The sequence below is a fragment of the Tinamus guttatus genome, unplaced genomic scaffold (assembly GCF_059628265.1).
Source record: "Tinamus guttatus ecotype Peru unplaced genomic scaffold, ASM5962826v1 Tinamus_guttatus_pri_ptg000027l, whole genome shotgun sequence".
Taxonomy (NCBI): domain Eukaryota; kingdom Metazoa; phylum Chordata; class Aves; order Tinamiformes; family Tinamidae; genus Tinamus; species Tinamus guttatus.
In genome coordinates this window covers 6,091,458-6,162,374 of record NW_028288561.1, presented here as the reverse complement: position 1 = coordinate 6,162,374, position 70,917 = coordinate 6,091,458, and the positions used below count along the sequence as shown (strand labels likewise).

Below are 70,917 nucleotides of genomic sequence, written 5' to 3'. Positions count from 1 at the left end.
GCGCCGCACTCTGGAAATGGTTAATTTGCAAGGAGCAGAGTTGCGGCGCAGCGACTGAGGGGGAGCGAGCGCACAGCCCAGGCTGCAGCCCGGCTCCCTGCTGCTGCCATCGGGTGAAGAGAGGAATAAAACACACCTGGGTTGGAGCCGAGTGAGGAGCTTGCTGCCCGTGCACACACGCTCCCTGCTCGGAGGATTGGTGAGCGTCCCACGGGTGTCCCGCCGTGTCCCCCCAGTTAACAGGGTTAGCATGAGGCTCCATGGTCCCTGATCGAGTAGGGACATGTGGCTGGGCAGGAGAGGACTTCAGTTGTCCCAGAGTTATTCACCTCCTAAGGGAAAAGACAAAAGAAAGTCACCGGTTTGGGGGAGAGGGATCTCGTCTCCCACACCTCGTTCATGGCAATAATCTCATCGAAGCCACCGAAGTGATCATGCAGACAGGGGGAGCTGGTGGAGGAGGAGAGCTGCAGGGATGGACAGACTGCAAATAATGTGGACGTGGGACGTGTCGGGAGCCTGTCCTGGCTCGCTGCAAAGGTCGGATGCCATGAGCTGTTAGATGAGATGCTGGGCAGCTGTGGCTTCACCAACTTCACTGGCTTTAGACTCTCTTGCGAAAGCAAAAGCAGAGCCCAGCAGCCCTGTAAGCACCCAAACACCCTGTTACCAGCAAATGTCTCCTTAAAATGTCCTATTCTGCCAAAGGTTCCTTTCAGATTCGTTGTGGTTTGTCCACACACACCGCAACTCAGTGCCACCAAATCCAATGAAGTCTTGGTGGCTTCAAGGTCATCATTCTATAAACTTGGCAAAAGCATTTCTGACTCCTTTTCCTTCAAATACCCTCCATCTGAAACCTCATCCCGCTCAGTCCTTTGGGATTATTCAGCCGGGTTGTTGTTCTCTGGGGCTAGTGTCTGTGCTGGGTGTCATCTCACTGGATTCAATAAGCTCAAGGCAGGTCCCACCCCTGCTCCTGGCATGAAAACAGCCAGGAACAGCACCCGATTGAGAAGCTGCCAAAACAAGGCTCCCCCCATGGAGCACATAATTGTCACCAGGCAGAAGAAAATAGAACTGCTATGAGTGTGTTTAGTAATTACAAGCACAACATGCAGAGAGCTGCTGTGTGGATCCCTCGGGCCCGCAGCGGAGACTCCACAAGAGGCAGGGAAGGACTGAGTGCTTTTGGTTCCCTTCCTCTTCCAGCTCCTCAGTAGCCTCCACTTCTGATTATTTCTTCCTGCTCTGAGCAAGTCCTAGGGGCGAGAGGGGCACAGCTGGACAGCAGTGTATACCTGGCGATGTCACCCAAACGTGGCAATGTCACCCAGCGGCATGAGCACTTCTGAAGACCCCACAAGAGGACACCAGTGGGACATCTTTGAGAGTAAACAGTGTTTCTCTCTTTAAAGGTCAAGGGGAGAATAAAACGGCTGCAGCACCGCATGGGCAAGGCCAAGTCTTGAGGATGCTGAAGGCACCACAGAGACCGAAAGAGGCTGGAGCAGTTTCGTGCACCGCATCCACAGCCGGTGGCCTCGAAGAGTTTGCACCCTCTGCCCAGTGCCCATGGCATCATTTCAGAGCACGGTGCCTATGGGCGTCCACGCCAAAACTGGGGAGAGGACGGTGCAAGGTGGGGACAGGACAGAGCTGCCTGGGCTGCTCGGTGGCGCGGCGACGGGAGCCCCGGGACGGGAGCTGCTGCACATCGCTGACTCAGCAAGCTCACCAGCAGGGGAAAAAAATGAGTCGAGGAGGTTAAATTGATTGCCAAGGAGGTGCTACAAACTTGACAGCCTCAGAAGGGCTCAACTTCATTTAAGTTATTTCAAGGCAATTCCAGGAGGGCAAAGAGGAGAGCAGCTTGCAGGGACCGTGGAGCGGCAGCTTGTTCTTAAAGAGCGTGGCTGCATTTTCCCACCGCGTTCACTTCTCTGTTTCTCCTTCAAGGGATAACACTTCTTGCAGATAAAACCTTGTCAAGGTGCTTTGACTTTTCTCTCTCTCTTTTTTTTTTTTTTAAATGCAAGTTTCCATGTTTCTGTGGAGGAAGTAGGGAGGTTTTGCACCAGGGCAGGAGCTGGCCCACAGCCCTGGTCTGGCACCGGGAAGCGGGAATGCCACTGCCTCGAGGATGCTCTGCATTTCAGGACGCTATGGCAGAGCCTTCCAAGCAATATCACAATCAACCACCATTAACTGTTGCACTATTAGATAGTAAATAGACTACCCGAGCAGCCGTGCCGAGGCCATTGGGCTATGGAGGAAGCCAATGATGTAACATTTGCCAGATATTTTCATAAGTAAGAGATAAGAGAGGTTGCATGACAGCGAATCAATGTCTTCTTTAGATCTATGGTGCTTGAGGCATCTGTCAATGCTGGAGAGTAAATATTTACTTTCCAACATGAAGTCCATATAATCACTTTTCTATCAGTCACTTACCGCTTCCGAGTGGCTCCCACTCCAGTGTTGATATTTGCATTAGCTACTTACATTGGCTATAAGATTCATATAGTTGTCAACTGCGCTCGGCTGAAAATCCCAGGGTTCTGAAATGCATCCGCTTCGCTTGCTAATGGAAACGGCGAAGGGAAAGCTGAGCTGCTTCCCCTGCAAAGGACAGGCGGAGATAAGGGCAGAATCACGGCACGAAGGTTACGGCAGCAGCCACATCGGTGCTCAGCAAACAAGGAGTCCTGGAGGCTGTAGGACACACAGGCTGGGTAAGGGACAGAGCTAGAGCTCTGAAGGGTGCAGGTTTGGGGAACGGAACCCATTTTATGGATGGGGAAACTGAGGCATAAAGGGACAAAATGTCCTTGCTCAAGGTCAAACACGGTATTTTGGGGGAGGATCAGGAACTGGATGCAGAGCTAGAAACCTCAAGACGGTCCCTCCTCCTTGCACAGCAAAAGCAGCCACTTGCTCCTGCAATGCCATGGCCAGTGTCCAGTGCCACCAGGACTGGGGACAACGCTACCTGCCCTGTCCTGTGATACTCAGGGGCACCCAAGGAGCCAAACCAAGTGGTTTGGAAATGTCCTGCTGGCTGGACACAGCCCTTCCAAAACACCGTGCAAAAAGGCCCAAACAACACCCAAAATGCCTGCCAGGGAGGCAGGCCAGATTCAAAAACATGCAAAACCTGCCCCCAAAAGCCCCCATGCTGCACACTTCCCTCTCACACATTGCTCAGGGGGCCTGAGGGCCACTTCTGCATTTCTGAGGGCACTTTTCCGCAATTCTCTTTGTTTATTTCTTTACTTTCAGAGCGTCTGCGAAGGAGGAAAACGCCTGCACGATGCAGAGCACCCCTGCTCCCCTGCCCGCTTGCTGATGAGCTCGTTAGGGACGGCCTCCCCTCGGGAGGCTGGGAAGCGCGGAGGCCGCGCGGGAGCGGGACACGGGAACGCCTTCCCGTGAGTGCCCCCTCCTGGAGCACGTGCCGGGGGTTCAGGAGCATCCTCGGAACAGTGGTTCTCTCCGGCCGGGGCGCAGCGTAAGCGTGTGTTTTATTAATTGCATTAATAAGTGCCTCCTGCACACAGCCCAAGCACGATTTCAGTGCTTGTCCTTGCTATCGTGTATCCTGGATTGCAGGATGCATCTGCAAGGAAACGATGCATTTGGCATCCGTGTTCCCAGAGAGCTTCTCTGGGGTAGATCTGTGCATTTTCCAAAGTGTGAAAGCAGACGCAACAAACCTGGCCTGCAGTTCTGCTGAAGATCCTTTCTCCAACCTGGTATCAAAAATCAAACCTTGACACCAGCATTTCTGCTGTGTTTGGTTAAATACAGGTAGGATTTGCATTAGCCATAGATTCATAGCGAAGCATCAAGATCACCTCTGCGCTTCTTCGTCACCTTGGCTTTCTCACTTATGTCCCATGTTAGAGCTCTTCAGTCTCCTGAATCCTCCAGAAAAAAAAAAAAAAAAGATTTTCTTTGCAATAGGGGCATGAGCATCTTTACCGCAATGCAATAGTTCTTCTTACAACCAATTAAAACACCCAATGAAGCGCTGCCTGAGGGAAGGCAGAGATCATTCCCACCTCGCAGATCCAGGCACCATAAGCCAGTGAAGAGGAATTCGCTCCAATTTGTCTCTTGATAGATAATGATGGGAGTTTCCACTGGGGATCTGTAATTTTCTATTGATGAAAATCTGCCTTTTCCAATTTGCAGCATTATTCGTCTTCCTAAACTTCAGGGCTCTTGCCAAACTCCCGTGCAGCCTGGTGAAAGTGCCATATCCCACAAGAGCCATGTATTTTAATACGGAGTAGTTTCCTTTGCCCTGCAACCCAGAGCAGTTCTCTGGGCTGACAATCCATAAAACCCCTAAGGATGCATTGGAGGAAAGTGAACCGACACATTGGCCCTTGGAGACAGAGTATTTGTTTATTTGGGGGCCACTTGCTTGGGATTATAACTCCCAGGGAGGACTTTGCGGGTCATGCTCAATCTTGGGCATCCTTTTAGAATGGAATGATTAAAAATGAAGGTGAAGTTTGGCTTATTCTGTAATTTTTAGAGCCTGGTTGGCCAAACTGATGGCTGCCAAGCCTCACTGCACAGCAGCAATGCACAGAGCAGGGGGCACTGGACAAACCCCTGCTGAATTTGGTTTTCTAAAGCCCTAATTTAGCGCTGTAGGAAAGAAAAGCACCTGCACCCCTCTCCGTCTGCATGAGCTATAGGCAACATTGCCAGAGAGTTTGCAGCAAGCACCGAGCTACAAGATTTTGGCACCGGGTGCATCCCCCAAAATTCACCTTCCACCCCAACACCTGCTTAAAACCTGCTTGCTCAGAGGCTGCTGCGCTCTCCGGACACGTAACAAGGAGCTTTCCTTTCCTTTTCTTCCTTTTTTTCTTTTTTACCCTTGGAGTGCCCTAATTATACAGCGCATTGATTTTACAATGCATTCCTGGATTGATTCGGCTGCCGCGCTCCTCCCACAGGAAGCCGCTTGCACACGAGCACTTTTTGATCTCTCCAAAGTATTCCCGGAGGTGAATCGATGGCTCTCGCATCTCGTCTCGCGCGCTCGGAGAGCGGAGGCTGGAGATGCCGCTGAGATGAGCTCGAGGAAAAATACCTGAGGGGGGAAAAAAGAGAAGGGAAACAATTTGCTTCTTCACAAGAAATAAAATAATAATAACAACAATAAGAAGAATATTGTCCCAGGTGCAGCAAAATACATTCTTGTTAACATAATGTTCCCACCCAAATCCAGACAATTGCAATCCTGGAGAAATCACGGGAACTTCCATACAATTATCTTGAATAAATCGGTCAAGACAAAAGTCCCGATGTCTCAAGAAATAGAGTGCACAGTAAAAATATATATACCCATATAAAAGCATGAAATGACATGCTAGAATGAGGAGAAAGGGACAATTTATGCTTCTTATGGCTTTGGCACCTCTGCAACAGAAATCGTGAATACAGTGCTGTCAACCGGACCAAACTTTCAAACAGAGCATCTCTTTCAGTACAAACTGATGGCATCAGCTGCATCTCCTTGCACCACAGCAAGCAGGGAGTCAAGAATTGGACTCAGATGCAGGCTGAAGGCTCCAATATGTGTCTTAACGACTATACATGATGTCCGTCTCCATGGGGCCTGATCCATACCTGATTTTGGCCTCCAAGAGAACCAGCAAAACACTAGCAAGAAGTCTTGACCTTGAAGGAATTTTCTGAAAGCATGGATTGGCTTGGAGTTAGCACCTGGGTGCTTGCTGGATGCTCCACGGGGTGGTGATGCTGCCGAGCGCTTTGTACAAGGAGTTGGATCCCCCCACCAGGTAACCCTGCCATGCCCTTCTGCACAGTATTCGTTTCACTTACATTTGCAAAGCTGCAAATCTGTGAAGCTGCAAAGTTGCAGGATGCAGGGATGCAAGACGCAGGGATGCAAAGCTGCAAGGATGCAAAGAGGCAGGGATGCAAAGTTACAAGGATGCAGGGACACAAACCTGCAGCGATGCAAGGATACAAAGCTACATGGCTAGAGCAGGAGAAAGCAGCAGGGAAGCTCCCCCTGGCTCTGCAGCATCCCAAGGACCAGCCCCAAGGCCCGGGAGCCAGCGGTGATTTTTAATCCAGGTCTGCCCAAGGTCACTACGCTCCATCCTCCCCTTCCTGCCTCTGAGCCCTGCATTGCAGCACGTTCTCCAACGCGGTTTGCAGGCACGCAAACACCCGCCCGGGGAGCACTGCCCTGCAGCTGCGTCTGGAAGAGATATTCCTAAGAAATGCATATATTTACACATACAAAATTTTTAAAAAAAAATCTGCTCCTCACCTGGCGAGCTAAATTCTCTGATTGCCAGCGCGCCTGAAATATTTAGCTCATGGGCAGGAGATAACTCACAAGATATAATGTCCATGTGCGGCAGGAAGGTAGACTTTATTATCACAGGTGTAAATTTTCACACCTCTGTTATCAATTTTGCAATTATAACCAAGTTTCCTGGTAAAGTAATTTACTACTCGCCACTATATAGGATGAAGAAAATGATCATTTATCCACCTTCGACTCAATTAAATATTCATCGTTCCCTCCAAAAAAGGAGGGGGGAGGATTTAAATCACTTCCAAACTGTTCTCCGGCACATTTTTTTCTTTTTTAAAGAGGAAGACCCTCTTCTAAAAAAGCACAGATTTGACACAAAAAAGGGAAAAAAAAAAGACAATAGGAGAGTGATGCATTCATGGATGCAGCACAGTCGTGGGAGTACAAAACAGTAATAAAATCAACAAAAATACAGATTTAGCACTGGAAGAGAGGTCTGATTCTCCAACCAGATGAAGGCAGTCTCACTCCCGCTCTGATTAAAGCAGGTTGTGCTTGGTGACAGCGAAGCAAAATGAAGTTCTTCTTGGCTTGTGGTTGTGAAATGTGCCTGTTTTGCTAGGCAAATAACTACCATTTTATTTTTGCCTTCTTTGTGATGATCTTAATATTTTTCTGCAAAAAGGTTCTCTGTTGGGCTGCAAGCAGAGGCCTTTGGTGTTTGCTTGCGCCATGCTTGCCTGCAGGAGAGTTTCACTTATTCCCTTAGCACCAAGCTGGCCCCGTGTCGCGGCAAGCATCCCTTGTCCTTGCCTGGAGCTGGCTCTGCACATGGAGAGCGCTGGCCCTGGCAGGGATCTGCCATCCCCATGAAGTAGCAGCTCTCACCTCCACACTAGTATTGGCAGAAGACTGAGTTTTTATTAATAAACATTAATACCAGATCCTTTCACAGCCCCGGGGCTGCAGGTGGAGGCTAAATAAGAAGCCAGATTTGCAACTGCAAAAAGATCTCAAAGCCCCTATCAGTGCTAATTACTCAGGAGCTGGATTTCAGCACCTTTTGCTTTTCTCCCCTTTCTTTTCTGCCACCCTGCCTGTCAAATACATGGAAACCTCAGTCATGAAATCTGTAACGTCTCATGGCTCCAAACACGCTTCAGCTGATGGCTAATTCACAGCAAGACTTTTATTCCAAAGGCTTCTCCAACAGCCTGATTATATAATAACAGCTTGCTCATTACCACGAATATAAATAGTCAAAGGATCCCTGGAGAATGGACACAGCTGGTGGAACTTCCCATATTAGCACCACATTAATATTTATGGCAGCACTGTGCAAGTATGCAAAATATTGGCATCCCTCCATGCAAAAGTTTACACATCTGTCATTAATGATTCTGCCTTAATATCACACCCAGGTTAGCGAGCAAGGGAGGGGAACTTGGGTACGAACTGCAATCGTGGAGGGAAGAGCAAGCAGGAGGCAGCCAGGCCTGGCAGCTTCAGGCTTGGGGCTGCTTTTGGAATAATCTTGGTGGGTGCCATTTGGGCTGGATTTGGGGGTTGCTTAGACTTTGGTTTGGTAAAGGGTTATTGGATGCTGCCATCTGCAGTGATTTGCACCATCCGACTGCTCTGCATGGGTTTGCTTTGGCTTAGAAGGTGAGATGCTAAAGAACTCGACGAAAGCCGGCTAATTGTACATATAACCTTTAAGACATCTCGGACAGGAATCCAGTCTTCACCTCGGGTTATAAACAGGAGGTAATGAGGTTGTAAAAAGCATGTTTAAGTGTCCCTTTAAAGTTTAAGGAGAGTTTAATTGAGGGGTGGCATGATGCCTGAGAGGAAACCTCCTCCAGAGAACACTTCCCTGACAAGAGAGCAAGGACTGGGCTTGTCCTGAGCTCCTAGGCTTGGCTCACCTGGAGGGATGTGGTTTGGGCTAATAACTGTTCCAGCTGTGGGTCATATTGTAAATGAAAGCGGTATTTAGTGGCCCGACTCCTCAGGTGGCTTTTTGCTCTGATTGAGAGTGGGTGTTGCTGTCCTGCAGTTTGCAGCTTTGAGAAGCTTGTGCTGTATGTAATTTTGGGAGAATCCTGCTGTATGGTGAGCCTGGTGCAGTTTATAGCACTGCTAAGGACAAGGTGGTGGCAGTTAAGCAACTCCTGCAATGCTGCAGGCTCTTGGGGCAGACTGAGAAGGTATTTGAGAAGCTTCCACTTGCAAACTGCTCCCCATGAAAGCAAGGTGGTACCCGTGCATGATGGGCACAGGGTCCACCAACACCGCACAGCCAAGAAAAGGGACAAATCCCTAAAGGAATGTGGCAAGGAGGAATGCTTTACTCCCAGCATGGCTTTTTGTCCTAGGGAAAGATAAAAATGAATCTGGGAATGTTGCACCTCTTGTTCGTTGGCTCGAGCATGTGCCTCCCTGTTGCCTTTGTTGGAGGGATGCCCTGGGATGTGCCACACCAAGAGTGTGTGTTAAACCTGACCCAGCCTGGATGTGCTGCCGTCCAGCAAAACCACAAGAGGTAAGAGTGAATATTTTAATGCTTGTTAAAAGTGCATGTGTGCAGGTATACAGCAGAGACCAGACAAGCTGCTGGGGGTTCTTTTTGTGCATGCTTTTTCTCTAGAAATTCTGTTTTCATTGAGGGTCTGTAGAAGAGGAGAAAGAAAAAACAAAATCCAGGTCACTTCTAGTGGCTATAAGTTCATGAAAACCTCCAGGCTTGAGCATAAGTGTTGCAGCAGTGGTAGCTACATTTGCAGACTCCAATGTTAGACCTATCCAGTGGCTCTTGAGGGATGGATAACCCTAAACAAGGATGCGTAGGCTTTAGAGCTTTCCCAGATGGGTCTGCAGGAGGGACCCAGATAAGTGAGTGCAGCAGGTAGAGGTGCCAGATTTAGGGTGTCCCAATGTCTGCATTGCACCAGGAAACCCCCCAAATCTGGGATTAATAATCTGCCTTAAAGATGATTTTGCAGCAAAGTTCAGAGCAATCCTTTCCAGACATGTAGCAAGCAGAGCCTGGTCTGCTCTGCTCAGGCCTGTCTGCAAGTTTGGCTCTGCAAAATGTCAAGCAAAGAGACCCAAAATAGCTCCTTTGCTTCTCAATCCATCCGTCAATCCTGCATTCCCTTCCGAATCCGTGTTGGCAGAGCAATATATAACTTGCTGGCAACAGCATATATTGTCCAGGACTTCTCCACCTCCCCCTGTAAGAGGTCAGAAATGTGACTGGTGAGATGTGGCTACAGGATTTGGGGAGAAGCATCCTCAGATGGGCTGGGATTTGGTCCGTGCTTACATAAACTTTCCCAAGGTCACTCAAAGCTCAAGGAAAGCTGTGAATAAGCCCGAGAAAAGGGACAAGGGTCTGTAACATGCTCCACTGCCTGCCCAGGGCATCCCGAGGGAGGAGGTCAGCAAAGGATTCTCATAAACTTGCGTCCTCTTGAGCACTCCAGCTAAAATTAATTGATAAAGCATAATCGCTGTATCAATGCCTTTTTATCAGAGATAAAGTAGGTTTCAAAGCTAATTTAGTCCTGCAGACAAATGGCTTAAAGAAGAGCTACTGTACTGAAAAATGTCCGTGTCATTTTTCCCCAGATCACAGTTTCAATGCACACAGCCTCGGCCTGACACTCTGAATTATGGCTTTTATTAAACATTAGTAATAGAGTGCACTTAAATCATGGTTTCCCTGTAAAAGAGAGATGTGTTCAACTCGGATCTGCACATTTTAATGCCATATTTCTTCCTTTTACTCTCCCCGCAAGATAAATTTACTTACTCCACAAAAATGTTTTGCTGAAAAGAATAATTCATTCTTCAGTGTCCATCTAATGTACCTTGTGAGTAATGTGAGACGATGCAAAAATTACAATGCACTGGCCATGTCTGCAGTGTTTAGATGCCCCCAAGTTAGAGGTTATGCACACACCTGATTGAAATTAGATTTAACTACTATCCTCTTTTACAATGTTGCCTTGATGATGATGTTTTCCCTTTTATAGCTTTGATTGGATGCCTCCTGAATACATTGCTGGTTACAAACCGCAGAATCTGCTGGCCTCGGAGTCTTGCCCAAGGTAAGAGCTGGATTTCCAAAAGCTGTGATTTTAAGTGAGAATGTTCATAGCTAGAGTTTGCTCTTGTGGGCAAATTTCAGGCTGTTGGATCAGTGTCCTGCAAGCCTGAAATCTGCCCCGTAGGATATCGTGGCTCAGGAGGGAACCTTATCCAAGCCTGTGTGCCCATCCTCAACAAGAAGCAAGTGGTACTGAGGGCTCCCACCCCGATGGGGACATTGGCAACTCTTCCTTCTGTTCTTGACTGAGTTGGCCCAAGCAGAGCCAGCCCTGCAAGACGACCTTTATTTAAAGGACAGGAGCCATAGCACTGAATCAATGTCCCTGTGCTGGGAGCGCTGCATCGCAGCTGCATTGCAGCATCAGCACCAGGAATGATCCCAGCCACAGCCGGGGCCTCGATGTGCCACGACCTGCTGACCCTCTCATGAGTGTGATTGCGTTGATACTCCAGCAATGTCATCAGTATCGATATTATATAGCACCCATGGATATGGGATTTGCGAATTTGCAGAAAATACTAGCGCTCTTAACTCAGCCTGGAGTTTGATTAACAGGGAGATCTGGTAAGTACTGTGAGTCTTCTGCTTTATTTACTGGTAGTTTGGTCCACATAATAAACAGTCCTCCAAAATTCGCCTGACATGGGTGAGCTAAGATGTGTCACTCTATTTCCAGCTCCTGGGCCTTGCAGAGTCTCTCCAGTTCGTGTCAGCCGAGCTATAACTTGCACTAAGACACTCCAGAAAGGTTTATGGCTTAGTGTTTCTCTTGTATTGGCCCCTGGGACACCCAGAAGTCTTATTCCATCGTACATGGTATATAGGAAAACGAGTCTTGTGGATTCTTTGCAAGAATGAGATAAAATGCGACTAAGAAATGCAACTTCATATCTACTCTATGGTGCATTTTCTATGTGAAATTTCTAATGGAGTAGCAGTCCTGGTGACAGCGCAAAAGTTCTCTGAAAAGGACTGCTCATCTTAGCTGCTTCAGGAAAAAACTCCCCAAAGAGATTGTGAAAGGCTCCTGGATCCAGCTGGCTGAACTGAAGTCTGGAAGGTTGTTATTAAGACCTAAAATTATTGCTGTGCTATTGCTGTTGGTAGCTGAGAGCAGGAAAATCACTGGACAACAGACATTGGCAGTGACTTCATCAGGAGCTTGGTGGCTTTGGCTGTCTTCATTGCAGTCCCTTCCAGTGAATTTCAGCTCCATTCAAATGTCCTCTTGAAGAGTATAAATGCTTCCAAAATGAGGTAGAAAAATCTTCAGCACATTAGCTAATAGCACATCAGAGGAAATGCCTGGCTGCTACTGTAACCTCAGTAGGCATCTTTACATGGGAGGACATAAACTGTCTCTGAATTATTTATTGAACCAAAGACATCAAATTGGACAATTAACCTTGAAAACTTAATTTAAGCACCATAAAAGAAGCATCTCCTGGGGGGTGGAAAAAAAAGAAAAGGTGTCCTTAATAAGTCAGAAGAACAAAATGTAGCAGATTATGCCATGGTCCACTGCTGGAGTTGGATGGACTCTGGGCACTTTGGTGTGTTTGTCCCAATGAAGAGATTAGTGCAAGGTAATTTGGCTGTAACACAGTGATTTGGAGAGCGAGGTGGATGTCACCTTGGAAGAGTCCTCCTCTCAAGGAGGACATTCCCTTGCCCTGGTCCAGCAGGAGTTGGGGAAGGCTGGAGGCTCTGGCACAAATCCATGCCTAAGCTGGACAGCCCCAAATCCTGAATGCTTTACAGCCCCCAGAATCCATAGTTTCTGACTGTCTCAGTCTGAAGAAGGGGAGATATCGCAGATGGCTGGGACAGGAAAGGAGGTTGCGGTTTGGAGATGTCCTCAGGCCCTTCTCTACCAGGGAGTCGTGCAGAAGGGATCAAGCACAGCGGGGTTTACTGGAAACTCCTTGTGTTTCAGTTGGGAATCAAAAGGGAGATTTCAATTCAACAATTCACTCTGCTTTGTATCAGCCCTGGCCTCCCCACCGTGTCTGTGATGCTGTGCTCCTCTGCTGCTGCTAAATGATGGAAGCTGCAGAAGGCTTAAACAATTTATTCTGTTTAATTTCCTCCACAAAGGTGTTTTATCCTCACTAATAAAAAGAGTGGAACTTGATCATTTCTAAAATATTGTCCCTTCTAAATCTTTATGGCTCAAAGTGGACTGAGATCATTAGAAGTTACTTTATGTGCAGCTCAATCAGCTCCAAAGGGCTATCTCAGTCACTTCATGCTTGCTGAGAGCAGATCCCATTTCCCAGAGGCAAAAGGACAATACTTAATCACTTCCTCACTTGTTAGGTGTTTTAACAAGTTGTATTAAGCTTCATCAGTTAGAGCTTTCATGCCAGATTAAAAATAATAGTTCACTTCTCTGTTATTACAGGGTATCATTTGTTTTCTTTTATTCTGCCGGGCAATCGCATGCCACTGTAATTTCACATGAAAATATATGACTGATGTCACCCAGAAGTAATTAGGTTTTAAAAGCCTTGATTGCAATAGACACGAGCGTTACGGCTTTATGGTGCCAGTGCATTGCCATCCATTTTATAGCTGTTGATTCTGCAAGTATTTCATAGATCTGTCAATAGGAATAAGTTAGATGATGTTGACTGGAGCTATTAATCAGCACGAAGCAGTATATACATCCTGATTTCGCAGCTTGGATTTGATAGCACAGTAAAAGTCTCCTGGCCTAACTTTGTGACGTTCTGGAGCAGCTTCTTCTCATCACCAAAGCATGAGAAGCACGGGGGAATATCGGGCTCCTTCAGGGTTGTGGATGAGTTGCTTCAGTGTGGTGTGTTCCTCTTTTCCCAATAGCAAGCACTCATTGTCTACTACTCACTTGCAAACCTGATGTTGTGTATAAATATTGTGCTTCAATGCATGGGGAAAGACGCATTGGATTGTTTCAACTTTCCAATGGTATTTTTATTTGGATCCTCACAATATTGAGTTTCCATTCAGTGACTTCATGTTATTCATTTCAATTGAAAAATCCTTTTTAGAAATCCTTTCTTATTGCCCATTCTCTCTTTATTTTTAAAACTACTCCCCGATCCTGGTGAGGATCCTTTTGTGGTATCCCAGGCTATAGTCGGATTTGAACCATCATCATTATTGCTGCTCCTGGTTTCTTTGAATGCAGAAAGACCAAAGTCTGTGCTGATACTTGCACAGTGAAAGCACATCAGTGATGCTGGGGGCCAAAATAAAACTTGGCCAATAAATACTTGGTAAAAATATGGAAAAGTGAGGAAAAGAGTGGATTTATGGATCACATGTTTCCTGGGGTTTTTCTCAGGATTGTGGCCATGTGAATTCACTGGGGAGTATCCAAGGACTGACAAGGTCTTTTGCTCCTGGTGTTGGGAAGTGGCCAGGATCAGACCTCAGTGGTGGGATTTACTGTGCTTCAGGACAGGACAAAGCCAAGGGACAAGCTGGATCTGAGGGAGGGGAAGAAGCTAGCGTGATGGATGCTCCTGGGCTGCATCTCCAAAGTTTTCCTTTTCCTCTATGAGACCTTTTTGGCCACTTGCTAGGCAGTTGATGCCGGTCCCTGCTTTGGGGCCAGCACAACCTTGCTCACTCTGTAGGTGGCCCCATGAAATGGATGTGCTGGGACTTATCCCAGTCCATCAGAACCTTGTTTCTCCTGGTTACAAAACCTTTTAATCAAATCCTGGGCGAGTGTCCCAGGTAGTAGAAGTGGACACTGCTCTGCCAAGAACAGAGAGTCCGTTCCACGGCAGAGGACTTTCTCCCACCCAGTTAACTCCAAAACACATCCAACTGCTATAGCTGCAGAAAACGTTAAAAATTCTGGCAAGGTGGAGAGAAGTGGAGCTCTTGTGGCATAGTTTTTTCCCCAGAGAACTGTTTTACACAGAGGGCTCTTGCCATGTTGTCCTCAGGAGCTCCGGCCCAATGAAACACAGGGAAGAAGTTTGCTGCTTCAGGTCCTGACTTCTGTGCCTTAAAGAGATGAGAAGTTTTTGGTGGGAAGGAGCAGGCATGGATGTTCTAAGCTAGTTTCCGGGCCTGCTCATTATTTACTGAAAGGAATTTTTCCTACATCTTTGTTTTTACAAAAGCAGTTCTAAATTCTTGTAATTTGTAGTGATACGGTGTGTCCAATGGTTCAAGGAAGGTGTTCCCTGGCCTCTCCACCCCAAGTGCCCCATCTAACCTAGAGAGTCTCTGGAGGATCTTCTGCCCGAGTCCTGGCCACAATATGATCTGGTTTACACTTTCCTTTTTCTCCCTCTGCTCCACAAGAATATTCTAGACAGCAAACACAGGAAGAAAAAGGCTGAATTGCCCGCAGATAAGCACAATTTCACTTGACCCCTGAGCTCTATCAGTCATTCCTCACAAAGGGATGTACTCTTATCTTGGCATGCCACTTAACACCCATTAATGCTTTGGGGCGTTAGTCCAGCTCTTCAAGATCTCCACATAAGGATTTATTTAAAACTCTAAAATGCAGGGCTGATGGGGATGGTGCTTTAGCAGCTGCAATCCAAAGTACAGGACCCTTCTGGCCCTGCTCTGGTCACTGTAAAGCTTCAACCCTGGGGATTAGGGTCTCTTAAAAAAAAAAAATATATATATATATATATATCACTTAGAGCAGATTTGCAGTCGGTGAAAAGGCAAAGCTTCTCCACACTGGTGCTCACTGGTACGACATCCCTTTCTGGGGAAGATTGGGATTGCTCCATGGAGGCAGTTGAGTGATGGTTTTGGCTCCTCAGTGAACGTGAATTCATCTAGGTTCTTCAGCTGATGGATGGTTTTGTTTGTCTTTATTGATTCTTCATTTAGTACATTTTAAGGTCAGAAAGCATATGATTATCCAATCTAAGCACCTTCACCGGACACTTTATCTGAATTTTGAGAAAGAAAACTGAGGTTTTGCAGGGCTTTTCGTTGGTGGGTTTTTGGCAAGAAAACATATGACTGATGTCACCCAGAAGGAGACCCTGCGGGGAGAAGGCCAATGTTACCTGTGAGAGCCACAGTGCCCGTCTGAACTTGCAGCAGAATTTACTGCACTCTTGTCTAGTCAAGGGAGCAGCAGCAAAGTTGGCTTGTACCACTGAAAAGGAAAAAAAAAAAAAACAGCAAAAGTAAAAGGCATCATTTGAATCATTTCTCTTATTGATTCTGTTGGAGAAGTAGGGACAGAGGGTTGCAGGGATGAGCTCATCTCTGCTCCTTCTGCTTCTGTCTCACACAGTTTGGTCCCAGCCACTGATCCTAGCAAAAACTTGGAACAATTTTTCTGCCAGAAGACTGCAAGTCCTTTCTCTCTTCCTATTCCTAGCCTGTCTTTAAATTTCTCAGGGATTGTAATTGAGTGCAACATTCCACTTCAGCAAAGCGTGTTTCCTTTCCAGAACGCTCCTAGCACTGATTCATAATTGGTAGGGGAAAATAAGCTATGGAATGAAATGTACTGGGGAGGGTAAAGCAAATATTTAGGAGTAAAGCAGCTGGTACATCTCTAATGTCCGTCTGTACAATGAGCTAACACATAATTCCCTGTACCGGGAGGTCTGGTCCCCCTCCTCTCCTGACCTCCGGGAGACCATGGGAGCTGGGGCTGCACCGCGTGGAGCAGAGGGAGATGCTGGTTCTGAGCTTCAAGGTATCCATCGGCCTTCCCAGGCTCTGCAGCAAGAAGGTTGGTCATTATTTTTTGCAGATTAGTTTCTCCTGCTCTGGCCTTAAGGACACGTTGTTCCACTGGGGGATATGGGTCACACACATTTGGAAGGACAAAGTGATCGTGCTTAGCGGATGTCATCACTGCTAGATATGCCCATGCACTCCCATTTCTTCCTCTCTGCACACAAGAGCTTAATAAAATCCCACATATGCTATAAAGAATCCCATTTTCCTCTTTACTTTAGTAACACTTTAAAATAATGGTACATTGATACTGCATTACAAAGCAATTCCCTTGGATGGATCCATGGCACGCTCATTATTAATATCAAGTGAGTTCACAGTGATTTATGTTATCATGGTGATTTTGCATCTTGTTTATTACCTTCCAGAGATCACTTTGCAGTGATTTTTAAGGTAGCACAGAAATTACCATGTGAACTGTGTCTTCTAAATCAATGCAGCCTTTTTCTGCCCGATAATAAAGCTCTCATATGCTTTTCAATGAGCAGATATTAGTTAATGCTTAATTACTGTGGAGGGACATGTACTAAGCACAGGAGAGTCAACACCATTAATAAAACTCTTAGTGTACAAATAAATCAGGAGATGCAACGAGGCGGATGTCGAGGAATGAAGCGTTCACCTCTGGCGTTGCCTCGAGGAGGAGCAGGACTTGCTGGGTGAGATTTTGGGTGCCCTTGTTGTGGGTGCTCTGCAGGCAGCAATAACAGCAGCATTGAGACCAATCTACCAAAACATGCTGAACGCACAGAAAATCCAGCTGTGGCAATAAATACACCAGGTGATCTGAAAAACAAGTTGCTTAAATGTGACCAGTGCTCAACAAGCAGCATGCTCTAACTCCGGGATGATGCTGGGGTTTTTTTTTCCACTTCCAAGAAGCTTTTAGTTCTCCCAGGGAGTTGCATATAGAGCAGACCTGTTCAGTGTCACTTCTGCATTCTTACAGCTAAGGTATTGTGCAAATGAAACGAAGCATTAATAAAAATGGCTGGTGTATGCCTCTGGCTCCAATTTTAATATTTACAGGGGAAAAAAAATTACCTGGAATTGATGCGAACAAATTCCACAAATAAGGCACTTGGAAAATTTTAGCATTCTAAGAGAAGATAGCCACACGGGCAAATAAATCCGCTTCCTTAGATCAACTAGTTATCGTCTATAACGCCCATAAAACACTTCTCACAGAAGCCCCTTCCTGATGAAATAAGCTATCAATCTCTGCTGCATTACTATTCATTTTCCATGTGTGCTCAGAGCAAATGTCATTCAAGGCATTACAGTTCTCTCAAACTATATTAAAATACATAGTCTGATGTTATATCTTTTTCGAGCCTCTCTGTTCATAAATTGTCGCCGCTGATTGGAACATAAAACATATTTTATAACACCATAAAGCCCCAGAAGATACAAGATCACTCATGTTTGTCTTTATGGCTCAATGTGTAGGACTTCTGGAAGGGAGAGTGCTGCGTATTTCACAGCCGAAATGGTCAGGGCCCTGTCGAGAGGAAGGCTCTGACAATTCAATAAAACATTATTACCATATTCCTTGATGACTGAAACACTGCTGTACGCAGAGCCCTGAACCCTTAACTTATAGTCTCTAAATGGATGAGTTTTCCTAATAAATCAGCTTTGTTTAGGAGTGTGGTTATTCTAGCCAATGCTTGGCTGTAAAACTTATCTGCAGGTGTCAATGTAATGATAACTCTTTTCCCCTCCTCCTTTTCCTTTTTATTTTTTACCTTTTGGATGTGGTTTGTAAGACCTCCTGTGAAGACAGCAAGACATTTCTGGGTATCAGAGCACTACATCGGCCTCCCATTGCCCTCCTCATGGTCCAACCTATTGCCCAGCTCACAAACCAGGCTCCAAAGGGCAGAGCTGGCATCGACTGCAAATTCCTGCATCTTTCCCAGGAACTGAGGGCTCGGAGGCCCTGGCTCCCAGGAATCAGCAATGCACCCTAATGCAGAAGTGGCTTTTTGCTGTGGGTACTTCCTCTGGAGTCATTGATGGAATGTGTCCTCATCAGGGGTGAGCATTTGAAACATAATAAAAAGGCAGTTATAACTTAGAAATAGATGCTGGAAGCAAAATAGTAGGAGATAAACTTTCTGCTTCCAAGCACTCAGCCTCCCAGAGAGAATTAGAAATTGTTCTTTTGCTGAAAAAAAAAAAGGAAAAAGCAGCATTTTGGTAACTTTCTGACTAGACTTTGTTATTGCTTCTTGCTGCCCCATTTCAGGGCATGTTATGGTGGGTTCTGTCCGTCCCTGGGGTCATGTTGTTGTATGGGAGCATTCTGCAGATCCTGCTGGGACAGGAACACTGGTGGCTCTTGCGCCCCATCCACACGGATGTTGCTGGAAGTTGCTCTTGCTATATTTAGCACAGCAATATTATATTTTGTTGTTTCTCAGTCTCCACGTGAAAGCTAAACCCAGAAAAAATAGAAATCCTTCAGGTTGCTTGGTGGAAAACTGCTGGCACTGCCGAAACCGGAGGGTCTCTGCGGGAGTCCTGGTGCAGGTGGTCACCCCTGGCCGTGCAAGGGGCTGCATTTTGGGTGGAAAGAGAAGCAAGGCCAGCTCCAAACCAGCGCCTGGCACCAAACTCCCAGGCTTGCTCTGCGCGCTGGGCCAGCCCTGCGTGCGATAACAGCGGCTGCAAACGCGTCTCCTCGCAGCGAGCCTGGCGCTCTCTGCACCCATTTAAAGGTCTGCAAGGGCCTCATCAAAGGCAGGTATAGTTTATATAGCCGCTGGCTGCTGACATGATATAACCCACACGAGCAGGCAGGCTGGTAAAGGTCAGAGCCTCCCTGAGCCTCTGCCATTAGCTTTGAAGTGGGGACGATGCTACGGACCCTTCCCTTGCACGGGGAAAAAAGCCACTATTTTCTGCCGGGCCCTTCATCACTGTTATTGGTGGCTTCTCTGCAATTTGGCTCTAAAAAGCACTGTAAATCAGCCATGGGCAGCCTGGCCCTTGGGAAGCCGCGGCAGAGGGATGCGTGGAGATGCAGGGATCAGGCGTGAGCTCGGCTCCTCTGCGCCAGCAATAGTGAGGCTTTGCCTGAAGATGGCACTAACGAATGGCCGGGAAGAGGGTGCTGGATGCACGGCTCCAAGCGGGACGCATAGCAGCCTGCCCAGCCTCCACAGGACTGGGACATCCCTTGGGCATCCCCAGACCACGATCCGCATTTCCCATCTAGGGACCCTACCCGGAAAAGCCAAACCCACACGTAACAACACTGAGGATCCCCAAAGCCACCAGCAGCCAGGGTGGAGGTATCTTAAATACGCGTCCCTTTATGGGGAAAAAGAAGCTTTATTTATTTACACTGCTGTCAGTGGCATCCCCGACGGATTCCCAGCACTGCCCATCGCTCTGGGCTCTCACCATGACCACAGTGAGCACTGGGCGCCTCTTCGGCCCCGCCGCTGATGACGAGGAGGTTTGAGCGGGCGCCCACGCAGGGCAAAGTCTGCAGCGTGCCCGGCCCTGGCCGCGTTTGCTCTGGCACCCATTCTCGGAGATCACCCTTCCCAAACACAGAGGGAAAACCCCAGCACCGGACGGAGCACGCAGGACTTTTGCTTTTTATTTAACCTTCCAACACCGCGGGTTTCTGCAAGCAAAATGTGAGGGATAAAGCAGGAAAGACCTGAGAGGCACCGGCTACAGGATAGGGATAGGGATCAGGTGCCACAGGGATGAGAACAGCGCTGGGGCTGAGCAGAATCTGGCACCAAGAGCTCAAGTAAGTGACACCAGCATAAACTCTGGGGGTGATTTCAGGGTGAGTTTGTTGTTTGAAAAAACTGCACGCACAGGTGCTCATTCCATATTCCCAATCGTCTCCTTCCAGTCTATCCCAATCCATTTCCAAAGCAAAATCAGCCAAATTAAAAAATAATGAATAAATTAATGAATAGAGGTGCTCGTTGTAGAATAGCTTCTCCTGCACAACCACAGATGTTTGTTCTGCCGCCACAGCAAATGGGATACACGTCCCCATCCACCCAAACACCCACATTTCATGGCCACTGGCTGCAAATTCCCTTTTCAATTTTTCCTTTTTCCTTTATTTTTTTTTTGCATACTTGAAATTGATGCCGTCTTCAGGGACTGTTCAGGCCTTATCTCCATCCAAAATGTTAAACTCCTAGAGTCAACCGATTCTAGTATTTTACTGTGTTGTTTCAGTGATTTAACAGAGCCATAAGAGCTGTAGTGGGATGTTATTTGTAAAAGTTTGTTTGAAGCACTAAAAGGAAAAACCCATTTCTGAAAACATGAATAAGATTATTTTCTGAAAAAAAAAAAACCCTGTGTAGTAAAACAACTGGAATGAAGTGGTGTAATTTTGCTGAAGGAGTTTGACAATAAAAATCTGTGAAACAAATAATCCAAGTGCCCCAAAACAGTGCAAAAATCTTTCAGGGCTGTGAAAAAGGGTTAGTGTTTCTATTATATACACTAAGTTGTGGAAAATGCATTTCTGCCATCCAAGTTGTCATTTATATGAACCTTTTTGTTGTGTTTGTACTTTCTGGTGGATGATTTTTATTCGTTTTTCCTTGTTTATTCAAAATGGCTTCTGCGTGTTGCCTTTGTAATTCTCAACTGCATTCACAACATTTATTTAAAAGGTCTCTGAGATGAATAATCTCCATGATAAAACAGTCTATGTTCAACCCTATCTCTTCAGCAAGTTTCATAATCTCCTCAGCTTTCTCACCTCTTTTCCCAGCGTCTCTTTTCCTTGTAGGTGAATGCAGGTCTGAGTGCCAGGAGGGATGCACGGATGCGAGCCGGGCGCAGGGTCTCCAGCATGCCCAGGGTCCGGAGGTTGCCCAAAAAGCAGCTCGGAGGAAGGTGGGTTATTTTTAGTGCAGAGCTCCTGCACGACTGCAAAACACCGAGATTCCTGCAGTGCGATATTTGCTTTGCACGATAAAGCTCCCAGCCCGCGTGGCATAGCCCCAGCTCCTGCAACTGCTGCTGTTTCTTTTGTTCCTTGCCACCACTCCTGCACTCGGGTTGTTGTGCAATTATCTCGCCTTTCATTTATTGCAATTTTTTTACACCTCTCAGTTGCCAAAAAAAGCTTGAAAATTGCAGACTGACATTTCCAATGTTTGGAAGTATTAAGAAGGACCCACATTGCTTTTCCTTCCTCCGCTGCCCACCAGAGCTCGGTGCCACCATCAGACTGCTCTTCTGTCCCACTTTGGTGGCTTATGCCAGGACTTCACCAAACACATTATTTTGCTCAGGAGCACCCTGGTGTCTTCACTTTCTTGCAGACAGATCTCTCCCTGGAGAAGTCCTGGAATGGGCTGGCAGGACTTGCCAAAGACACAAGGTACTTTGCACCAGGACCTTCCAGCATCGCAGAGAAGCATCCGAGGTGCTGCCATCCCTCGTGAGGACACGAGGGGACACCAGGTGCCCCATAGCGCTCGCTGTCAGGAGCGGGGTCAGGCACCGGTCAGCCTTAGAGAGAGAAAACAGCCTCTGCTGCGGTGCTTATCACCCATCCGATGGGTGTAGGGACACTCATGGGGGTGGCATCAAGGACAGCCCTGCCAGGGTCGCTTTTGGGTTACCTGCCATAAGCTACTGGGATGCTCCAGTGGCATCATCCAGGCAGCATCCTTAAGTTGTCCCTATAAAGCCAGTGTGCACCATGTGTGATAGCAGGGACCTGCCCCGTGCAAGCGCTGGGCTCATCCAGTCGGGATTAAAGGTGTTTCCATGACGGTCCAACAGCCCGGAGCTCTGTCCATGCCCGGGATGCTTCTGCTGCCAGGCATCAAAGGAGTCTCTGAAGCTGACACACATGTATTCTCACACACTTGGCTCTATCTATACACTTAAGTTTCAAAAGAACAAAATATTTGAGCATATGTTAGCATCAAGGATGCTCACAGTTTCCCCAACATTGATGAAGTTGCTGATGTGTTTAGCTCCATAACCTGCTGCACTGGGACCTGCACAAAGCCCTGCCCAGGCTGTGCTTGGAAATGTCCCATTTCTGGGGAAATGGGCAATATTTCAGGAAAAATGAGCCCATTGTGTAATGCCAGCAGATGCTGCCACAGCCGGAAAGGGAGAGGGGAACCCACTCGTTTCCCCCAGGCTCCCTGACTGCCTTGGAACACGAGCAAAAGCCAATGGCTCGACCAATGCATGATGAATCCCACGGAATTTTTTCCCATTAGCTTCTCTAAGGGCTTCACACAGCGGTTTTCAGAAGCTGGGCGGCTAGTGGGGATTTTTGATGGAGAAGGGGAGAGCGGACAGGGTGTTAACACGTATTTCTGATTAATTATAGTGTTCGCAGGAGCAAGTGAATAATAGTGCTGGTCAGAGCCAGGCAGCACACGGGTCTCAGCCCTGCAGGGTAAATGGTGTCTGAATCATGAGTAATGTTGACCCGGCAGAGGCCAGATAAGATAGGGATTTTTCACGTCCCGGACTGTGCAGAATTCCACCTATTGATAACCAAATGCACCGAGATATTTTGCTTTGCACAGAACTCCTCCTTGTGCTTTGGAATAACGTTCAGTGGTGCCAGAAAGCCGAAGTGTCACCTGTGACAGCGACGGCTCCACGTGCCAGCAGAGCAGCTAATTGCAATGGGTGAGCACTTGGCTGGGAGCAGGGCTGAAAAATAGTATGGCTATTTTTTGCCAAAAAAAAAAAAAAAAACAGCTTGTTTTTCAGCTATTTTGACAAAATTCATGGCCCTTTTTTTTTTTTTTTTTGTGGGGGGGGAGGGAGGGAATGCATCAGGTTTCAAGGAGGATGTGTCAAAATGAATAATTTCACTTGCCAGGTTTTGCTCTGATGCGTTTGGGGCGTTCAGTGGTATTTCCAGACCATTTTGTGTTATTTCCGCTTTCACCTATTTTTCTATTATCAGCCTGCTCAGATGTTTCTACACGGAGAATGCTCAAAACTTCCCATTTGCAACATTCTTTTTTTTTTTTTTTTTTTTTTAGTGAGGCTGACTTTTAAACACTGCTTCAGAATGAAACAGGTTTTGAATACTTGAAGTTTCCCACAGGATACAAATCCCACCTTTCAGCTGCATCTGGGAACGAGAGATCATTTTATTCCTACTCCGGATTGTCCTACCCATACAAAGCAAACAGATTTGCATCGAGCCTTGTGTGTTTTTGCTGGGTTAAAAGGCAGAGAAATGGGCTGGTTCCTTTGGAGAGCACTAGCGGTGCTAGTGCTGCTTTTTTAAACCACAGCCGAGCTGTGGCCTTGTCTACATGTACGTGCAGGCCAGGAGGGAGGACCAAAACCAGTGTTTGACCTCCTCAAATTCCCCCTTGGACACATCCTGGCATTCCTCGTGGCAGACGCCCCTACACCACGCGATCCCTTGTCACCAGGAGATATGGCCCGCAGATGGGATGATCATATTGGCCTCTAAAGGAAAATATTTAACCCGGAGATGTCAATGGAATATGGAAATGATGGTTAAAATCCCAGAAGCCTGCCTTGTTTTTGTCTTTTCCCTTTCATCTAGCACTTTGGGTCATGCCATCACTTATACGCTTCAGCCCAAACAGGCAATTGCCGAGTTAAGAACCTGGAGTTCAAAGTGAACCATAAACCTTAGTCTATAAGATAAATCATACAAATTACTTTACAGAAATAAATAGAACATTTGGGAGAGAGGTTATCTTCGTGCCTTCAGTTTACATCTCTAATGACTGTAAGTTCACAAATGCATTCTGTCAAGAATATAAACATTGCTTTTATTATACCAAAGACAGATATTTATTGCGTATTTTTACAGTACAGCTAGCTAGCTTAGAGGAAAACCCTGGAATCCGGGCAAGAATGCAGAACGTTTGTAACGGTTATTATTAAATGCGTGGGCTCCGTTTTTTTAACTGCGATAAAGACTAGCCGGGGGAACCTCGCCTATTTGGACTAAAAGGCACAAATTAATTCTTAAAACTAATGGACAGAGCTGCGTTCTGCTGGATTTTTTCCTAGGAAAGCAGCATTGATGTGCAGGAATAGATGTTTCCACCCAAGCCGACCCCAGGGATTTTTCTAAATCCCTCGGGCTGCCCTTTGCTGCAATTCTCAATGTTTTTCCCCATCCTGCATTGCTCAGAGATGGGTTTGGGGGCAGCAGGAGGCTCATGGAACCCACCCCGGCACTTGCTCCCTCTCTCCACAGTACAGTGCAATGTAAAAATGAGTAATTAGAGCTCGCCTTCCACCCAAAACAAGTCCCTCGGAGCCAAAACTGAGGTTAAGTCGTGCAGCAAACAGAGTCAAGTTTCTTCTCATGGAGCCTGTGCTGCCTTGCAGGAAACCCTGGGTATTTTTCAGCGCTGACCAAAAAACAGCAATTTGGGAGCAAGAGGACAGGCCAGGCTCATGCATGCCGTGTTGTGCAATGCATATCACAGGGCTACATGTGTTTTGGGTTTGCAACAGGCATGAATACGGCATGAGAAATTGGACATGATTTTGCATTTCCGTCTCGTGCATCTGTGGGATAAGCGGTTCGGAGCCCGCTGCTTGTGCCGTGGGTTGGTTCTGTCCTACATCGTGGCAGGGATGGGGTGTCTCTTCTGCTGGGACCTGCTATGTCTCGTGATGGAATGAAACAGGGGAGAGAGAAAAGAGAAAAAAGAAAAAAAAAGAAGAAGAAGAAATAAGGGACATATTGAAGACAAAAGCGTGTAAGCTGAGACACGATTGTGAGCATGTGTGTGACACATTCGTGGCCGGCTTGTTGGAAGCAAGGGATATGGAATCTGTTTCCCCCATCCGAGTGGAGGGAATCAAAGCAGGGAATGAAGGCGAAGCGCCAAAGCAGCAGGACACGGGCAGATCTGGTCCCCATGCCAGATACCTGCGGCCATGTGCACTGCAGCCCGACCCAAAGAACTTTGTTAAAATCGGCATTTAATGGGAAAACTGCGCGAGGCGAAGCGGGGGTTTCACCGCATCGGAGACGCTTTGCAGAGACGTTTGGCGACAGCAGCCCAGCTCCCATCGCGCTCAGCCTGAAGCACCAATAAATATTTCATATTTTAGAGAAGAGACACAAGCAGAAGCTCAGCAACAGCCTCTCTCATGTTCCGTGGTCATCACTCAATGATCCACAATTCCTCGAGAGCTCCAGATGAATCCAGGGACTTCTGCAGACCCCTCTTCCTTTTGCACTCAAGGCATCCTCTTTGACAGAGCTCAGAGATATCCTTCACATCCTTTGCGGGATAAGGTGTTTCCATATTCTTGACCTCTCAAAGCAGTGGCACGGTGACCTGAACTTCCACGCGCCTCTTGCTATTAACTTTGCAGAATGATGCATTTGCCATGGCTTGCATTAAAACCAATGCATCCGAATATGAAGACTAATGAGTTATCCAGATTAATACAGTGAAAACTTCTCTTCATTGAAGCCTATAATCGTTTATAATATTCGAGTATGCCTGGATTAGACCAGTCATAATAAACAGGTTTGGGCAATGATGATCGGGCATGAGACTGAACTAGGGTAAATGTTTTAATACAATGGTTTATACAAGAATGAATACAAAAAATATCTCATAAGCATGTTACCTGAAGGATAGCTGAAAACCGAGCCTCAAATAATAATAACAATGTAAAACAGTTTGTGAAGCCTTTTCCAAGCAGCACCCTGGTGAGTGTCCAAAGAAAATACATGTAAAAAATATTCAAAAACCCATGTGTTGCATTGACTTTGGCCAGCTCCCAGCTCTTGGGGAGAGAGCTTTCTCCCAATCTTTTGCAAGTAAAACAAGGTCTTTGAATGAGGCCTGATGCTGCAAGCTGCCGAGCGTCCACTGTTCTTACTGACGTCATTGGCATCTCCCGTGATAGATCTAACACGTCGCTTTGACACAGGCCAAAAAATGTCATTCAGCAACCAAATCCATCATATCAAAAACACGCACACACACAAAAAAGTGAAATTTTCAGGATCCAGAACTAGGTTGCATAATGCCTTAAAAAATAGCAAAATTCCAGATATTTCAGTCACTCCTGGGCACGGTTCCTACATCAGAAACACTCGCTGCAAGGACAGTGTAACTAGACAGATGCTCGCAGTGTTTGGGCCAAACCCTCACCGCTCAGCTCGTGGGAGCGGGCTGATGTTTGGAAGCTGCTTCTGGAAATGCTCCTGCACATGAGCAGCCTCTTCCCCTCTGCACCCAGCGCAGGATCAGGCTCTGAGCCCTTAATCCCCGTGGTAAGAAGTGGGACGCTGCACACAAGATGTAGCAACAAAACAGATTTAGTTCAAGGTTAGTCTCAAGAACCCTTATCAGATCCCTGACAGTAATTTATCACACAGAACCCATCATTAGTGTCAAGCTGTTTTATTACCCACTAACTTAACACTGTTTTACCAAGAGTCAAGTGTGATGTCACTCATGTTAAAGTAATTTACAGCTAATAGATATGAGGTAGGAGTCAATGTTGGCTCTCTGAGTTCTTTTCATATTCCATGCTAGTTCCTCATGTTTTACTCAGTAAGCAAATGTAACAGCAGTGAGCAGTGATACTGAAGGGAGATCATCTGCATGCACGTGTGCCCATGTATGCACAGAAGAGCTTTAAAAATTCCCAGCTTCTTTTCACTTGAAATGCAAAAACTCACCCAAATGCATGAACTCCTATATATATCCTTTCTGAGCAACTGGTTAGGAGGATTTAGGAGACGATAACCAACATTTTGCTTCATGCAACAAGAAATGTGTAACGCTTTGGTCACGTGGCAAGCATCTGCCCATCCTTGGAAGAGAAATTCCTCCTGGAGCCTGACCGTGCACCCCCAAAACCCACAAGCTCTAACTCACAAGAAAGAGGACATATGGGATGATTTGTTGTTCCCTTTCTAACCGCATCCATTTTCAGGGATGAAAGCCCCTTGTATTTGGAAAGGAGAGAAAAGTTACAGAAACCCTGGGTTTTGATACAAGAAATGGAGGCTGTTGCATATGAACGTTGTTTTCCTTCTCTGCCTTCCCTGTCTCTCCAGCCAGTTCTGTTCAGTCTTAAGGTCAACCCCAGTGCAGGCTGTGTTTATAAGAGAATACATTTCCCATTTCCAAGCACTTGCTGTCTCCTCTAATGAATCCTTCTGCTGACGTCTCCAGGATCCATACTCTTAGCCTGCTAGACATCCAGAGATAATCCTGACTAATGTGTATATACCCAAAGAAGTCTATTACGGAGAATTGTACATTTGGGATAAGGGAAAGGGCATCCTATATCAGCTCACCTCTCAAATTTTATAGCCATTAAAAACATTTTAAATCACTATATCTGCTATTATTTCCCCCGAATGTGCCTAAACTCTGGGTTATTTGCATGGCGACTGCAAATGGACCAGGATCTATGACCCGCCAAGACATTGCAGGAGAGCCAGAGAAGGTCTCTAGGGATTAAATTTTAACCGTTCTTGGGATCTCAGGTAAATATCTTGCTCTGACAACACACCTGGACTGTAAATCATTGCAACATCACTTTTGTCAGTCCTGTCAATAACTGTCCTGGTCTGTAAATTCTGTTTGATCAAACAGCTCTTGGAAACACTATTCAGTGGTGACCTCAGCTTCACCCCACAGTGACATTGTATGCAGATTGGCCTCCGTTCCCTGCAAGGAGGACCCCGACATCTGGCTGCTGGAGAGGACTGCCGGAGCAGAAGTGGGGCTGAAGCCTTGGAAGAGCTGGACAGTGGCTAAAGAGATAGACACACTCATAATTTTCTTCCCTCCCGTGGGGAACAGAACACAGTCTTGCCAGGACTTCAGCTTCTGCACATCTTTGCTCACTTCAAATCATTCCAGGGGTTCTTCGTAACACTTGGCTTTGTTCAGCTTGTTTCTGCAAAGCCTTGGGCATGGGCAGGGGACTCGAGCTGGCCTATTACACGGTACCATTCCAGTACTGGCCATGGGGCCAGAAAGTTTCAGCTCTGGCTGAAATGGAGCCTCCACCTCTCGCGCCACAGACCACCATTCCAGCTAATTGGAGCCATGTTTTCATGCCAAAGCTGATGAAAAATGTACCGGTGAGGCTGAGAGGTTGCCAAGAGGGTGAAAAATGAGGCTAGGAGAGGTCAGAGAGGCAGCCAAAGAGCTGGAGAGAAGCAACAAAAGTTCAGCAAAGCGGTGGAGAAGGTCTGCTGGTCAAAGCAGCTCCAAGGTGGCAGAGAAAGGAGTGCATTGCCTGCAAAGGCAGAGTAAAGAGAAGAAAAATATTAGACATAGTGGCATTAAAATCAAGTGTAGCAAAGCAATTCGAGGAGCATTAAGTTTAGTTCTAGTAGATAGGCATGGTTGCATAATTCCTCACACACTCTCAGTACCTTGCTCAGGAGAAGTTGCTGTGCCTTTTCTCCCTCACAGAAGATTATTTCCAGACACATAAAATAAATGGAGAGGTGCAAAATGGAAATTACCCCAAAGTGCAGAGAATGCCCCAAATTTATCCCCGGGGTATCTTTGTTAACTTCAGTAGAAGTCTTCCACCAGAGATTAATTCAGACTCATGTAAGTGCATGTCTGTGTAACACCAGAGTTTTGAGTCAATAACCTCATCCTGGGACTGCGATGGAGAAAGGAAGTGCTTCTAGTTATAGATATCAAAAACGGAGCAGATAATGAGCATTAATATTGCAGCTGAACTGAGGCTGAGACTTTATGTGAAAAGTCTGTTGCTCATTCTTACAGAGTTAAATAAAATTCCAACAAAAAAAAAAATGAGAGGGAGTAGTGGTTTGGGACCATGAGGCCTTCTGGACCTTCAGAATCAATCTGCATATTCTACAGACTGAAAAACAGACTTACACAGCCCTTCAGACCCTGAAAGAAGAAGCTGTGTACCATGTAGCCAGATTCTCAAGTGGCTAAATGTACTAAACACTTCACGTATTACTAATTTCTTTTTTTCATCCAAAATTCCTTTCTCCCATCCACCCTGTACAAGTATAAAATGGTAAAAAAAAATCTAGGATCTGGACTCAGGACTGCTATAAGGAAACAGAAGTGGTTTGTCCCTCAGACATGGGTGCCTCTTGGCCTGGAAACCACTGTGCTGGGGAGGCAGGAGGACCTTTTCATCTTGAAAAGAGCCTCTCCATCGAGGAGGCTGCTCAGAGCAATAGACGACTGGAAAACAGGGAGAGATTGCCGGATCGGACAACAACTGCTTGGTTTCCCAAATTTCCCCCGGGTAGATGAAAATGTATTTCACCCTGCAGAAGCTGAAGTTCCCCAAATTCAATATTTCTTCCTAAAAGCCCTGGTATTTCTAAGGAGGAATGAATTGGAGCTTCTCTGCATTGGCCATCCACATTTTTCCATTTTTTTTTTTCAATCCTTGAAAGCTCCATGTTTTCAGTTTATTCTCTGCAACCCACATAGCCAGACATGTTGTTTACAAGAATATCTCCATTGATATTAGATCTCAGGACTCCAGGGTCAGAAGCTTTAAGGAATTAAAAAACACCCCATTATCACAGGACTTGAAACCAAGAAGTGAGATCATATCCCAGAGATGTCCAGCTGGGAGCTTCCACTTATTCACAGGACCTCTCCAAGAGATCTCCCCAGTCACTTAAACACCAGAGTGTCCCTTTCGCAACTCTTAGTAGTAAAATAATGGTCCCAGCACCCCTGCCTGGCAAGGCAAGAGCCAGCTCCTTTGCACGTTGCTCCAAGCCATGCAATCCCCAGGTTACATCATGACTTTGGTCGCCGAAGCTCCTCCAGTGCCTCCCGCCTCCCCTGCCCCCCGAACAATGGCCAACTGTTCTTTTTTCCATCTATAAATTTGTCTGAGTTAACAGTTCCCAAGATCTGGCAGCAAGCTGGAGCTGGGAGTGAGCTGAGAGATAGGAGAGTGACAGTCTGAAATGAAACACAGAGCTGCTGGGCCTGCAGCCGTCAGACAGGAGCCTGGCTCCCTCCCTTAAAGATTAGCGAGACTCCTTCGCTGGAGCCCTCCGCATTCCCCAAAATCCTAGCAACAAAGTGCTGTCTCTCAGCCGCCAATGAATCATGTGAATTTAACCTTTCACCTGGCCACAAGGAGGTTAATATACCAAAATAGCCTTTTTTTTTTTTCCTCTCTTCTTTTCTTTCACCGTTTATTGCCTGGGAAGCGGGGAGCTGGTGGAAAGCTGGCCAAGCAGGACATGCTTTGGAAAGGGATGGGGACTGTGGGCCTCAGCTGCTGGTCTCCGCCAGGACCGGGCTGGCATCGCCAGCGCCAGCCCAACAGCTCCACACATCTGGGCTTGAGTTTATCCGGGAAATAGTTTCCATTTTCACAGCGTGGATTTCTCACCTTCTCCCTCATGCCGAGCAGGGCCGGGTGGCCAGGTTGGACACTCGCTGCTGGCTCTGCTCTCAAGTCCATGAGCATCTGCATGCACCTTGGGCTGTATGCACAAGAGGTGCCCCCAGTCTGCACACATGGCCAGACCCTGAGTCACTCCCTATTCCTTCTCAGGGTAAAATTCCTTGTGATTTCCATGAGGGTGAGATCCTGACCCCCCTCCTGGAAAGCATGTGCTGCCCACCCCCAGCATCAGCATGCTTCGGAGCCCCCAGCATCAAATACACCCGGACACCTCACCTTGCCTGGACACAGTGGTGCCTTTTAGCCCTCCGTGCCCTTTGGGGTGTCCTTGGTACAGGGAATGTTGCCAGTGCCAGGCCATGCAACTGGCCTGCATCTAAAGCTGGTGCTTTAGGACTCTGTGATTGTTCTGAAACTCAGCGCTTTTTGTTAAATCAGCCCAGAGGGACATTTAGAACAATTGGGACAAAAATCTCCCAAAGTTTGCTTTTAGGAAAGGCATGCCAAGTTACCCTTTTTTTGGAGACACAAGTAGTGGTCTGCATGTTGTTCCCTCTATATATTGAAGGAAGTGAGGTGACTTTTGTATCTACTGTTGACTTGTGGGAGGCTGAGGGTGATGCATCCCTGTCCCAGGATCTGGAGGGGACAACAGGCAGCATTGCCTCGATGGGATCCTTTTATTTTCTGCACCAATGAAATCCTCATGGACTAAAGAAGAAATCAGGATCCCAAGGTAAAAGGGGGAAAGATTTGCAAGACTTTCCTCTGCTCTTTTTCATAGTTCCCCCTCCCTGAGAGCCACTGCCACAAGCATATTGCAAGAGATAAATATTTTTCATTGGGGCTCGCTGTTGGTTTAACCCTTTCCAGCCACAGCCCCCTGCTCCTCTAGACACAAAGCTGCTCTGTCACTGCCTGGCCAGGGCTGGGGGCTCCCAGACTTTGCCCACAGCCCCTCACTGCCCGGGGCCTCCCCCAGCCCTGTCCACATCCATCACCTCTCCCTTCTCTCCAGCGCTGTCCTGCAAATCAGCCTGGCCTCGGCCACTGAAGGTGCCTGATGTCCTGATCCCTGGGGAGTGGTCATACTGACCCCTTGGTGACTCGGTAGGAAGGGGCTGGGGAGAGGACGGAAGGGATGCAGATGAGGGGAATTCAGGTGATGGGTGCAGTTGGGGGGATGTGGATGGTGGGTGCAGATGGGGGGATGTGGATGGAAAAATAGGGGAGGGAGTGCGGCCAGGTGATGTGATCTGGAGGTGCAAATAGGGAGGTGCAGAGCAGGGCATGTGGAAGGGGGCTGTGGATGGGACATGTGGGATGCAAACCCCGCAGGACCCTCCCAAAGTTCCCCTTTGCGGGTGTCCCCATTCCCAGCTCCGCTCAGGGAGCTCGGCCTCCCTCCCGAGGGGTTCGTTTGGGAATCGGGGGCAGAGCTGGGAAGTGGCCGGAGGCCGCCGGCCGGGGCTGCCGGAGCCAAATACTCGATGGGTTTCTCTTTGCGGCCGGGACTGCGCGGCGCGGGCGGGAGCGGGCGCGGGCCGGGGCGGCGGGAGCAGAGCTGCCTCGGCGGAGGATGCTGCAGCCCGGGGGAGGTGCACGGAGGAGGGGGGATGTATTTGATTAATTACCATCTCCCCCGCCCGGACAGAAGAGGGGACCCGAACCCCACGGGTCCCCTTCGGAATACGTCTTGTCTATCGCTGTGCAGCAGAACGGGGTACGTTTCTGCCCTCCTCTCTTTCTTTTCTTTTCTTTTCTTTTCTTTTCTTTTCTTTTCTTTTCTTTTCTTTTCTTTCCTTTCCTTTCCTTTCCTTTCCTTTCCTTTCCTTTCCTTTCCTTTCCTTTCCTTTCCTTTCCTTTCCTTTCCTTTCCTTTCCTTTCCTTTCCTTTCCTTTCCTTTCCTTTCCTTTTCTTTTCTTTTCTTTTCTTCCTCCTCCTTTCGCTCTCTCTTTCTTTCTCTATTTCTCCATTTCTTTCTCTCTTTTTTTCCCCTCTTTCTTTGTCTCTACCTTTCTATCTCTCTCCTTGATGTTTGTGGGGAGGGGGCAGCTCAGCCGCCCCCCAAGGATGGGGCGTCCCGGGCAGCGCTGGCCCCCGCGCCCGCCCCCGTGCAGGGCTCACAAATCAGCCGGAGCGGGATTAGGGCCGAGGGCCGGGGCGCCGGGCAGTCTGTGCGGGCTCACCTGGAGGGGCCGGGTGGCCCCCGGCCCTGTTCGCAGGGACACGGAGCCAAGCGCTGCCTCGACGGGGCAGAGGGGCAGGCGGCCCCTTCCCAAGCCGTGGTCCTGCCTCTCCTTCTACCAAAATAATAATAATTATAATTATAATAATTATATATATATATATATATATATATATAATAATAATTATTATTATTAACAATAATATATAAAGCAGCTGTATCCCCATGGAAGAGGAGAGCCAGGTCCGAGTCTGTATCCGAGCCCGTCTAACTGGCCTCGGGGCGTCGAATTCTGACGAATGGGATCGGGCTGCCGTGGGAGGCTTTTCCTGCTCCTCTCCGACCGGGGCTAAAAGAGAGGGCTCTGAGGATCTAGGCAGCACCTGCCTCGGTGCCTCTTGTGCCCGTCCAAGCCTCGCCGTGAGTTGGACCCAGTGTCCACCACGTCGCTCCGCCTCGAAGAGCCTGTCCCTGCCACGTTGGCACCATCATTCCCCACTCAGCGAAAGCATCACCCGCGCCGAGTCTTTCCCAAAAGAAGGCGAAGGACCCACGTCTCCCACGTCGGGGAGGGGGCGAACGACCCACGCATCCGCCCGTGTCCACCCAGGCCGGATACCTATATCGACGGCAGCCAGTATTCGCGCAAACTCACACTGCAGAGAGAAGGGCTCCGCGCGCGTGTGCGGACTCCACGCAGGCAGCGCACATGCGTGGGCGCCTCCGCAAAAGCCCTGCGAAGTCCTTCCAACTCCTCAATCGCTCTGCTGAGCTTTGCACGGGAGGAAAACAAAAGCAGGGAAATAGTAATAGTAGCAGTAGCAGTAGCAGTAGCAGTAGCAGTAATAGTAATAGTAATAGTAATAGTAATAGTAATAGTAATAGTAATAATAATAATAATAATAATAATCCCTCCTTCCGGTCACGCTCGCAAAGCACCTGTCGATTGCCCTGCTCCGCACTTGCGGCGCTGCCCTGCGCGGCGGCGCCTGCAGCCGCCCCTCGCCGCGGACTCGGGGCGTCGCTCTCCGGCACCGCCGTCCGGCTACCGGGGCTGGGTTAAAACTGCGGCGGGGGGAAAGCGTTTCTGCTGAGAGCTGGGAAAGCGAGGGGGACTGAACAAACTCACGGAGCACGTCCAGGGGCCTTACGGAACCTCAGTTTTCTTTAGGAAAAAAAATAAGCGCACGAGGCAAATCTCCGCAGATTTCAGCAGCGCCTCGTTTCTTTCAGGGTTTTCTCATTTATTTTAGCGCCGTTAAGCAAGTCGTCGATTACTGGGAAGCTCACGAGCAAATATGCATATAAAAATAGTGTATCACAATTAATTAACGCCTTGAAATTGTAGAGCTTGGAAATTGAAGCGTTTGCGGGAAAGTGAGAGCCCGAAGGTTTCCACCCGCTTCTAACAAATTAAATAAAGTGAAAGAAACTACAGCAAGGCGCTCAGATGAGTTTACACCTACATACGGCGGAGGTTTCAGTACCGACTTTCCTCGGAGCCGTTTCTGGCTGTGCAGACGAGAGGCAGCCAAACAGGAGGGTCCCCGTGCTGTTATTATTTTTATTTTCTTTACCGTGGGTTATTTTTTCCCTCGCTTTTGCTCCGAGGGCACGGGAATACCCCGCTCGTGGTGAGCTGCGTCTCTCTGCTCCACGCAGCAAGCAAATAAATACACATCTCCAGCCAGTTGCATTGGGTTATTGCGGGGGAAATAGCTGGCATTCCTGCTCCGGTTTATTTTGGAGCCGAGATTTCCCACCCTGCCCGTAGCGCCGGTCCCCGCGGGGCCGGGCCGAGGCGCGCAGCCCCGCGCAGCGCCCGTGCCGGGGACACGATCGCGGCCACCAAACGGGACAAGAAGGGCCTGATCCTGTCGGCGGAGGCCTGCGGAGAGCGGAGTTAAGTCCGTCTAGACGGAGCCGTCTAAGCCCGGAGCGGGGTGAGAGGCACCGCAGCTTTTGCTCCGTTTGTCCCCGAAGGAAAACAAAAAAAAATGTCTGGGCAAATCCTGCGCCTCAGAGCAATGAGGCGCGGAAACGCTCCCCGCAGCGCCCTGGGTTGGAATACGATCCTTTCCAGAGCCGGGGGAGGCGAATGGTGCCCGCTGGCCGGGACGGCGGGAGGATGGAGCGGCCAAAAGGACCAGGATCCGGGAAGGGCCGGACGAGGCCGCGAGCGCCGCTTCCCTCCGGCCACCCCGTCCCTCGCTCCGGCCCGCGGGAAGCACCGGAGGCTTCGGACGTTTGGGGGAAGGCTGAGAGAGGGCCAGGCCCAGAGCGCGGCGGCACCGACGGAGCGCGGGGAGCCTGGGGCCGCCCGATGGGCTGTGCCGGCCGGGCCTTGGGCCCGGGGAGCTGGGGATCCCCCGTAGCCTCCCCCTTCCCCATTTATTATGGCTTTTATTGCAAAGAAGAGCAGGGACACTCGGAGCACGAAGTGGCCCATTCACGTCCCCTCCGGCCCGAAAGCCGGGAAGTTTTCCGTTCGTTACCCAGCCCCACCGGTGCTGCGGGGAACCGGGTGCGGGGAAGGGGCGTCAGGCTGGTCCCGGCGGAGAAAAGAGACGCAGAAACGGAGCAAGGGGGTAAAGCAGGGCGGCCGGGGGCAGGCAGACACCTCCATCCTTGCCGGGAGGGGGGTGCTGAGCCGGCGGGGGGCACTTTCCGAGGCCACATCCTGCCCCCCGCTCGGAGCAGGCGGCGGGCGCGTCCCCCCCGCCGGGCGCGGAGCCGGCGGCGCTTGTCCCGTCCCGTCTGCCCCCCCGGGCCGGGAGGCACCCAATCCTCGCCGGCACCGGGGCTACCCCGCCGGCCGTCACGTGGGCCGGGCCGCACCGGGGCCCGCCGTAAAGAGCCGCCGCCGCGGCCGCCGCCGCCACTTCCCCGCCGAGAGCAGCCGGGGACGCAGCCGCCCCACGGGAGACGGCGGCGGCGGCCGGGGGGTGCCCGGGGGAGGGCAGTAGCTGCCCCGCTCTGCTTTGGGGCTGCATTCTTTGCCAACTCCCCTCCCCTGTAAACTTTATTTTTATTTTTATTTTTTTTTCTCATTGGAATTTCCCTGGATGGTCTGAATCCAGCTTCATGCCCACCCGGCCATGTCCGGCGCCGCTCCTGGCCCGCTGCGAAGTAAGTACTAGCCTGCGAAAAGCAACGGAGAAAAAGGGGGTGGAAGCGCGGGAGGGCGACATGGTCCTTCCCAACCTCAGCTCCCCTTTTACCGGCGGGGAATCTGTCCGAACGGACAGGCCGCCCTGCGGCTCTTTTGCTTCTTCAGCCGCAAGCAGCAGCGCCGGGGCCCCGGGCCGACCCTCCCCACTGCCCCGGGACTCCGGGCGCCGCCACCTATGCGGCCCGGACACCCGTGGGACTGAATCGGGGCCCGCTGCCTTCTCACCGCACAAGGCCCAAATACGGGCTTCAGACCCGAGACTCATATATATATATGTACGTATATACGTGTATGTATATATACACACACACATATATATGTATGTATTTATATATATATATATATATATGGGAAGAAAAATATTTTTGATTTTTTTTCTTTTCTTTCCTGGTCCTCGGAAATGCCAAAGCGGCTCAGGGTGGGAACGATCTGGTGTCCCAGGCAGGCGACTCTTTCCATTTCCAGGGAGGTTATTTAATTTCTCACTGGGACTCGGCCACTGCTCTCACCTCAGAGCCGTGTTTTATCACCCACTCCTTACCCCCTCCCATATCGATTTGACGGGAGGAAAGTTTAAAAGGAAACAAAATAAATAAATTAAATAAATAAATTACATTAATTAATTAATTAATTAAATAACTCCCCTCTTGAAGAGGGCAAGGGGCGGGCGGGACGGGGCGGGCTCCGGGTCGCCGTGCAGGTGCGGGCACTCACGGCCCCCGGTTCTTCCCCCGCAGACGCCTCCGAGTGAACCGCAAGGCAACATCTGGGCGCATCTGGCTGGGCGCCGCGCCGGGCCCTGAGCCGCCGCGGACGGACCATGTATCAGGGCCTGGCCCTCGCCCCCAACCATGGCCAGCCGCCGTATTCCCACGACTCCGGCAGCTTCCTGCACTCGTCGGCCGCCTCGCCCGTCTACGTGCCCAGCACGCGGGTGCCCTCGGTGCTCCAGACGCTGCCCTACCTGCAGAGCTGCGAGCCGCACCAGAGCCCGCTGGGCACCCCGCCGGGCTGGCCGCAGGGCGCCGCCGAGCCCGCCGCCTTCAACGGCGGCAGCGCCCACGCGCCCTCGGGCTTCTCGTACCCGCACAGCCCCCCGGGCAGCAGCCCCCCGGGCCGCGACGGCGCCTACCAGGGGTCCCTGCTGCTGGGCGGCGGGGGCCGCGAGCAGTTCGGCAACGCCTTGGTGCGCTCCGTCAACGGCTCCTACTCCAGCGCCTATCCCGCCTACGTGACCCCCGACATCCCTGCCTCCTGGACGGCTGGACACTTTGAGAGCAGCGTGCTGCACAGCCTGCAGACGAGGCAGGCGGCCTTGCCCGGCCGAAGATCCACCTTCGGTAGGTCCGCGGCGCCCCTCACCGCGGCGTCGGGGCTGGGCGCTGGCGGCGGGTTTTGGCGAGGGGCAGTCAGGGTTTCGGCGGGGATAGCACGCGGCAGGGTGGGGAGGATCATTACTGTCGGCCCTTATTGAAGCCGCGATTTTTATTCCTTCCCTCCTCCCACTTCTTGCTGGCCCGATCCTGGGGAGAGCAGCGCGTTTCTGCCCCGTTTCCATCCCCGGGACAGCTCTAGAAAGAAGGGGAAGGAGAAGAAAAGTTTTGTCAAGGCAGGAAAAGATGGTCCGACACTAACGGCAGGCTGGTCCGGGACAGAGACAGGGTGTATGTGTGTATATGTTACACGAAGGGCAAAGAACACGTTTCAAAGCAGAGCAATTCCCCCGGAGGACAGGAGAATGGAGACTGTTCAACCCCTTCCCCCCAGCGATATCTCCTTCCCACAATATCGACTTTGTGCCTGTGCTTCAATACTTACCCTTGTGTTTAAATTAGCAGGGCAGATTTATAGCTCCCTCCCTTTTAAGTAATTTATTGTGGTAAATTAGTTTATATTTGAACAGACTCTCGGTCTCCTAATTCGCCTTCACCCAAACAGGTCCCCAGCTGCATCAGTCTGCGGCCTTTGGAGAGACACTGAAACGCGCTCAGGCGTTGAACAATAAAACCCACTTCAATTCGTTTCCATCCACACCGGAGAGTCCTTTTAAATCAAGTCCCGAGCGAACCTTGTTTGCTTGGATCTTGATTTAAAAGAAACTCGTGTGCAGGGTTTATTACCCCGGGGCATTTCGCCGTCTTTCTCCGGCCACGGCTGGAAAAGTCCTCTAAAAGCCACTTCAAGATCTCAGCGGCGTTATCATCTTTACCGCGCTGAACCGAATTATCTTATCTTTACCCCAAGAACAAAGTAAAGTAGCGAAGCGGCCCCTAACCCAGCCAGCGCCGCCCCGACCAGGGGCCAGGAGCGGCTACTTCCCAGAATTTCCCCTTTGTCTCCAAAAACCCATTCCTGCTTCCCGGGATCTGAGACGGGACCAGTCGGGGCTGCTGCGAGCAAAACTTCGTTGGGCAAAACGGAGGTTTTGCATCTTGACTTGGATGTTTTAATGTCCAGACTGCAGAACTCCATTTTCCCCGGTGTTTATTTTTTTCTCTCTAAGAGTGTAAACCGCTCTTAAATAGCATTTTTTTTTTCATTTAGTAAAATACTGCCCTTTTTCCCGTTTCGTTTTTTTTTCTGTTTTCTTACGTCTTTGTTCTTTTTGTTTCCTTTCTTTCTATTTTCCTTGTTCCTTTTTAATTTTTTCCTCTTCCTCTTTTTTATTTTCTTTCCGTTGGCCCATTTTTAATACTTTCGAAAATGCAAAAACAACAGAGAGCATTTTTTTGAAAGAAAATAACATCCCTGATCGAGGAAGTTATCAAAAAAAAAAGAGAGAGAGAGAAAGATAGAGAGAAAGAAAGAGAGACAGAAAAAGAAAAGAAAAAGAAAGAAGGAGAAAGAGATAGAAAGGGGGAAGGGGAAAGGAACAAGCCTTTCTACCGAGGGCTCGTTCCTGCTGTGGGCTGCCCATTTGCTCCGCAGCCGCGTTCGGGCAGGGGGGAGCTGCGAGAGCTGTTCGGGCGCGGGCGGCTCCGCTGCTTCCTCTTGGCTTTTTCGGGAAAATGAAAAGCGGGAAAAAGTCTCACTGAAGGGGAGTTGGATGGAAATAATAATAATATAAATAAATAAATAAATAAGCTCCGAAAGGGCTGTAGGGGCCGGGGAGAACCCGCCGCGCCGCTTGCGCGGGAGAGCTCCGCGCCCCGCGGGGTGATTGATGCGGCGCCCGTCGCAGCGCGTCCCCAGCCCGGCCGTCGCCGCCAGGCAGCCCCCGCCAGCCGTGATTGGGATCAGGGAAGTCCGTTCCCCGCCCTCCTCTTTTCCCCCCCATATTTCCCCCTTATCACTTGCAATAACAGCGGGGCGATGCTTTATTTTCCCAGCCGGGGCAGCGAGGGCACCGCGCTTGGCCGGAGCCCCCGTGCGCCCCCCCCCCCGCGCTCACCCTCCACGGTCTTTGGGCGGGGGCATCTTTCTGCCTTTAGGCAAAAAATATATATATATATTTTGGAGGGTGGGCAGGATGGGGGTGAATAGTTTAATCCCCCAGCCCAGGATGCGCTTTACAGTGTGGCAGCAGACCCCCCTGCCCGGGGTTGCTGGGCGGGCAGGATGCGCGTCCCGGTGGTCCCGTGCGCTGGAGCCGGCTCCTGACCAAGCAGTATTTTTCCTCTGTCCCGCAGAGTACTTGGAGGAGTTCCCTGGGGACGGCAGGGAGTGCGTCAACTGCGGGGCCATGTCCACACCGCTCTGGAGGAAGGATGGCACCGGCCACTACCTGTGCAACGCCTGTGGGCTCTACCACAAAATGAACGGCATCAACCGGCCGCTCAAGCCACAGAAGAGGCTGGTAAGAAGAGGGACATCCCACCCTGCCCTCCCAAGGAATCCCCTCTCATCCCAGGTTGGGACCGCGGGGATGGCTAAGGGCAAGATCCGTGTGGCAATCCTGACCCAGGGGGATGCTCATGGTGCCAGGCTCTGTGTGTCCGTGGTGAGGTCCGTTCGGCTCAGTGGGATCTGCCCAATGTAGGAAACAGAGGCAAAATCGGTTCTGCTGTATATAAAATGCCACCAAACCCAGCAGGAGCCTCTTGTCGCTGGTCCTCACCAGCTTGAGTGGGAGCTGGGAGGAGCAGAGCGAAGCCAAGCAGAGGATTGTGCCTAACGCAGCTGATCTGCAGCCCGGGTATGGGTGGAAAGGGACCAGAGGAGTCTCGGGGCTGCGCGGAGAGAACAGGACCTGGCCGAGACAAGGGGTCTGGTGGCCTTTCCTATGGGCTGGGGACAAGTGGGTCTCTGTGGGCTTCTCCCAGCTCCATTCCTGCAGCAGACCAGCCATTTTTTCTTTCATTCTTTCTTTCTTTCTTTTTCTTTCTATTCTTTCTATTGTTTCTATTTCCTACCTGTTCATGCAGATACTTGTCTTCTAGGCAGAGTAGCTGGATAGGAGACAGGGACCCAGATCTGGCTGAGGTGGGTTTGGGGGAGCAGGATGAGGCCCATGATGATGCCAGGAAACCCCTGCTGCATCTGCCAGTGCGGGCCAGCTCGGGATTCTGTAGCCTAACGCATTAATTGCATTAATGCATTAATTCTCCCGCAACATAGCCCGAGGCTTCCTCCAATTGGAATCTCATGGTGAGAGAGGAAAGGCATGTGCTTTATTTGTACAGTCACTTTGGGATGTTTAAATTTGGTGGTAACAGTTTTGCTTTCAGAGCCAGCAGCAGCAGTGGTCACTGCAGACAGGATGTTTGTCGCGGGGCTGGGAGCTCCTCCGGGTGCATTCGGGCAGTTGTTTTTCTGCTGCAAAACCAATTATTAGCAATAATACGAGGGTGTGGAATTTCTGGTTAATAGCACCATAAAAATAATTTGAGATTGAGCAAAATGCATCATTCTGCTCCTGCTACTGTAAATGTAACTCTGTATTTACCAAATGCAATGAGCGGCGAGTGGCTCTGTGGCAAAGCACAGCTGGGATCTGCTTTCTAATGAGCATAAAACGGACTCATTTCTGTGAAACATTTTGCATGATCTGATAGGATTTGTCTGCTCTCTGAGAACATCTCTGATCTCCTTTAATGCAATTAAATCTGCATCCCGGCATCAGATCCTGCTCTCTGCAGAGCTGCAAATCTCAGGGTTATGCTGCTTGTTTCTTTGCAGCCAGTACAATCTGCAAAACAGTTTAAATACAAGTCTGTATTTTGGCGAATGGCTGGTGTCAAAATATGCTGCTGGATAGATTCTCAGGGCTTTTTCGACAGCTTTTCCACAAAGACATCAAGGAAGATAGGTCGTACTGTTGTTAAACACTTTATTTCGCCTGCTCTGGTGGCAGCGAGGCCGACAGCAGGAGCAGTGACGGTCCCTGCGGCATGGGGACGTCGACCCTCAGGGCTTGTCTGGGTGGCATCCGCTGGGCGTTTCTCAGCAAATCATTTTCTGCTGGCGAACACTCATGCAGAGGGTTGGGATGTTTCCTGGGGATGAGCAAATTTGTTTGGGAATTATCAAAGCACTTCCAATCCTTTTTTCTTTTTTGGCTCTTATCGAAGTCCAATAATACTGTGGCCCAAATGAAGGAGCCGGTTCTTATCACAGGGAAATGCTTCTTTTGGGAGGAAATACCCAAAGAGATTCTGTTTTATAGAAAAGGGGCTGCACGTCTGACTTTCCATCCTGCTTTTGGGACAAAATGTTTCAAAACCTTGTGTTTTCCCAAGGGGTTTGATGGCTCCCTCTGTCCCTCTGGTTTCGGATGCCTGTTTTCCTAATGCCCAGCCTTGCGTGGGATGTCTCCGGTGCCACGTAACCTCGCTGCGCCGTTTGGGTGGGAATGGGGTGGAGAGCATGGTGAAACATCGCTGCTCTAGGAGCCCAGCGGTCACTGCAACAAGGCTGTGAAATACAGACCCAGCGAGGGAAAAACGGTTGCTTTTGTGCTCTACCTGCCGACCTTTGCTCTGTAACTGGATACTGCTTTGCGGGTTATTCTGACTTCTGTTTTTCCAAAGCAAAGTCCCACTAAGAGAAAGGGTGCTGTGCTTCCTGCATGGGCACGTGGACCTGGTGACTCTGCAGGGACAACATGGACGAGAGGGATGGGAGCAGCATGTTGCTTTAGGCAACATTGTTGCTCTATCCAAAGTCCCTCGGTGCATCTCACCAGGTGATACCTGAGATCCAGTCCTAAAAGCTGGATCTCTTTTAGCATCCAGGAGCAGCAGCTGGAGCTGGATGGCTCCGTTGTGGGCATGAAACTCTGTTATTGCAGTAGCGTTTGGGGCTCAGAGCTGCATTTCGTGATGAGGGATGGATGCAACAGTCAGTGTGTGCTCAGCAACCTCTATGCGGAGTGGTGTACAAGGTGTACAAGGACTAATCGGAGGCAATTTTTACAGTCTGGACTTAGTGGGGTTTTTTTAGTCTGTCTTTTTTTTTTCAAAAAAAAAAAGTGGTTTCACTTTTGGAGGGAGTGGGCACAGGACTGAGGATCACCTGGTGCAAAATGACAGAAGATACATGTGCTGGGTACAGGGTCTGTGGCGCGTGGCTTAGTTTTCCCATTGCTGTCAGTTCCTGCAGTTCTCCAGGCCTCTGGGATGCGTGAGATGAATCCCGGGTGCTGCAGGAGTGTTTTGCTCCAAGCCTCCCCTTGGAGCTGCCTTGGGAGGTGAGGCAACAAGCCACAGCAGCTCCCTGACCTCATGTCTCTCAATATGCTTTGCTGCAGCATCTTCTCTATCAAACCCAGCTACTCGCCTAGCACAGAAGCATCTATTAGATCTTTTAGGAACCCAGGTGCTTTTTTACCTTTTTTTTTTCTATGAAAACCCCGAGGTTTTGCTTCGACTTTCAAGAAGGTGGTGAAGCAAAGTCTCTGCTGGTTTTGGGCTCCTTGCAGGAGATCTGAATTTCTTGGGCTCTCCTAGTACACGTTTGTGTGCTGAATTTCTTAGGCGCTAACACTCATTTGGCTCAATACACCCCAGCCCCGACTCCTCGTGCTTGGCAGCAGCTGGCCCTCGAGTGTGGTCACTTTTGTGTGCGTGTGCACCGCATTTGTATAAATAAACCCCGGAGCACAACGCTGAAGTCAACAACTTCCTAGACAAGGTCAGCGCTACAAAGGCCGGGCGGAGGCTGGCAGCAACGCATTGAATTTTAGGGGATCTGCTGGGAAAGCAGCAATGACACATTGTGCCCTCGTCCTTCAGCGAGCGCGAGCAGCCTTGAGTGTCCCTTCCTGGCTGCGTGGGCAAGTTGCAGCAGCAGCAGCTCCTCCGAGGTGGGATAGGGACAGGGTGCCCTTCCCTGCCCCGCTGCCCGCGGGCGAGCGGAGTCCTTGGGGCTTTCCCAAGGGCTCTGCTTTCGCCATTCCCAAGCGGTGACAACAGGGCTGGGCACAGCCAGCCCAGGGCTGAGTGCTCCCAAATTCCCCCTATGCGAGTTGGGAGCTGCCCTGGAGCTGATTTGAGGGCTGCAGCCACAAGGCTCCTTCCTGGTGGAGCATAGGGAGGTGCTGAGCTCGGGATCTCACTGTGCCACCACGTTCCCTATCAGGGCGCTGAGGAGACTGTGTTCTCCTTTGTACCATGCTTGTCAGCTTGCACCTCGGTGTATTATTTTTGTCCGGTTATTTCTTGAAAGATAAATAATTTCTCAAGCGATGCAGTCGTTTGCACACTGTTGCTGCAAGCGCTTTGCTTAGCAACCAGTGACTCAAAGCTTGGACATGTCACCTCTGCCTTTTGAAACCCAATGCTGATCCTTATTTGACTACTAACCTTGTAAAAACATTTTGCTTTTTTATTCCCACTCAACCCACCTCATTCATCACGATGTTTTGTCATGATATCGAGCAATAATGGAAAAAAACCCCAACCGAACAAGGCCAGGCCATCCCCGCTGCCTGCGTCACCTATTGTCCGTCTTTGAGGGGAATCAAAGTGACTTTTCTCAGGGCGGGGGAACGTATTCAGGCAACTGAAGGTGGAGATTCTGTGGTATTACTCATGTCACCACCATCTTCATGCCTATTTCGTCTCTTATCGGAATAGTTTGGATGCCTCATGCTAAGGGACATCCAAGTGGAATGCATATTTAATGTGCACTTCTGCATATTGGGACTCCTGCGCTTCCCAGCACGCAGAGAGAGCAGCCGAGCCAAGCCTGCTGCTCCTGCCAGGATTTCCCATCTCTTTTTGGAGAAGGAAAATATAAATGTTTCATTAAAGCATCCATTAGCGTGTCAGAGGCGGTGATCACTGCACCCACAAAATATGTAATTAATTAATGTTTACAAGGTGTTTCAGCAGCCTGGAGGAGAATGGATTATGTGTGAGACAGGCGATTAATAACCCCTCTTGTCACATCGGACTGGGCCAACTCAGCTCGGTTTGGTTCTGCTCACTTCAGCCAATTGATTCCAGTTGTCTTAAAGCAGAGATTAATTGGGATGTTATTAACTCCAATGGCAGTTCTGAGTGCAGAAAAGCAGAACAGTTCTCTTAAAGCAACCACAGTTTTTTGTAGTGGTCATAACGTGTGTGCGCTTAAAGCCTGGCTGGTATTTTCATGAACTTTCTCCATCTCACTGGGTCTCTAGGAGAAGAGACCTCCTCTGTGTTATGAGTTATGATTATTCTCTCTCTGCATTATGAGTTATGACTGTTTGGAGCAGATTTGCTGAAATTTTGTGAAATGGGTTGGGAGGATATTTGCCAGGTTTATTAAGCCCAATAAAACAAACAAATAAAAGTGGTTGCAAATTGGAGTGATCTCACTTGCATGCTATTCCTTTGATTGGAATTTGGCTATCTTGCGCGATTCGCATTTTCCAGGAAATCGCTGCAATCGGAGATCTTATTCCTGTTGGGAAGGAAGCTTCCCGCGCGCATCGGTGGCTTGTTTGCTTCTCTTGCAGTCGTCGTCCCGGCGCGCCGGGCTCTGTTGCACTAACTGCCACACCACCAACACGACGCTCTGGAGGAGGAACGCCGAGGGGGAGCCCGTCTGCAACGCCTGCGGCCTCTACATGAAGCTGCACGGGGTAAGCGGCGCCGCCGACCCGCTCTGAGAGCATCTGGGCTCGGGATAGCTGGGATGGGCTCAGCCCCATCTCCGGGACCCAGAGGTTGGCTGATAACCTGTGTCCCCATAGGGTGGGAATGACTCAGATCATGTCCATGAGCCAGAGGAGAATCCCTCCTTCCTTATGGGTCCCTTTAGACCCCTGCCGTAAAGGCTAAAGTCTTGTTATCCCATCCCATTCCCTGTGAGCCACGTAGGCCCCAGCTGTCACCATAATTTAATAGGGCCCTGTCATAAAGGTCACTAATAAATCAGGAAAAGGAAAATAGGAAATAGAGGAAAAAACAGAATTGGTGGGAAAGCCTGAGCCGTTAGCCTTATACATCTTCCAGCCAAGGCCTGCTGAGGAGAAAAATAGCCCGTAGCGAAGGACAAGGACTTTAGGTGCAGCGTGCGAACGGGGAAGCGGCCCGCGTGCGGGAAGGATCCCGGGGAAAGGCGATGCTAATGATGCCAAACGTTTGGGTGCCAAGGTGCCGCGGCCTCTGGCCATGAAAAAGGAAAGTATCCAGACCAGGAAACGGAAGCCTAAGAACATCAGCAAAGGCAAAAGCTCCACAGGTGAAGTGCTTTTATTATTGTCCCTGAAGCGGGCGGAAAGTCGGGGTGGGAAAAGCTGCTGGATGCGAAAAGCTGCTGGGTGGGAAAGCCCAGCCAAGCTCTTGCTTGTATGGATCTGCGGGGTTGGGATCAATGGGATAAATGCAAATTCCAGGGCTGGGAATGTATTTAAGGATTGAGAGGGACTCAGCATGATGCTCTCAGCATTTGCTCCTCCAGCTGGTGCAAAGATAAGTTGTGCCAGGCTGTGAAAGGCTTCTCCTCCTCCTCCTCCTCTTCTTCCTCTTCCTCCTGCTCCAGCAATACTTCAGCAGCCAGATACAGACCCTCACACTGTGGGAGGGAACAGCCTAATGACACCCTGAGATGTGATGGCCCCATTAAAATACAGCTTTGCTCAAAACCACTTTTTTTCCTTCCCTATGTCGCTTCATCATCTGGTCAAAATTATCTTCCAGGGTCTACGACTTCGGCCACCAACTCCCCTTCTTCCATTACCAACTCAGACAGCACGGTCACTTTAAAGTCAGAGCCCAGTGCCACCTCGCAGTACCCTGGACAAGCCGTCGTGTCCGTGTCCCAGGTAAGCCCAGGGTGTCCTGCTGCCCTCTGCCATTTCTGGGCAGCGATGTTCGCTGCGTCATTTGTGTCACTTATACTGCAAATTTTGGGCTAGATTCATGCCCTGGTGAGGCACCTTGGTGCTGAGCTGGACTTGCTTCTCATCTCCTACCACCAAGGGGATGCAAGCAAATCCTTGCAGCTATGACCCTGCTGATTCAGTGGAACCAGACCTAGCTGGAAACTTCCATAATTCCCAAGAACAGGCTTGTTGGGTGTGCAGTCCCTGTGGCCCTGAGGTGCTCCACGCTCACTGAGCTGCAATGCTCACTGGAGATGCCTGAGCGTACTTCAGCCTCACTGATTTGTTTGGAAGGGTTGCTGCTTTCTCTTGGCAGTGGACAAACAATGCCTCTAAATCAACCCATCAATCAAAATATTGCAGCCCTACAATATCTTTATGTTGGGTCTCATCAAGCCCTCCATGCCTGTACGGAAGCGAAGTTCCGCTCAAAAGCCAGAATGTTTGGCTTGGGGCCATCTGGACTTTATGGGAGAGAGTTTTTTGGCTAAAATTGGTAGATCTGATTTGTGCAGTGCTCTTAAAAACACACATGTGCTTAGAGACCTCTGAACTGGACACGGTCAGGCAATGAATAGTTGGAGAGAGGCACTGGGACGCTCCTTGCACTCCCCAGCCAGGTGATGCTGTGTCCTCTGAGGATGCTCCAAGGGTGCAGAATTAGTGCAAGGGCCAACCCATCACATTCATCATCTGCCACATTCCTACCTTAACGTGGTGATGAGGGTGATCATATCCCTTTGCCTAGCAGCAATGGCCTTATATTATACCCCATGAATCCTGGCTAAAAAGGCAAGAAAAGTACTATGAATTCCGGCCACTTGGAGTGGAGGCTCTGGGAACTATCCAACTCCAAGGGAAGTGTCCATGGCTCCCCGGTCACCTTCTCCTCCGTCACCCCACAGGCGCCCGGGCAGCCGGAGGACACGCTGGCCGCCGGCGACTTCAAGTTCGAGGCGGAGGATTACGGCTTCCCGGGCGGCAGCGCCGCGCAGCCCGCGGGGCTCAGCGTCCCGCTCCGGCAGGACTCCTGGTGCGCGCTGGCCCTCGCCTAGGAGCGCGGGAGCCTGCGGAGCGGCGCCGAGGGACGCGCCACCGCGGAAGGACAGATTTCTCGCAGAGGATGCGGGTGAAAAACGCCAGCCGGGAACACCGAGCTCGGCACCAGCTTCCCGGTAGGAAGCTTTGCCTCATCCAGCAGGACCCGGAGCGGCCTCCCTGGAGCAGGAGAGCTGGGGATGCTTCTGCTTTCGCCAGGAAAGCCTCCGTCCTCCGGAGATGAAACCAAGAAATAAATGCATCCCCGAATCTTATGTTTATTTTCGCGGTGATTTCTCCCTCCTATGACTCCTCTGTGTGCAATTTATTCCACTTTCCAATAAAGACTGTAATAACGCAGCATCAAATAACTTAATTTTATTAAAATGTAAACTGTGTGGCCTCCTTTATGTTTTATTGGCCACAGCAGGAAAAAAAAAAGAAGAAGAAGAAAAAGCTGTTTTTAAACATTTACTGTTTTATATTAAAAACAATCATCTCGATAGAGCGCTCGCTTCCGAAGCGCTCAGCGCTCAGCTGCCGGGCTGGCGAGCCACACGTCAAATAAACACGCTGCTCTTCCCATTCCAGCTCTAAACGAAGATTTATTATTATTATTATTAATATTTTAGTCTAACTGTGGGACAAAAAAAAAAGGTGAAAAGCTCCCAATAATAAAAGAATACAGTTTTCTTTGCTATTTCCTGATTGCTTTCAATACTGCCAGCTCCAAGCACTAGATTGTCCTAAGTCACTCAAGTTAAGGGACTAGTTGAGAGACCTGAGAAGCTGGAGGAAAAAAAGGGAATTTGAGATTGGATTTTCTCCTATTTGGGAGATGTTTCAAGTGGAGGGTGCCCAGCTTTTCAGCTCATGAGCTCCTCAGTATTTTTTCAAAGGATGCTCACGAGAGGTGGTTTCCTTGGAAAAGCGACCACGACAGTTCTTGCAAAAGCCACCGTGCCGGGTTTCTCCTGCAATATGGGACATGTTGAAGGTTGTCCTGCCTTTCCTTGGGCTTGTGCATTGGAGCGGGTTTGTACGGGGCTGGCGCAGGCTGTGCATGGAGCCAGGACAAGGAGAGGAGCGCACAGAGCGGGGTGGGAAATGCAGGGGGAGTGAGGTCAGGGAGTTACTTCGGGGCCCTGCTCTATTTGCTATTTCTAAATAAAACTCCATCCGAGCTCAGCGGCTATTTACAGCCAGGAAGCTGTCAAGTAATAGCTCCTTAATATAGACGTCAACCTGTCCAGGGCTTCCTGGAGCGACTCTTCCTCTTGTCAGGAGAGATGGATCGCTTGATTTTTATTATAAACAACAGCCTGGGGATGAGTGGGGAGAGTGAAGTCCGGCCTCGTGTCGCGGCTCATCCGAGGCGGAGGCCAGCGTGTTCCCACTGCGGCTCCTTGGAGGAGGGAAAAGGGATGCTCGGGGTGCACAGATGTGCTCCCCGTGGAGGCACACGTGGTGATGGTCACACTGCTCCTCATCATTGGTGTGGCCAGTGGTCCAAGCCCTCCTTTTGCAAAAGTGGTACCTTTGGAGGGATTTTGCTGCCACCCCTGAGCTCGCGGGTCCCCAAACCGCCGGTCCCGCCGCCCGCGCGCTGCTCCCGGCGGCAGAGCCTGTTTGCGCTGGGATCGCTGCAGGACTTGGCGTCACCGCCGTTTGTTTTTCCACGCTTTCGCCTGCCGCTCTCCGGCGCGGGGCCGATAACGCAGCAGTGCCAGCCCCGTCCCGTCCCGTGAGCTTCACACCACCGGGGCACGCACAGCCCCGGCGAGGGCTCCGCGCTCTCCCGTGGCCTGACCCCAGGCGGGGCGGCAAGCAAGGAGACCCAAACAACGCCGAGATGTTGACACCAGCGGCTCCAGCCGCTTTATTTATGGCCTGTTGGTAAGTGTTGAGCGCGCGCCGAGCGCACTGGGCTGCCTTGGTGGCTGGCGGACGGAGGCAGAGTGACAAGGAGCAACGCAGTCGCAATGGGGGTAGTTCCTCCTCCTTGCTCCTGCACTTACAGCATCTTCCACGCATGCATTTCAGAGGCAGATTTCAGTTTTTCTCCTCCAAACCCTCCCACTGCTTCACCCCAGCCTGGGTCTATTTGCTCTCCCGTGGCTCGGGTGGCCTGTGGACAACTATTATCTTTACTGTTGTTGCACAGCTGCTTCAGAGCTATCAATTGCCTTTGATCAAAGGTCACCTGCCCAGATGATTTTACAACAGGACTGCAATGATCTCCTCCACGCTGCACTTTATACTGATGCCACAGTGATTTTTACCAAGTCAGCAACTGAGTAATGAAGCACTTGAGCCTATAAACTCATGTTGTTCTTGTTTATGGGCATATTAATAGCACAATAAAATCTTTGCTAACACATTGTTGTTTTCCAAGAATAAAAATGAAAAAAAAATGCTTCTTTTTTATTTCTCCATGGGAAAGAAAAAAAATAAAGGAAGTTGTGGTTTGACTTGTACTGAGAGCCCCAGACTCTCTAATGGGGTGTCACTTTTGCAGCAGACCACAGAGACATTTAGTTTTCTGCTCTGTGCACAGAAGCCACCAGCACGACCTGTGTGGCAATAGGGCTTCAAGCCAGGCTCTCCCTGCAATATTGCTCAGCTAGTCAATATATTTAACTCCACTTGCTCTTCCCCTACTCAGGCTGTAGGGATAAGGACAAGCTCATCCTCCCCAGGTGCAGGTGTGCACAGCTGGCTGCGATCAGGGTGATTTTGGCTGGCTGAGGCACTCGCCCAGGACGCTATAAGAGGATGGGTGCACAGCAGCTTCCCTCCTTGCTCCTAGCGTTTAGCAAGTTTATGCATTTGTCATTGTAGGGTGATGCCTGATTCCAAAATGCCTTTTCTGGGACCTGGTGGATGTGCAATTATGAGCCAGGTATGTGACCCAAAGTGGGCTCTGTTTCCTCTAGCTAGTTTTGGATGGCTTTGGGGGTGGTTTGTTGTTTAGATTGTTAGATTATTGATATATTATTTATGTATTATTTATGGTGCAAAAGCACATCTAGTGCCATTTCTCTCTTTTTTCATCCTGTTGATAGCTAGCTTGGGGTCTCAGGGCAGCCTGAATATTTTCTATACTTTGTGTTTCACCTTAACATCAGCCACACGCTCCTCGCTTCCAGCGAGAGCTCCCTTGTGCTGCCTAGACTTGCTGGGTCTCTGCTCCCCAGGGCCTGCTCCCCTGGCTCTCTGCTCCTTTTTATACTTTTATTAATCAGTTGGTTACCTGCTAGTGGGGAAAATGGCCTGTGTTGCTTTCTAAGTCAATGGGCTGCTGCAGTGTCCAAGCTATTTACCTCTGCAGCAGCTAAATCCAAGCTGAATATTCAATCTTGCCATTGTATGCACAGGAGAAGACGGCAAACAACATTATTCCTTTCATCCCACCAGAGGGGCTTTCTTGGAGGAGCCTTTGTGCAGCTCCTTGGAAGGAGGTGAGGTCTCCAGCAACCTCTCTTGTTCAGCACAAATTTACATTGAATTGCCTCAAAACTAATGAGGACTAACACCTTCTGCAAAAGGCTTTTATTCCAAGGAAGCTCCTCCTCCAGCAGAAGGTCTGCTAGAAATAGTACATACAAAAAGGCTCTTGCTAAAGAGCTTTTGTCCTGCTGACTTATTAGAAAACCCAGATTTTAGTGCAGCTTCTGCCCAAGAGTGATTCCACCAAGTTAACATGCCCTAATACTGTGTGTGTTGAAAGCAGCAGCCTCTTTGTATACTCAAACTTAGCAAAAATCTGCTTTATCCACAGTGTTCTAATATCACTGGGACTGTTAGCATTTCAGTTGCCTGTGTGTTCGTGCAAGCCTTTTATAATGTCACTAGGAAATGCATTAGTATTGGAATCTAAGGAAAGATGTTATAACCTGCATTTCCATAACACCATTAAATGTGGCCAGGAGCAAATCTAGACTATTGAGGGGTTTGAAAATTGGTCTGAGGTGCCTGAAGGGCCAATTTCTCAGCTGTTGCAAAGTATCAGTGCTGAATCTTTCTCCTAAATAAGTCTCTAACCATGTTACCAGGATGCTATTTATGGTTCTTGGTGATCCAGAAGAAAGAACAAGAGAAAGCAGCAAATTTCTAATTAAAGTAGTAGAGTCTGCCTTGATTAGGGTGAAAAGACTAGTTGCCTTGTGCCTACAAAAGCATCTCAGTAACAGATAAAACATAAAAATGCATTTGGGGGAAAGGATGAATAGAAAGAAAAAGCAAGGGCACCTTTTTTTCTTCCAAATCAAGCAAAGTGGCTTAAAAGCAGGTGGAAACTTCTGTCCCTTCTCACCTGAGCTTGTATTAGACCCTGCTATGGGGCTAGGGCCCTCCTCTGTGGAATAGCGGGAGATACAGCGGGAAGCAGAGCAGGAACCTGAGGTTACTGTTATTTCAGGTGTTGGTGTCATTCTTCCCATCTGCTCACAATAAAAATGAATGGCTCTGGCTCATGAAATGAATGGAAATGACAGGCATTTAGCCACAGGAGCCCGCTGTAACATCTCGCTGCAGAGCTGTGCTTAAGCGCCTTGAAGTCGTACGTCCATACGGAGCAGGGAAATGATGATGGGGAAGGAACCTTCTCCCCGGGTGCGAGAGCAGAAGGGCTAAGGTGAGTGGCAAGGTGGAATCCGCAGTGTTAATCATTTACCCCGAGTGCGATGGGGGCTATAATAGACACTGCGTGTGTATGTAGTGATCTGCAAGCGCAAACATTAAATAGGGAAACCAGTGCTCAAAGGGCACCATAAAGTGGCCTTTGGGGGAGGCAGTTTATTCAGATCCACCTTTGTTTGCTTTGGAGGAGGGCTGCGCTGTGGGGCTGGCGCTGTGGATGGGGAGTGCAGGTGCTGGGTTGTCATAGGGGGAATGCCACCCTCGAGGCCAAATTTCCCATCTTTCCTCTCCAGTGAATAACCCCACACCAAGCAGGGTGGAGGGTTTCCATGCTGGCCTGCTGGTTATCATGAGCATTCAGGAAATACAATAGTACTTCTCTTAGCCTTGCTGCATGAATTTGCCAGGAGTGGTGTAACCCTCTTTCTGCTCTCCTACAGCATTTAAAACCATTATATTACTGCTGCTATACCATATACATACATAAGAGTGTATAATGATGAGGCAGGAGCCCCAGGTCAATCTGGAATTGACTGGGATGTGACTGAACATGTTACCATCACCTTTCTCTTGCTGGAACAAATGATAAAGACAGGGCTTTGGCAGCAAGAATTACAGCAGAAAAAGCTGGCGACTTGGACAGCTCTTCTCTGTTTATGCCCTAGAATGGGCCAGAGCAAACAGCCCTGCTAGCCAAATGGCAGGGATCTTGGTGGTGGTGGCCTCATGTATCCTGAGCAGGGGTCATGTCCTAGGGGACCATTTCATAGGTGAACACACAGCCTGTGTTCGGGGCTTCCAGCTGTTCTTCCATAACCACGTTTATCCCAGGCACCAGGAGCCCAAATCTCACTGCTTTCAGCAGCATTGCTGGCTGCAGTGGTGTCCCATCTCATGCCTCAAACTGGTGATTTGTCCGGGAGCAAATCCCTCCTGTGCCTTATGAGATGCCAGAAGAAAAGCCAGTCTCATCGGTATTCCTGTGGCAGGCTTTGCTCCCTGCCCACGAGTGATTGGCAGTGGCTTAGGCTTTGCTTTTAAAGCACGGAGCTTTGCCTTGTATTAAAACATGATTAGAAAGGATTTTGCAATTTAAAATATTAATAATGGATAACTTGTTTCTGAGTTGCAAGTTTTAATAACAGTGCTCTGTCCTGGATGGGCTCTGCCCTGAGGTTATTGACTTTGACATTGCTGTGTGCGCTTTTATCTTTAGGTAAAGATGCAGAATTTGTGAACAAGTTGCTTCTCTTCCCATGGTATTGGCTTGTAGATAGCCCATGGCACCCATGTTTCAGAGCCAGCTTTGCTTTTGCAGAGTTAGTGGCAATAAATCTGTCCTTGGAGGCTGATTCTTCCCACCTCAGTCCCAGGAGACTTCCTAGGAAAGAGGAGAACCACAATTTGCCACAGCACCTCAAATCTCATGGTTGAGAGAGCTTAGATCTAGTTGTGAATATTGATTTTCTTCAACTTTTGGAGGTCTGTGATTCTTCTGAAATGAAGATACCTCTTGGCTTTTCCTTTTCTGGCTTGCTTTTTCCTTTTTGGCTTGGTTCTTGCATCACCAATCATTTCAGTTGCAGCTATGTCAATGGGGCTTGTAACATAACCACAAAAATCAGCTACATCTGGAGCATGCTAAGCAAAGTCACAAGGGACAGTTTCTTTTGTGTGTCTTTTTAAGTCAGTCTGAATAAATGGCAACCAAGTCATCTTGTATTTGCAAAAAGGAAAAGCCAAACAATAAAACCACAACAGTATCTCTGTTCTACAGTTTATAAAGCTGTCTTTTGCTTTTATAACTAAATTCAGGTTTCTTTTTTAAAAAGAAAACTGGGCTAGGGATCATTTCATAATTACTAGGAAATTGATATGGATAAAATAAGAACATACTTATCTCTCCATCAGAAACAAATCTAAGCAAAACCAGAATCTGATTTGAGATTTACGAGGCTTTTTAATTTTGTTAACCAGTGCTTCTGAATTTCCCACTGAGATCCAAAACTAGAGGCAAGATGTCAAGGGCACTCTTAGGGCTTCCTAGTACTATCCCAGTTAAATTTGGGGATTTCCTGGGAATGCTTTTTGTGGGGCTGGCATGCTTTTTATTACTGATGTCTTTCTGGAGGTAACAATTGAGCTGCAGAAAGCACCACCAATGTTTAGGTTATTTTCCACACTGAGTCAGCTGCCTGAATGTGTTGAAATTCATTAAGCATGCTGCATTCCTGTTAATTACCAGCTTTGGTCTAAGCTCCAGCCAGCTTGGAGTATAGCCTCAGGTTGGTGCTTATCTCATGAGCTTCCTGCGTCTGCAGAATTGAATGAAAGTCTCACCAGGAAAAGTGGTTTGTTTTGCTTTTAGTTTGTTTTGCAAGAAAGCTGAGAGTTTCCCTTCCTGGCCAGGTCTGAGTGACCACAGCAAAGCTTAGATGCTTCAGCACTTCTGATTCTCAGGCTCTCCAGACTCCAAAAGTGCCAAATTATTGAAAAAGAGGAAGCTAGCCAGCTCTAGATGTTTCAGTCCTCAATAGAAATTGAGTTATAATTTGGAAAGAGGCTGAGAATAGGCAGTCCTTCTGTCAGATAGTTAGTGCTCCCTTCTCCATAGATGATATAAAGAATTTATCAAACATCTAGATACACGTTCGGCAGTTTGGTTTGGGTGCTTGATTTCTACAGGACTGTAAAGTTGGGTACTCCGTATAACTGATTTTTTGTTCAAAAGTAAAATTTGACAGCCTTGGACAAGATCTATAAGAAATCCACAAATGGTAAATGGCTTTGGATGAAAGTGAGCATTGGTATTTCAGCTAAGTCTCCTCTGTGTTATAACTTAGAAGTGTTGTATTCAGCGCTGCTGAGTGCAAATGTAAAAAATACAGAGAAATCCAAAAACAACAAGGAAGCTTGGCAAATCTAAGCTGTGAAACACTGGAGAAACATCTATCCTTCCCAGGCTTTCAGGCTGGATGCTCCCCAGCTACTCCTTATTCCAGTGTCATCCTTGTAGAGATGGTCATCTGTCGTGTTCGTATTTTATTGGTGATGGAGCTGAAATATGAGGCCAAGCAGCTCTGCCAAGGTCCAAGAACAGGGTGGCAGCAGAAATGGCTCTGTACAAATGAATGTTGTGCCATATGAGCAAAGATGATCTAAAAAGTGGGGGTTGGACTGTCATTTTTGAGAAATGCAGGTGTTGTTCTTCACTGGGGGTCTTAGTGGTGCAAGTCAGGAGTTGCCCAAGGGACTCTAGCTAAGGGGTTTGCATCTCTCGCTCCTCTCCTGGAGCAGATCTGAGCCTGGCAAGCAGGCCTTGACCATCCCTGCTAGTGTTGTGCTGTCCTCCTTGCTCAGGCCTGAAGGAGAATTCCTCCAGGGCTTCTGCCCTTCTGAAGAGTTTCCAGGTGATGGGCTCCATGTACTGCCCACACTTTTTTTTTTTTTTTTTAAGTAGGATATTCATGTCATGTAGAACTTCATCTGTACATAAACAACTCTTAACTTACCTTCTGTAAAGTCATATGGTCTTCCAATCTGCACAGTGCTTTCTTTCCCCCAAATCATTTTGGGTTAAAAGGCAACAGAGGTCTCCATTTCATCACCAAAAGGGACTGGGGGGGATGTGGCAGTGGGGGGAAGAGACTAAATTTGGAAAACACTTAATAATAAAGTTGCCTTAATTTAACAACAGCTTTTATTAGATTGCACTTGTCCAGGGAGATTAATGGGCGTTTTCCTTTGAAACTCTGGGAGTCTTTCTTAGACACTGGGAATAAGTAGGCTCCTTCAAATGCTCTGCTTCCTACAGGATTTACTGGTGAAAGATTTAATACAATTCAGCACAAACATTTTAACCTTTCCATCTAAAATGTTGAATTCAACCGTTTCCTGAATGTGCATAATTTAAAGGCTTGTGTTTTCCTGTGTCATGCTCTCTGGAGCATTTTATGTCGCCTTGCTCCCATTGACTCTTTTAACAAAACACTGCATAAGTATACAGTCACTTTCAGATAACTCTCGTGTTTACTTTATGAATGAAGGAGGAAATTGAATACTCAAATAAAGTTATGCGTCTAAGTGCCAGAAGCTAACTACCCTCTTAAATTTGCTTGTCGTCTTGAAAGAGCCTTTAAATACAATTTATGATGTAAGGAGCCTCTCCATAGCACCAAGTAGCATCTCCACTGTGTCTCTATTATAAACTGATGCTCTCAGTGGCCTCGCATGGGGCTGTGGCCAAGGTCCCCAGCAGGGATGTCTGCAAGGCAGGGGACTAGTGCTGTGTCCTCAGGACCTGGGGCAGGAGTAGGATGTGGTACTGCTCAAAGGGGCTCTGCTGCCTCCCCTCCGGATGGGCTTCTGCCTGTTGGTCTTGTCCAGGGGCAAATAAAGGAGAAATCAAAGCAGGAAGGAGCAGAGTGCATGGGAGTTTTACCTGGTTGCTCACCAAACCACTCAAGAGTGTGTGGCTAAATGCTGCAGCCTGGCTGCTGTTTTGCTATAGTTAACATGCAGTATGGGCAGAGGTACAGCGGGTGTAAAGCAGTCTGGGGCTCTAGCATCATCTAAGCACTGCTGTGCATGCCTTTAATATGTGGTTTAATTCCTATGGCTGGGAGAATTATCCCCAGACATGGGATTAGCACTGCCTGGTAAGGAATGTGCCTATGTGGACACAGTGCTGGCAGGACAGGCCCTGCTGAGCTCCTCAGCTGAGTCTTTTCCAGAAACCCAGATGTTTGTGGAATACAGGTGAGCAAACACTCCAGATGTGTCTGGTCTGTGCTCAGAAAGTGAAGCTGTGCTGCAGCTGCTGTTTCCCTGCTTTACACATGATAGAGAAATTTCTACCCCCCACCCATGGCTTCAGAGTGGCACTTGCCAATATGCTCTGTGTGTGTGTGTGTGTGTCCCCTTTAGGTCTTTATGGTGGGGCAGAGGTTGTATATGTCCATCTGGGTCCATAGTACTGTTTTGTTCCTTCTTCCATTGACATTTGGAAAAACTCATGCCTGGTTTAGATTTAGTGAAAACTGAGCTCTGTTCACAGTTATACTTATTTTTCTAGTGTTTTAGCACCTGAGATGATTTTAACTAGTTTTTAATATGATTAAATTTGCCTTAAATGAAATAAATCAATACTCCAGTGAAATAACATTGCATGTTTCCCATTCTTTCTCCTTCCTTTTCAGTTAAGAGGGTTCCTTCCAGCATCTTATTTCCCTGCATTCCCCTGAACTGCTACAGTAATGGGAATATGATTGACATGCTAAATGTCCTTCCTTGAGCCAGGGAGATTATAGGATGCTAAATATTAAAAGGCACATGTGGCCAGTTTGGCTTTTGTCCTGCCTGTGCCAGGGCAGCTGGGTTGCTCTGCTCGAGCTGCTGGTCTCAGCCAAATGACTTGGCTGCAGCCTCCCTCCCCTGAAAAGCATATAGCTTTAATGGCTACAAGTTCATCATTTGGCACAGAGCTTTCCAGGTTCATGTCCAAATACAACATTTCGATGTATTGCTTTATTTGTGAAAAGAGGAAAGGTTTCAGAGTCCCTTTGGGTCATGTTGGCTGGGGTTGATTGATGTGAGATGTGAGGCTGGTGTTTACTCTCTTGGATCCCAGTGGGATGTTAAAGCTGCTGGCCCTCAGCTCCATGGTCTTCCTCAGCTCGGATACTAAAGTCATGCCATGCCCAAAGGAGAGAGGGACTATTAAAAGTCTTCTGCTTTTGTCCAACATCTGTGTTCAGCAGCAGGGCCTTGGGCCAAATCCTGCTTTACACAATAACCTTTGAGCAAAGGACTGCTCTGTAACCTGCACCCGGGAGCTCTGGCTCCGGGAAGGGTGTGTAGTCATTTTCCTGAGGGAATTCTAAGGGGAAAAAACATTCCCATCAGTGCAAATCTATTCTGGTTTACTCCAATTCAGTAAGTTCTTATGATTTCCTATTAGTAGTCTTGAAATATTTGAATTCTCTTCTTTGGCAGTTCAGCTTCCAGTTTCATGTTGTTGCATCTCTGTCTTTGCTTTAAAAAGGAGCCTGTTACCTCCTTAGCTCAGGATGGAGTTTGGATCACATAAGTCTAGTGACTTGAAACTACTCTGCTGACTGAAAGTGTCTTGATTGAATGCTGTGTTTGGAGGGACACATCCAGGTGTTGGTCTCTGACTTGTCTTGGAGCAGTGTGAGACCTCAAGGACACAGGTTTGTGGCCTGCCTGGGGACAGGGAAAGTCACCTTCTCCATTGTAGGGAGAGGAGAAAGTGTCCCAGGTGTTCCTTTCCCCTTCCAAAGCCAAGTACCCATGTGAGCAGGGCCACGCTGGGGTTACATTGCTGCTGAAGGGAGACCTGGGCAAGCAGAGATGAGGTCACCCCCAAGGTCTAAGATCTCCTTCAGCACTGTGCAAACAGCCAGATCCTTATCACAGGCTAATATTGGATTATGATCATTAGCCTTCACAATGTCATGCTGATAATGGGAGAGTTTTTTTCCCCCATGTAAGCCTGTTTTAATGTATAGTTATGTCAAGTGAAGGGAATATTTTCCCTTCTGCATCAGGCTCCAGCTTTGCAGAAGGCAGTCACAGGAACTTGTGCTCTAAGGCCAGGGTTGCTCCTTAGAAATGAGTGTGGTTGTGTGGCCAGGGGCCCTTTGAAGGCCATGGAGGAAGGAAGGGCACCTGGTGGGAAGCCTGGAATGAGAACAGCATTGTGAAGCAGCCGAGTATTGAAGGAAAGGCTAATACTAACTGGGAGAGCTGCCTGACAGTGTTTCCAATGTTACTACAATAATGTTAATTTAACCTTTCTCCAGGCAGTATTTCTGGAGTAGACTAAAACTCTTATGTCTTGCTGTTAATGCTCAGGTCCTATTGACACAAGTAAGAGTTCAATATAGCCCCAAAGGATACCGCAATCTGTTTACTCTGTCGAGCAAGTGTCTCCATGAGGTGCTTCAAAGGCAGAGCTGGACCAAGAGTTCCCAGGGAAAACACATTTACCCAAATGAATGAACAGGCCCTTATTCAACCCTAAATACAAGTTTCCAGCTGGCACTGACCTTGGGGAATGGAAAGGTGTGGGCAGAGCTAGCCAAAGGGATGCTGTTGCTGCTTGGATGATGTGGCTGCCTTGCAGAGAGCACCTCCAAGCCAAGGCTAATCTGGAGAAGGAGATGTGGGAATCATCCTAGGTGGGAAGTATGGAGCTGGCATAAGAGTAACCCTGAGTTAGGGAACTCTTCCTGCATTCTCTATCATCCAGGCCTGCTTTCCATGCAGGTGGTGGAACTGCCTCACTCCTGCCAAACCCGATGGAGCTGGGGGGAGAAGATAATATGGTACTTAAGTGTACAGCCTCCTTTGAGCTGTGCTCTAACTCATCCATTAAAACACAAAAATGTACCTCAGCTCATGTTCCCTGGTCACTTCCACCTGAAAATCCCTTCAAAACCTTTGCTGCCTCCTGAAAACCCAACAGGGTGCTATACACCAAAATGTCAAAGTGGACAATAGCGACTAAAAATAGCTTGAAGACAGGAATTTGCCTATAGTATTTTTAAACTTGGGAGGATGGAAAAGTTCTATATATATATCCCTTACAGAAAAAAAATGGGTTTAGTTGATCAAACGAGGAAAACAAAAGTGTCACTATTTTGTGTTGCAGAGCCCTGCAAGGCTTCTATAGGAGCAAATGGGTGATTCTATTGCATAGGAAGGGGCTGTTGGGGGTATCTGCCCTCTCTCCTGCATGCTGCTGTTGGGGAGGGGGACAGGGCTCTGCTTGCAAAGGCAGGTTGCAAAGAGCCTGGTTGACTCGGGTTCGTTCCCCAGGACAGAGCAGGATGGGTCCTGCCTCCCCCTTTGCTGGTGCCAGACTCGGAGCGTGAGCAAGCCGGGTGCGCTGCTCCCTCTGCCGACTCCAGCGGGGCAAGATCCTGGGTCTGAGCCGGGAGCACGGGTGGATTATCCTGGATTGTGCCTGGTCTGCAGAGCCTTTGGTGTCACCTGTGCTCAGTTAATTGGGCAGGATTAAACAGCAGCATTTCCTTATCCCCAGGGCTGTGTAAATGAGGTTCCCTTACTGTTTGGTTTCTGTGCCTGGGTCTCGCCGTGCGCATTGTGCCAAGGGTGGAAACCCCATTACGGAAGGGCTGGCGCCTTTCTGGAGGCAGCTGCAGCACTCCCGGGAAGCAGTTCAAAGCATTGGAGCGCTGCTGGAAGCTGTTTGCACCAACTGCTTTGGTAAATAGTCAAAAGAGCAGAAGAGAAGAGCAAAAGAGATCTTTTAACTTACATCAGAAGTAGATGGATAAACACCAAACAGGGGGTTGAGTGGCTGTCTTTTTTTTTTCTTTTTTTTTTTTTTTTAATGCATCTCTATAAGAATGTATTTGATCCTTACTGAGCAATATCTCAACAACAAAAATGTTCTGCTAGGAACCAGCCCTGGATTGAAGAAAATTTTGCCACTGAATCTAATGGGACCACGGTAGTGTGTACTGTGCAAGCAGAGACCTTTGCTTTTTTCCTTTTTTCCCCTGCAGATCCTTTCAATCCTTTACCAATAATGTGCATTTTCTAAAGTGGTTTTCTGTGTGTTCCAGCAGTATAAAAACACAATGGAGAAAGAAATGCTGCTTATAAACTGTAAGCAACTGTGATTTCTTTCCAGCTCTGTTGGCAACACCCTGTGGATATTTGCTTCTCCAAGATTAGAGGAACAAAGCAAGAGAACAGCGTTCCATTATGGTAGAGCATATAATATTGTGATTATTACTCATGCCCCTCCATATAATTAATCATTTTGTGCGTTATTTGAAGGCAAACAGGGCCTTTGGTTCATTATCGCTTATAAATACACAAAACTGGAGTCACATCAGCGCTGTCAGACTTGGTTAATCCCTGCCTGCGTTTTGTACATGTCTGGGTATCTGAATCATGTACATGGCAAATGATCTACTAATATGTTTGCTCCCCCAGTTTGTTCATATGGAGCCAAATATATAGAGGTATTCAAGCACCGGAAAGCGCAGATATGGTCCTAATGGAACTGACAAAGGCACCTAATGCTAAAGGTTGCGAAAATAGAGGTTGCTGATTAAATGCTTTTTTCTTTCCTTTTTTCTTTTTCTAATATTTTGTTTGCTTTTTTTGTACTACTCATACTCCTGAAAAAGTCAATATCTTGTTCAAAGTTGTGAAAGTTCTTTTTGCCAAAGGGAAAGGAGATCAGGAAAACTCTAAATTCTCTGGAAATGGAATCTGGGGGTAAAAAGGTCAAGGTAACCTAAGCGGAGACAAGAATGATTACCAAAACCATTGGGTTTTGATACCTAGGGATGGAAGTCAAACTGAGCTGCATTTTGGCCTGCTACCAGAATTTCTGGGATGCTGAAGTGCTGGAATAAATCACCGTTGCTGTTGGGTTACTTGGGTAGCCTCTGAATGCAGTTACCACACTTGCTGCCCAGTTGGGTTGGCTGCTCTCCTCTTGCTTTGCAGCGTGGCAGCCCATTGCATGCTGCTGGTCTGAAGATCTGGGCCATGGTCTTTAAACCTTCTGGTTTAAAGCTTCATATCTTTTTTTTTTTTCCCCTCTATGGAAAGGAAGAGTCTGTTTTCAGGCTCAGCACTTGGAAGGCTTTGCATTAAGACTGTAACATTTTGATTACAAGTGATATAAAATGCTGTTTGCTTTATTTCCTAATTAATGACAGTACATAAGGCAACAGTAAACTCAATTGCTTCCAACAGCTTTTTATATTCACTCGGAGGCATTTTCAGAAATATGACTTGTGTACCCAGCAAAATCTTTCCTTGACCAGATGTGGAAGGAAAGCATTTTTATTAGCTCCATGATAATATCACTAAAGAGGAAACAAGCTATAAAAATGAGAGGCACTGAATTTGAGAGTTGCTAAACTGAAAGATATAGAAACAAATATAGGGTAGATAATAAGACCTTTTACTGATAGTGGAGTCCCGTGTAAATAATGCAGACACACTGAATAAGTCCCTCTGCAACAAGACTCATTAGAAACATGTACGTTGGCCCAGAGCAATTACATTGATTGTTCCCTGGCTGCTTTTCCCAATAAATGTCCACAGACCCACCAAGTTTGCAGCCATTTTGCTTTCTGCATGTGCTTGCAGATATATGGCCATGCTGAAAACATAAGTGCAGTGTATTTACTGCTTAGGATCCCAGGTTTGTTGCTTTGTAGATCAGACTTCAGGAGAAGCAGTAGCCCATAATAGATTAAATAAGTCCATTCAGATGGGATGAAAACTAGGCAACCACTTCCATAGGAAGTGAGCATGGGCATGGACTATATATTGACTTATGGTTGTATGAGATGTAGATCATGTCTTGGGTTTGCATCTGAAAAGTGGTAAAATGCTCCTGAATAGCAATGAAATCCATGCAGATCATGACCTGCCCAAAATTGAAAGACTCTTAAAAAAAAAAAAAAAAAAAAAAAAAAAAAGTGCTGTTTAATTTGTTTGATATGGGCAGAAATTAAAGATATTGAACTTCTCTACACCTTGGAAATCCAAGAGTTCAGAGATAGGCTTGCAAAGGCATAAGATGTTTATGCTTCCCTGGAGCATGAGGATGAAGTGCCATTGCCATATCTCTGTCCTCAAATCCCAGGCAGGAGACATGTATGTGCATGGTGCAACATCACAGCATGGCTGAGGTTGGAAGGGACCTCTAGAGATCTAGTCCAACCACCCCCACTAAAGCAGGGACACCTAAAGCGTGTGGTGCAGAGTGGTACCCAGGCAGATGTTGAAGATCTTGAGTGCAGGAGACTCCACAACCTCTCTGGGCAGACTGTTCCAGTGGTCATGGGAGCTCTAAGATCAGCACCGACTCAGAAAGCATCTGAAGAGTACGAAATTACCCCTCATACCACCCATGCATGTTCTTCTAGCAGGGAAAGAAAGAACATCCTAGAGGAAATCTAAGAGCTTGGACAAAAGAGATGCTGCTGGATGGCTCGGATCCATCAGCTTTTGCTTACTGTTTAGCATCTAGTCATAGCCTGGTGTCAAAGGGGTTGCTAACTCTTGGATCATCTTGGATAATCTCTTCTGTGCAAGTTTTACCAAACTATTAGACCAAATCGGCTAAATTTCCCCACCAGTTCCCCTTAGTAGAAGCAGAATGACTGACTCAGGAAAACAACTGCCCTTCCTTTTTTTGTGCCCATTCTGTAATGGCAATGGAAAGAAGGACATCTCCCTTGGTGAAGCTGAAAAAAGGGGTTCCAAAAACAGGAAGGCACAGAATTATATTGAGAAAACCAAACAAAAAGCCAAGAACTGGCTAGTGTTTCCTGACTTTTCCTTCCTTTGCAACAGCACAGTGCTTACAAATGAAAGAGCAGGTATCTGCTCGAAAGAGTTAATGTTCTCAGCAGCCCCAGAGTGCCTTTCAGTTGGTGGATAACCTGGTTCAAAGGTTTTCAAGAAAAACAACACACCATAAACCAAAGGGCAGCACTAATTGGAAGCAATGTAATTTCTGTGAAAACAGCAATACCCTTATGTGGGTTAATAACCGGAAATTAAATTTCATGTATGTTAGCATAACCCATCATAAAGTACCAGGTGAAGTAATGGGCAGGGGCAAAAAGGGCAAGAGTTCAAAGTACATCTAGTCTCTGTCTTTCAATAACCCCTGTTCCTTGGTCATTGTTGGTATTTCCAGAGGACTCATCTGTCATCTTGGTCACCGTGCTTGCAGGAAATGGTTTGCACAGTGTGTCTGCCTCTGCTGTGTTGGTGGTGGAGCAAGGCTGGGTGTTTCTTCACAGAGGAAGGAGGCAAAACATAGGATGACTTCTTCAGCATGAGCAGCAGGAAGGGTTGGTGCTACATGGCCTGCTAGAGGAGGCAGTGATTGCTACAGGGGCTGGCAGGGCAAAGGGCCCTGGTAATGACTATGCTGGTCTCGTGTCACCTCCCTGCTCCATGTTCCCCTGTTCTCATCAGGCAACTCCTCTGGGCAAGAGCAAAGTGGTTCCCGTATAATCACTGTCTGGCAGAGTCAAAACATCTCCATTTTCCCCCAAAAGGCTGGAGGAATTGCAGCGTAATCTGGAGATCAGAGGTCTGAGCTCCATACAAGAAACTCTTTAAAGAAGAAGGTATATATTCTCCTATGGCTCTTCACTTCTCCTTCTAGTACCTATCTCAGCAGAGACAGATGAACTGAGTCTGTGACTTGTCCTTTTAATTTAATATTCCCCCCAATCCAGCACCCACAGGTTACTGGTGACCCAAGTTCAGATTACTTTCAGGGTTTGCCTTCTGTGCTGGGTAGATGAATAAAAGCAAGAGTAGTCTTAAAAATGAATGGAGTTTCAGTGCTGAAATGCCATGGAACAGAATGTTGGGATGCCTAGGTTTGGGCAGGGATGCTTAGCCTCCTCACACTCAGTGACATCTCGAGGGTAGCATGGTCCTGAAGAGCAGGATCTTGCCCAGGAGCTGTCCTGATAGTGCACAGTGTAATGAAATAATGTGGGTCACACCAGCCGCTTGATCTGACTGCTTGGTTCCAGATACAACAGCGGTTCCTCCACCCGGGAGGGCAATACCTCTACTCCACACAGAGTGCATGAGAGAAACATTTGCCATTTTTTGTTTTATTTCTAGCTATTGGTGACTAGACAGAAGCACTGGAAGGTCTAAACTACAGCCTACACCTGGGCAAGAGACAAGTACCCCATAGGCAACCCTAGCTAAGAGAAGGGCAGCGATAACCAGGTGGTCCCCAGGAGGGGCAGCTCAGTGTGAGCAGGACCTAACCCAGCCCTGCTCAGAGCAAGCAGAGCTCAGGGGCTTTTTTTTTTTTTTTTATTACTCCCTGTTGCTGTGTTTGTGAGACTTTTTGTCTGAAGGCCTCTCTCCCACTGAACCCATCCATCACTGCCGGTGACAGAGGTTCCTGCTGCTCCAAGCTCTCAGGAAGACTGGATGGAGCCAGAACCCCGGGGGTCAAGTCCAGGTTGTCGCGTCTGCTCAGGGCACGCACGGCCTCAGTGTTGTGCTTGGAGGGCAGAGCAGGACCGAGCAGGAGCAGCAGGGGCAGAGGTGGCCGTTGCCAGGATAGGATGCAATCCTTCCTTCTGCAAGCCAGTGTGCAGCACAGGAATGTTTCTTTCTGCCCTGGTTGGGAACCGTGTGTATGGCACTGAAAGGGGACGCAGAAAGGAGCTCAGGGCACCCCCTGGGTCCCTGTCTACAAACGAGGCTCATCACTATTTGTCCCCATCTCCCCAAAAGATGGTTTATATCCCCAGGGATGCATTCTTGGTAAAGCAGGAGGAGCTCAGCAGCCCAACGCCTGCAAGGAGGGGAGCGAGGACCCAATCACACTCACATTGCTTCAACACATTTACTTAATTAGTTTATCAAGAAATTTGTTTGGCCTCGTCTGATACTTGGGAAATGCCGTCTGTCACTTGCTGGCATCCTGCAGGGCCCTGGGGAGCTGACAGACCCTGGCTCCTTCCTATCTCCTCTTAACTCACATTTGCTGGGCTTATTTCCCATGATTACTTTTTTTCCATGTAGCACTCCCTCACCATTTTGGGATTGAAATAATAGATAACAACGTTACGCCTAAAAGAAGATTGTGATGGGTAAAGGAGCAACATGAGTAAAGACCGGTAAGCATATCTGGAAAAATGTTAAGCTAATGAAAATGCAAGCATGTGAAATGTTTTTTATAACCCTCGAGCTAAATTCCCTGTAAATTGGAGTCACTTCACTGAAGTGATGATGACTGAAAAATGACTGTCTGTGAATAAAATATTCATTCTGCACCTCCTCTACGCTGCAGTGAGCAGAAGTTCTGTCCTCCAGCTGCAGATGCCACCACCCCTTGCCATGGTAGTACTTCAAGTGCATAAACTTAGCCAAAGCAAGTAAATTTTTTAGATGCAGGTCTTGATTGCTCAGTCCCAGGCAGTGATGCTGAAAGGTGGCCAGCATAGGAGAAAAGGTTGCGTGACACTTTTCTGATGCACTGATAGTGGGATCAGGACTAATGCAACCATATGGAAGCAGTGATAACCGAGAGCCCACTCGAAGGGTCCAGGTGTCTACCTGCCATCCTGCCAGGGAGAATTTATGCCCCAAAGACCCTGTTCCCTTCCCATGGCAGATCCTTCTTGCAAAGGCTGGTCCCCAACCCTCACAGGTGCCTCTTGGTCAGAATTTACCTGGTGCTGTTATGAGCTGCTTGTTCGGCTTCACCTGTAGCTATTTATCCCCAAACGGGATGATCTAGGGTAACTCCAGTGCTGTCTCAAGCTCAGTGACTTAGAGTTGCTCTTGGGGTGCTTATGCAGCAGCTGGCTCCTTTGGTTGGCATTGCAACCATGGCAGAAATGCCTCCTCCTCTGGGCATGGCTGGGGCAGATGGGCTGAGAGCTCTGCACTGGGTGGGCTTGGAGTGGAGGATTTCTACTCAAAGGTAAGCTTAACCTATGCAACCTGCAGAATTGGCCAATGCAAGTGATAAATGTTTCACATTTCTGGAAATGGCTTAAAGGTATTTTGGGTAGCTTACAAACCCTATTTAAGGGTGTATATGTCACCTGTGAGAGTCCTTTCTTTCCCCCTGGAACAGGGCATCTCTCCCTTCCCTTAAGACTGATTTTCGGTGAGGATGCTCTCCTTGCTCGGGTGAGGGCGAGCGTGCTGGCAGCTCCCCTATCGTAGCAGAGGCCGTAGCGGAGGGCAGGCAGTGTCGAGTGAGTTTTGCCAGGTACCTGCATGGCAGTGCCAAAGCAGGGACCTTTCCTCCGCAGGAGCACGTCTCCTGGCACCGGGAGAGCGGGAAGGTCACCCAGCCGGGGCAAAGCGCGCGGGCAGCGTGACAGCCGCTTCGCCCGCAGCCCGGTCACGCTCTGCAAGAACACGAGGTTACGTGTTCCAGGCCAGGACTGTCTCCCCTAGCAGTGGGACACAGCAGATGTCTGGCAATTTCAGTGAGTCTTTCTCAATAAAAGCATGAGGAAACGGGAGTCATTAGTTACATGGCAGTGTCCTCTAGTTCGAGGCACGTTGACTAAGCATATGTCACATTCCTATAGCTTTTCTAGATGAATGTTGTAAAGGCTACATCCAAACGCTGGTTTCTTCCTCAAAGCAAAGCTCTTTCTGGATTCCCAGGGTTTATTTTATTTCTGTTCTGCTGGGGCATCTCTAGCTCCATAAAGGTCTGGCCTGCGCAGACAATTGCAGAGGAGCTGGGACCCAAGCTGAGGTTTCACCGTTCCCAGACACTTCCCTGGGAAGTGCATGGTCCCAACTCTGCTCAGGGAGTAGGTTAAGGATGGTTAGAGCATTTAGATGGTTAGATGGCATTTTAGAGATTGTATTGATACACACTGGAGCAGAGAGGTGCATCAAGCCGCCTGCATCGCTGCAGCAGGTGAGAGTGCCTTTTTCTGACTTTATTCCACATTTCCTGAGGCCGTCATGTTGGCAAACACTGCTGTGACCTGGGAGCTCCTGATGCTTGTTGAGATGCCAATACAATACTTTGAGTTGTTAATACAAAGACTTAAAATGCAGCTTCAGAAAGGCAGCCGTGCCTGTTGTGTAATCCCTAAAGCAGCTGGCTGTGGGCTTTTTGTACCTGGGATGACAGCCACAAGAACTCGCCTGTTCTGCCTCATTTTTGATGCATTTTGCTGTTGTTTTCTTCTGCTGCTGCATTGCTAGTTTGGTGCCGTTATATCTGCTGGCTCCCACTTGCAGGTTTGTCAGCATGTTGCTCTTGGACCGCTTAGGGTAGATCATGGCATGATCCAAAACTCATTGGGATCAGTGGGAAGGCTACAAGGGCCAAAATGCTCTTTGGCCCCTGGCTTGCTGCGAATGGGGGGTGCAGAGACCCATATGCATTTCCTGAGAGGAAATTTCACTGTTGTAGGAGTCTGACCCATCTTGAACTAGAAACCTCTAACACTAGCTCACTTGTTGCATCTAAGCAAAATACTCCCCAAAGAGACCCGATTCCATAAGAAATCCTGCTTTTCAGGGAAGATGCATCCAAAGCCTTCACTTTGAGCAGCGCTGGCTGTGGGATAACTCAAGGAATAACTCAAATCATGCTCCTTGGACATCTGCGCCTGCTGGGATGAACCTAAAAGCAAATCTCTCCCCAGAAGCTGCAACAACCCTCTGCAGGGAGTTAGAGGCTTAAGGTGACCTGTCTCAGAGCACGGGGGACAGCGCCATGTGGGAGATGTCACCCCAAACCCGCTCTCCATCCACAGCCCGGCTCCCGCTGTGAGACGAAGGGTTAAGTAAATGTTTGGAGGAGATAAGGTGCCCCGCTGACAAGCAGCAGGCTCCAGCGGCTCCGCGGGACCTCTCCTGGCGCTGATAAATGGGGAGCTTTTCAAAGCGGCCTCGGCAGACGCCGCGGAGAGGGCGGCCGCCACCACCAGGATTGGCGGCGCGGGAGGAATCGGAAGGTGTCCAATGATCCCACGCTCCAACACGGCTTTTTTAAAGCCCTGCTGTCTCGCCAGGGGAAAATCCGCTATCAGCCTCGGGGACTCGCGCTCCTGTTGTCTCCTTTTTCCCACTCCGACCTGGGAACATTGGCTCAGAAGGGGCTTATCAGGACCTGCCGGGTTTCTTCATCCTTTCCCGTTGATTTTGTCCCTTTTAATTTTCTCTTTGAAGTATATGCGTATATTAGGTGGGCTGTTTCCTTTGGGTAACCTTAGTTTGGGGCAAACATCACATATTAAAGCAACACTGTTTTTTGGGGATTTTTTTTTTCTCTCCCATGTGTATAGCTGCATTTCTCCAATTACTGTCTCGCCATTGCTTGGCTAATGTAAATACATAATCAAATGACACCGAGGGTAAAACCCTCTGGAGGATTCGCAACCCTGCCGTGACACCCTTGTGTATGCAGAAGGCCATTAAGGAGTTTTTATCCTCTTGTAAATAGAGGTCGACAGCTGCTCATCGGACTGAACTCCAGAGAGTTTTTTTTTCCTAGATAGGTAAAATTCTTTTTCCTTATTCCTGGAAAAATATATATATATAAAATTATATTTTTATATATATTTATATCAGATGTCCTGGCACTAGTGGGAAGTGCCATTCCTGCTGGTATCAACTTGGGTGAGCTGGAGTCCAGGGGGCTCCGAGCCGGCCGGGAAGCTGGTCCGGCGGGAGATGAAAGAGGCTGTGTCTAACCCAGAGAAGGGACAGAGGAGCCGGGACGTGCAAAGTATCTGAAGAATGTAAACACCAAGGTGGAAGGGGAGTTATTTAGCAGGTTACAGGCTTAAAACTAGGTGCGACTGGATGGAACAACATGGAGCACTCGCCCTGGCTTGCAAGAGAGCGGCGGAAAAGCTTAAAAGAAGAAGCTTGCAGTGGGGTAATATTAGAAAAAGTAGCAGGGGCAGCAATCTTCCCACGTGGAGTGGATGGAATTGCTTCACCCTGCTTGGAAAGGGAGGGAATTTGATGCAATGGGGATGGTGCTGGTGCCCAACGGGGGCCTGAGGCACATGGAGCAACTGACACAGCCTCCTCTGTGGGCGGCAAGCCAAGAGGATCGCAGTAGGATTTAGCGGCCCTAGGAGGGGAACGCAAAACGCCCAGAAGAATTTTGATTGAGATTTTATAACTGACGAAAAATCTTTTGCAGATAAATGGGGAGGAGATTTCATAAACAGTTGGACAGTTTCGTATCGAAACAAATCCTGGTTAAGTCTCAGCAGAAAGGAGGGCAGCGTAAGGCAGCTGCAGTTAGGGGATGTCAGGGGTATTACAGGCACTAAACAGAAGGCTTTCCAAAATTATAAACACTCTGGGCAGGGAGGGGATTGGGAAACCTATAAAAATAAGCAGAGACACATTAAAAGGCCAAACAGAGGAGCAAAATCAAATATTGAGTGTCGGGCTGCGAGGAAGGATTCGGCTCGCGGGATTTGCCGGGCTCTTTCCTGCAGGCGAGGCAGCGAGCCAGGCGAGCGGAGAGGGCGGTGAGCATGCGCCTCCTGAGATGAGGTGCTAGATAAGGGGGAAATTATCCTTTTAATGAGCATCCTCAACCCGCTGGATGTTAACCAGGCATGTTCCGTCACCGATTTCCTAATATCTGCAGGAATAAAAGGGAGCCGTGGTAAAAGGCCATGCAGGAGAGCTGCAGGACGTGAAGGGAGCAGGAATAGCTGGGAGATGTGGCTGATGCTGCCCATGGGTGATTGACACGGTGTAAAAGCCAGTCCAGTAAAGCCTCACAGGATGTAACTGTCTACCAGAACAGAGCCAGCACTGCAGGGATTTGCACCCAAATTTGCCAGGTTTTGCTGCAGAAATGTGCATGGGGACCTGCGATGCTGCTAAGAGCAGGAGAGGGGGAAGAGCCACCAGAGGTGGCTCCTGCTGGTCCCCTGGACCACAGGTGACTGAGCTGGGAGGTGTTTGCCCAGGGGCTTCTTTGAACCCCATCTCCCCCATCTCCTTTTGGGGATGCCCCGTTCACACCCTGTCTGTGAAAAAGGATGTCGGGGCAGATTAGCAGCTGGTTCCTGCGGCTGGGGCAGCGCTGCCAGCGCCACTTCCCAAGGTGACAGGAACACGCAGCTGCCTAATGGTTACAGAAGTGTCTATTCTTTCCCGGTGACATTTATTGTGAAATATCCGTGCGGGATGGAGAGCCGTGCAAGGCTTTCTGTGCCTTATCAGGCGACCCTGGTCAGTGTCCTGCTGTCAAGGACTAAAGTAATTTATGTCAGAGCTGCGAGTGTTTACTTATCTGCCCCAGCGCCAAAAGCAGCCAGACTGGCTCCTCCGTGGCTCACCAGCTTTTTCCTGCCGCTGGGAAAGACTGGAGGGAAAAAAACCACGGGAAAGGGATGGAACAGGGCTGGAGCAAATGCAAAGCACTGGATGGAGGCTGGTCCTGCCCCTGTCCCCATGCACAGCCCTGATGGGTGCAAGAGGCGGGACAGGAGGGTTGCGGTGCCGGAGGCTCCGTTGTGGTGCCGGAGTCTCC

At 48.6% G+C, this 70,917-nt stretch overlaps 1 protein-coding gene across 1 annotated transcript; it reads left to right on the top strand.

Annotated features, from left to right (window-relative positions):
* Positions 1-36,658: 36,658 nt before the first annotated feature.
* Positions 36,659-47,224, top strand: GATA5 (GATA binding protein 5). The gene is made up of 6 exons (XM_088527971.1): positions 36,659-37,257; positions 39,547-39,713; positions 44,799-44,924; positions 45,439-45,526; positions 45,985-46,109; positions 47,075-47,224. The coding sequence occupies exons 1-6, from the start codon at positions 36,738-36,740 to the stop codon at positions 47,222-47,224; spliced, it is 1,176 nt and encodes a 391-aa protein (XP_088384097.1). The 5' UTR covers positions 36,659-36,737.
* Positions 47,225-70,917: the final 23,693 nt, after the last annotated feature.

What these genes read in the sequence shown, in the direction of transcription:
- GATA5 (XM_088527971.1), top strand. Translation starts at nt 36,738, where the DNA reads ATGTATCAGGGCCTGGCCCTCGCCCCCAACCATGGCCAGCCGCCGTAT. An exon ending in TCAAGCCACAGAAGAGGCTG is followed by an intron (nt 39,714 to 44,798) that starts GTAAGAAGAGGG and finishes CTTCTCTTGCAG; the next exon opens with TCGTCGTCCCGGCGCGCCGG. An exon ending in TCTACATGAAGCTGCACGGG is followed by an intron (nt 44,925 to 45,438) that starts GTAAGCGGCGCC and finishes TTGGGTGCCAAG; the next exon opens with GTGCCGCGGCCTCTGGCCAT.